Source organism: Coffea arabica, chromosome 10c (genome assembly GCF_036785885.1).
Source record: "Coffea arabica cultivar ET-39 chromosome 10c, Coffea Arabica ET-39 HiFi, whole genome shotgun sequence".
Classification (NCBI taxonomy): Eukaryota; Viridiplantae; Streptophyta; class Magnoliopsida; order Gentianales; family Rubiaceae; genus Coffea; species Coffea arabica.
The window spans coordinates 51,770,659-51,830,984 of record NC_092329.1 but is presented as its reverse complement, the minus strand read 5'-3'; the positions used below and the strand labels follow the sequence as shown (position 1 = coordinate 51,830,984).

The 60,326-nt window shown below is 33.7% G+C and overlaps 3 protein-coding genes, 1 long non-coding RNA gene and 2 other non-coding genes across 9 annotated transcripts; 3 read left to right on the top strand and 3 right to left on the bottom strand.

Annotated features, from left to right (window-relative positions):
* Positions 1 to 2,296: 2,296 nt before the first annotated feature.
* LOC113714426 (uncharacterized) lies at positions 2,297 to 10,289 on the top strand. Of its 4 annotated transcripts, none has more exons than XM_027238251.2 (6): positions 2,297 to 2,453; positions 3,527 to 4,157; positions 7,389 to 7,468; positions 8,580 to 9,006; positions 9,634 to 9,679; positions 9,769 to 10,289. In XM_027238251.2, exons 2-6 carry the CDS (start codon positions 3,567 to 3,569, stop codon positions 9,852 to 9,854), a joined length of 1,230 nt encoding a protein of 409 aa, XP_027094052.2. In that variant the 5' UTR covers positions 2,297 to 2,453; positions 3,527 to 3,566; the 3' UTR covers positions 9,855 to 10,289. The 4 variants fall into 4 exon arrangements, with proteins under 4 accessions (XP_027094052.2, XP_071924466.1, XP_027094051.2 ...); XM_072068365.1 differs by having other exon boundaries at positions 9,629 to 9,679; XM_027238250.2 differs by having other exon boundaries at positions 9,613 to 9,679.
* Positions 10,290 to 11,965: 1,676 nt separating this feature from the next.
* Positions 11,966 to 17,363, top strand: LOC113713494 (uncharacterized). Its single transcript, XM_027237225.2, has 6 exons — positions 11,966 to 12,406; positions 14,400 to 14,485; positions 14,915 to 16,138; positions 16,258 to 16,482; positions 16,571 to 16,695; positions 16,782 to 17,363. Exons 1-6 carry the CDS (start codon positions 12,404 to 12,406, stop codon positions 16,904 to 16,906), a joined length of 1,788 nt encoding a protein of 595 aa, XP_027093026.2. The 5' UTR covers positions 11,966 to 12,403; the 3' UTR covers positions 16,907 to 17,363.
* A 76-nt stretch (positions 17,364 to 17,439) lies between these two features.
* Positions 17,440 to 17,511, bottom strand: TRNAP-AGG (transfer RNA proline (anticodon AGG)). Its single transcript has one exon. It is a non-coding gene; the product is annotated as a tRNA-Pro (tRNA).
* Positions 17,512 to 25,401: 7,890 nt separating this feature from the next.
* On the bottom strand, positions 25,402 to 26,737 carry LOC113714389 (protein MKS1-like). The gene has a single exon (XM_027238200.2). It carries the CDS (start codon positions 26,493 to 26,495, stop codon positions 25,800 to 25,802), a length of 696 nt encoding a protein of 231 aa, XP_027094001.1. The 5' UTR covers positions 26,496 to 26,737; the 3' UTR covers positions 25,402 to 25,799.
* A 9,523-nt stretch (positions 26,738 to 36,260) lies between these two features.
* LOC113713548 (uncharacterized) lies at positions 36,261 to 37,120 on the bottom strand. Its single transcript, XR_003453566.2, has 2 exons — positions 36,921 to 37,120; positions 36,261 to 36,382 (listed from the first exon to the last, which is right to left on the bottom strand). It is a non-coding gene; the product is annotated as an uncharacterized lncRNA (long non-coding RNA).
* A 17,993-nt stretch (positions 37,121 to 55,113) lies between these two features.
* On the top strand, positions 55,114 to 55,220 carry LOC113715260 (small nucleolar RNA R71). Its single transcript, XR_003453898.2, has one exon. It is a non-coding gene; the product is annotated as a small nucleolar RNA R71 (small nucleolar RNA).
* The last annotated feature ends 5,106 nt before the right edge of the window (positions 55,221 to 60,326 follow it).

Genomic DNA, 60,326 nt, shown 5'->3' with positions numbered 1-60,326 from the left:
TAATACATGGGGAGAAATGAAATACTATATGCTGTGGATATAGGTGGCTGTAATGAATCAGCAACTAGTTTGCCGTTCGTTATTAGGCATCCTACATGGTCAACCAACAAAGCAAAGAAGAGCTAGATATTGAAACAATCAGCTACAATAGTCTGCTGGAAGCATTGTCACAATCTGATAGGTCCAATTTTAGTTCCTTTTTCTCTTCATTGCTGCTCTCTGCCTTGTGTTTTGGCATCAAGACAGGTCTTGGATGTCATTTTTGTATGCCCTGTGAAGATGTATGGTGAAATCAAGACTAATCAAAGCCGTTGAAGCAAGACTCCATGGGTGTAATGATGACATTTCTCATGTTTTGGCTCTAGACTTGATTCTTTTGATTTTTGTAATTTTCTTGTTTCCCTTCTTCAAATTAATGAGTAGCTAGATAAATTACCTTATCCATATAGGCATATTACACTTTATGTCACATCATTTCTATGTGAAAAATTTTATTACCCAACTTATATGTATACATTAAAATAAAAGATTGTGATTGCAACCATGTCTCATAATGTGGCCATAATCAATTGATCACCTCGGTATTATCATCCTTGATATTGTATATATATCACGTACCGATGAAGTATTCAGAACTTTTTACAAATCCGCAAGATTCCCCTATTTTCTGTAACTATTTTTATAAGTCATAGTAATAAATTATTAAAAAATATTAATCGCACTCTACTTTTTGTTAATCGCATTCACAATATTATTTTTATCATATGGTTTTCATGTATTAAATATACAATAAAATAAATGATAAGAATGTGATTTACAAAAAGCGAGGTGCGATTAATATTTCTTTGAACGCTATGCTTATATTTCTCATCTGAAATGTATGATATGCTAGTTTATGTTTTCTCAAGAAGACTCGTTAGACAAAAATTTTGGACGTGTAATATAAGTCAATATTCATTGAAACTTATGGAAAATTTGATGCAAAATATTTGCAGAGTGAATTTATGAATAAAATTCTCTTTGTAATGTTCAAAAATGATTATGAATTGGTGGTGCTCTTTTATTTTCTATATTTATACAATTTTTGTGTGGCATATTTATTTTTTTATTTTCCAGGAAAATGTGATATAGTTGGCAAGTTGGAATAGTGCATTGAAGATGACGAATTTAAAACAGCAGTGAGCTTTACCCTCCAAAAAAAAACCACCGCTATCCACCGACTTTCTGATGAGTAGGTGGGGTACTCGACCAGGCCAATTTTAATGATGGTCCCTGATATTTACTGCTAGTTTTGTTTTGTCCTCTCTATTTCACTTTAAAAGGATTTAGCCCCCTGTATTTCAGTGTTAGAAAATTGTAGCTGCTTATGTTTTGGTGGTGTAGAATTTTGCACCTTTGTAGTTGAATTTTAGCACAATTAGTTCCTTATTTTTACAAGATTGCTTTATTTATAGGAATATATTGAAATATCTAGCGACATAACATTTGAGAGAATATTTACGAAAATTTAAATGTGAGAAACAAAAGATGAGATAAATACAATATACATATAAGAGTAAAATGTACTTAGCTAAAATATAAAAAGCTAAAGTAATGTTAGTATCCAAAGGGTAGTTCAAGTTATTGCATTTTCACTTAGAAAAAAAATTATGAATAGATTAATCCAATGTTGATTTGTCACTCCATGAAAAGTTTAGCCATGCACTTGGATTAAGTTGGATTCTCTCGTCCATGGGTTCAAATTTTGGCGAGTAAATCAATTATGGCATAATATGTAGTGATATTTGCTCAATTATTTCTAACTATTAGATAAAATTAACTTAGAATAAGGGATTAAAAGAAATAACTTTTTTTAAATCATCAAGTACTTTCAGTTAGTGAGTGAAAGGTTCTCAATTTTTAAGCTTAATATTATCAAATCTATTTCATTTTTCCAATAATAATTAGAATACTTGATTTATACGAATATGGATTCAATTGTACTTATAACTTCATTCATGTCCTAATTTCAACACTGTTATAAAAACTATTTAAACTTTTTGTGTACTATAAAATATTCTAAAAAAAACTTCATTAGTGCAAAATTCATGAATAAAAAATTTTAAAAATCAAACATAACTTATTTGTTAGTAATTATTGTTCCGCATATTAGAATAAGTATTTGACGCTGACCCCTTAAAAATTATATCAATAATTATCCAAAACTTGAACGACTGAATGCGCCAAACTAGGAAAATGAGGGACTAAACCGAAACTAATCGAAAACAAGAAGGACTAACAACTGCAAATTTCCCTCGTCCAGAGCCACTTTAACCGAAGAAAACAATTGTCACATTCACACACATAAACACACGTTCTCTCTCCCCCAGAAACACACACCAAAACAGGGAAAGAGAGAATTTGCTAAGGGGGAAAAAAATAGAATTTTTGCTCTCATTCAATAATTCTCAGAGGTAAATTCAGTTAAACCCCAGCATGAATTCTTTTGTTTTCATGATGCAAAAAAGGATGCTTTAATTATTTTCCCTCAAATTCTTGTCGGTTTTGTATAACTGCTTATGATAGAACAAGTTAATTAAAGTGTAAATATTTATTTCTGGGTTGTGGGTTTTGTTTGCATGCAGTTAATTTTATGTTTCTTGCAGCTTATGAGATGGGTTTTTGTTAACTTTGAATTTAAACGAGAGACTAGTATTAATTTGGTTTTGTTCTTGCGTTTCCTTTATTTCTGGGGTCTGCTTATTTTGGTTGTAGTGCTTACTTTAGTATTCTGCTTTGATATCAGCACAATTAGGAATTATAATTGTTAGTTCAATGTTTATGTATTGATATTCAGATTCAACTTTTGTTTTTTCCTTTTTTTACTTAATCAATTGGAAAAGACTTTTTTTTTTCATATTTGGACAAAAAATCTAATGAATGGGGAAGGATAAGAAGAATTGGTTTAACTGTGGGTAAACATATGTACTCCTTGAAAGAAAATCTTTGTAAGGGGATGGATTACAAGAAATTGGAAGGATTCAAAAGAGGTACTAGATATGGAGAATTTGTGCTGAAATAAACGCATCTTGGACTGTTTGAGAGAATACTTGTATAAAAGAAACTAGTAGCCGTGTTTGTTTAGCTAACTAACTTGCAAATTACCGATTAACTGTTTTATTTAGTTTGAAGGGATAAGAAGCTTGGTGATCACAACCTGAACTAATAGTTTTGGAAATTTGATGATAATTATCAGAAAATAGTTGGTGTTAGTGATTATTAGTCAGCGGCCAGTTTACTTGAAGGTTTTATTTCCATTCGACCATGGTTTTGCCATGCATAGCAGTTTGATGACCTGTGAGGAGTTGTAAAGTTTTCTTATAGATCTTCTTTTTGGATACATGGAATTATGCAAAGTAATCAGCCGAAGCTTTGTTCTTATGTATAGTATGTGTATATTTATTTATGTATGTGCGTGTATTTGTTTCTGCATGTTAATCTTGTCAAAAATGAGAGAATTTGAGATCTCACCTTTTACTTTTCACAGTGAGTTATAGTGGAACTCTTCTTTGTCATGATAAAAAAGAATGAGTCCACTTAAACCAGCTTCTGATGAGACTTCTTTGACGCTGGGCCCTTTTGGAAGAAAGAATTCCAAGCGCCGGAGTGATGCATCAAAACATGTGTCTGAGACTCTTAACAAGTGGAAAGAGTACTTTGATAAAATTGAATCTACCAATGGTAAGCTGGTGCGTAAAGCTCCAGGGAGAGGGTCAAAAAAGGGATGTATGAAAGGTAAAGGAGGTCCTGAGAACTCTCGTCATAATTATAGAGGTGTCAGGCAGAGGACATGGGGTAAATGGGTTGCTGAAATACGGGAACCCAAAAAGGGTAGTCGACTTTGGTTGGGTACATTTGGTACTGCAATTGAAGCTGCCCTGGCATATGATAAAGCCGCAAGAGTAATGTATGGTCCTTCTGCACAGCTCAACCTCCCAAACTATAACGTAGTAAAAGAGGCTTCTACTGAACCTTCTTTGGAGTTGACAATTTCGATACCAGAGTCCACTCTAACCACTTCCCATGCAGAGTTTGCCAAGGCTGAGGATTCGAAAGTGACGTCTGAAACAAGTTATCATAGTGCAAGCGTTCCCAGCTTTGCTGGCAAGGAAGAAATGGTAATGGTGAAAACTTTTGGTAAATCAATAATTTCATACTAGGAAAAGGAACATTTTTTTTCTTTTGGAAGAAGTATATACTGACGGAGAATTAAATAGTTAGTTTCCTGTATTATGCTTTGCCTTATTTGCTGTTGCCATCCTGCCTTGTTCTTTGTGCTGTTGTTCATTAGATCTCTGAAAAGTAGAAACAAAATGTTCTGTTTATTTTGATAATTTTATCTTTAAATTCAGCAACAAGTACCTTTTTAATTGTTTCAAACAAACCCTGAATAAAAATTTCACCTCTTTGTCAAGTTTTATAATTTCTGCTGTTCCTAATGGGATTCTTTTGATTTTTCTTGAACTCTGTAATCATCATCCAACTCTATGATTGTCTTCTTTTATGGCATTTACTTGAATAGGGATAGAAATGTCTGAATAGAGGCAGTCAAAGGATGCATGCATGACTTGTTTCTTGTGATTACGATTCCATAACTAAATGTTGCTCAAAAACTGCTTTCCAGTCAGTTGTGATCATCCAAATTTTTAATATGCTCTTCTTTTTCACTCTGAGAAGAAAAAACTAGCTCAACAAGGTATATAGTTTACTCACACTGACATTGAGCCAGAGAATTGCACCTTGGGAAAGATAATTGGAACATTGCAAGTGAATCTGTATCTTCTTGCTTCACAACTCTTTTTTCGTGTTCAATTTTTCAATGTTGTATTATATCTGGAAGGATAAGAGATGAACATATGTAGAATGGTTAAGTAGAAAATTTCTATTGCTACTTTTATTTCGCTATTGACTTTGGTTGTCGACCTGGATTGTAAGTGCCCAGCTTTTAGATCTTGGATCTATGTTATTGCCCTGATGTTATCTAGGGGATCTATCTTTGTGCCCCTACTGTGCAAGGTCCCAAATACCATAGGTGTATGGGCAAATTACCAGACATGAGATCCATCATGAGGGAGTATACATGTCTTTTTTGCTAGACTTGTGCTGCCTTTTGTGTGGAATCATTTGTAATTTGTATAATTTTACCTTTTAACACTTATTATGGAGGTAAATAGATGACATTCTAGAAGTTTGTACTGTTTTAACTTCTAAGATCAAGTTACTTGTTAATATGTTGTTTTATATTGGTACTGATTATGGGAGCAAATGCTTTAGAAAGTTTATTGACTCATTGAAAGAAGAAGATTTATGGATCCTTCAAGCTTGAGTTACTGATATCAAAGATTGGAAGTTGCCTGGTATAATGAATCAATTTCCACGTGTATGCTTCTCTATTCCTTTGAGTTTTATGTAGTTAAATTGTTATTGTGATATCATCAGCGCAGGGGTATTCGGTTTCCCTTTTTAACTTTCATAACTGTTCTTTGTCATTCATTTGGCCGTAAACATCGGATGGTGTTGTCTGATAAGTAAATGGGTAAGCTTCCCTTCTTTTTGTTTCCCATTTATCCAGATGGCTGCCCCATGGAGTGTGTAGAATCTGATAAGTTAAACCAAAGACTAACTCATACTCTTTTTATGCAGAAAGTGTAAGAAAACAAGGATCTATCTACCTGCATTCTTTCTATGTTTAATAAGCTTTAACTCTTTAGTTATTCGTTCATTCTAGGTTCTGTAAACTACCTGACTATTTGGTAGTCTTGTTTGCATTGGCAAGTCATATTGTGCCCAACTGAGTGGAAGGTAGGAATGGCATACAGGTGTTACTCTTTTTCTACACTAATGTATACTAGTTTATCCTTTTTTCGTAATTAAAACTTTGAGATGAGTATTCAACACCGCTTTTTAAGTATTAAAACTTTCATTTTGAGAAACAGGGGCTAAGCTTGTGATATGGTATTTATTTATGATCTGATTTGATACTCTGCAGAGTAATCTGATCTATATAACTTTCTAAATGTATATACTTTAAAAAAGCTATTTTTAGGGGCACAGTCAATGTGTGTTCAATTTAAAAATAATTAAAATGAATTAATATTATATAAATTTTGTATTTCACATAAATACAATTTATATGAATTTATTAAAGAACTTTGATTTATAAGGTTATAGTAATTGGTAATTACAATACTTAGGGTGGTTATGAGTAGTTATTTTGGCAAAATGTAATTAGTTAATTAAGGTAAAAATTAGTTTCTATAAGGATAAAATTGGAAGTTCAAAAAATGACCAAAAAAAAAAAAATTACACCAACTGCTATCCCTCTGACTTTATATATTGTATAGATAGATATCGATGGTGATCATGCATGAAAATCTGACATACTAGTTTTTACTGAATAATAATCTTTTGTGAGCCTGGACTTTGATTTTTAGAACTAAAAGTTCCAGATATTCAACCTTTTTATGCCAGAGATGAAGTTTTTCCTGCATGAAATCTTACCAGGATTGATTTGTGACAACAGCCAATTTGGGATTTGGAGTATACCTTAGGTATTTTCTAAAAGAGATAGAGAAGACGAAAATGATTGAAATAGAGGAAGTGAGAGAACATAGAACGGTGTAAATAAGATGATGCATCAAGTTTCTATTTATCAGTCTTTTGCATACTAAAAAATAAACTGCTTAAAGGGCAATTTCAACCAATTCTTATGCATGTTATGGCATCATTGTAAATCGATTTTTTAAAAATAGTCTAAATGCTCTTTGTTGGTTTCTTTCCATTAATTACCTGTGCTACAATGACTCTCTCTCTCTCTCTCTCACACACACACAGAGGCACACACACATTTATTGGTACAATTCTTACTTTCCGTACATTTAACTGATTAAATTTGTGAGATGAAATATATACACTTTTTATATGTGGTATTTGACTTGTTAACACAAAGCTGTTAGTATATGCATGATCCATCTTGTGAGCCTAATATGAGAAGCTTGTTCTCTAAACCACATGGGTTGGAATATATTTGAAAGGATAAACAATTGGAAAAGCTCTGTAATTTATAGCTGTGGGTTGCCAATGAATCTATTGGAAAAAGTTCTGTAATTTATAGCTGTATGCTGCCAATGAATCTAAGTTCTGGCAGAGTGGGATGAGATTGCCTTTGTAAAACTGTCTTGTGCTCTTTATACCATGTTCCCTGAGTCATCTTGGTTAGGATCCATTAAATCTGAGAACTATTTCCACAACTGTCTTTCCCTTGTAGTAATCACAAAATTTCTGTTGACGTTTAAAACCTCATAGAATTTAGTACCTCAAGTACGTTCCAATACTTTTTGTCATTGCAGGTGACAAGCTTTCCGGAGCATGGTGAGAAAGGGAGTTCTAGTCCTCTGCTTTCCTCTGTTGAAAGTCAAATCGTGCATGAGTAAGTTGTGAGACATCCAACTACTTTTAGTTCCAAATGAAAAGAATAGTTTTCCTGTTGACATCATTTGGTAATAGATTTTGGCTCTTCAGCTGAGTAGCATATTTTATGGTTCTACCCAAAAAAAAAAAAAGAATTAAAGAAAAGGCAGAAATAGGCGCTTTAAATTTTGTCTTTTCTAAGGTCATCTTATGCTTTCTTTGGCTCTATTCTTTTGCAGCCGGGTGCTTGCTTATGTTGGATGCTTCATATTTACAAGAATAATTCAATCTCTTAGAAGTGAATTAACTTGGTTGTTGGTACTGGGAATTTTTGCTGTAGAGCATGTCACTTACTTTGGGGTCATAGATCAATTTAGTGGGTGGTGAGTTGGTAAAACCACCCCAAGTGTCTAGCTGGGACTGCCTGGTTAAGAGCATTCCTCATTTTTTTTCTTTGTACTCGGACTAAATGATACCCTGGGTGTGAAAGAAAGTGTGGGGACAATTATATTTCTGTCTTCTGGATCCATTTTTATGGTTTCTGCCCTTAAAGTTATGGATTCTTGATTTCATAATATAAGTGGTAGCAGTTTTGATTATTTATTTGTTTTCACAGGTGAACACTGAGATATTTATGTTAAACCATGACTTCCTCAAGGACAGTCTTTTTAGTGTTGCAGATTTGAGTTTCATATGCTACGTAGGTACTTAGGTTTTGGGGACTAATATACATGTATAAATATGTGGCATTTTTTGAAACTGAGGAGAGTTGCAAAATTAGGCATGATTAGGTTTAGGGGACTAATATTTATATATAAATATGTGGCATTTTTTGAAACTGAGGAGAGTTGCAAAAGTAGGCATGATTAAAGAACAAAAAGGAGAAGAGTGAAAATTAGGGTTTAGCATTGTTATGCTCATCTTAACTGTTACCAAAGTGCATGAAGTAAAAAAATTTTGGTTGGACTGATATATATAAGCTTCCTAATGACTTTGAGAACATAATTTGCCTCCCATCTCTGAATTTTGTTCATTAGGTAATAGGTGGTTTAAATGGTACTCACTTTGTTTTGGGAAATATAATGGGCGTCTCAAAACAATAACAGGACTTTTCTTCTTTACAATTTCAGGAATAGTAAGTCAAGTTGCAATGATGAGGCATCTCAGCATGTGATAGATTCTCCAACAGAAAGGAAAGAGGTCACTGATAAAAGTGGCCCCATGGATGAAGGTTGCAAGACTATGTATGAGGAGAATTCTGAAAATTCAACAGAAGAATGCATAATCCCAAGGGGACTGGAGAAATCAGATAGCAACTATGAATGTGTCGAAGAGATGCCATTGGCTGAATGGTTTGCTGAGATTCGGAACAGAAATATGAGAGATAGACTCCCTTTGGGAACAGTTGGCACTGCAAGGTCGATAAATGGTGCTTCTTCCTGGCTTAAACTTTCAAATGATTGCTCAAAAGTGTCTACGAGAGAATCCTTCTTGGTTCCCACTGTCTTGGCTTCTAACTGCGAAACGACATCTAAGTGCAAGAATGAAAGTCCAGAGGTGAGGTCTAGTTGTAATATGATGTATTAAGTTCTAAGGCTTATCTACTTTATTTTACAGGTTCCTATCATTTCACAAATGGCAAACTATTCTATTCATTGTTATGGAGAAAAGATTGACCTCTGAAATTGGAATGCTGTGGGTATTTTGCACCAAGTTAGTGACCACCTAGTTCCCATACTCTTGTTTGTGTTGCGTTTTAGGGTTCTAAAGAGGAGAAACAGAAATTCAAATGGTGCTCTCTTCTTCCATGCAATAGCTAGTTACCCACTTAAAGACAATCTGAATGGCCTATAATCTACTATTCACCAAAGCTAGAATTTTTTTGAGCTACGGACTTGAGCACAATCCTCAATTATTTTCCTGGTGCTTTTCTCTGCTATTTCCTTGTGCTGGTTGCTGTTGATTTTTTCTTTCATTAACTAAAGCCGTTGCTGTTTGCTGCTTGTTTCTTCTATAATTCACTAGTGTGTTGTGCTAGTGAGCAGTGATAATCTATTTAGTATTTCATGAATGAGCTTACTGCTTTGTCAATTCCGTTGCTAACTTAAAAGGTCTTCATTGACCACCTTACGATGGCATTTTCGTATATGCTCGGTTGCTCAGTGTCTTCTGGATATAGGTCAGACTTGTCAGTGCCTCGACTTTGGAGATGAAAATGATAGTTTTGAAGGTTTCTTTCCTTGCAGAAGTTGTTCCCTTTCTACATAAAAGCTCTCCTGGCTTTGCTTTTGTTCATAGAAGATGAATTGCTTGCTGCAGGTTTAGGGACTAAGCTTCATCATCCTGGTCCTCCAAATGTTCTGTCTACATCCTGTTTCCTTCTTCAAGCTCCCTTTTGCAAGTGAACGATGGTGGCGCTTCGAGAGCAAATGCTGCAGACCAGCATATGGAAGGCCTTAAATTAATCTCTCATAACCTGGTTGATGTTTATGTTGACTGTTGAGAATGGTTCTCAGAGCCCTTCGGAATAGTCTGGACAGGAAAAGCAAACCTTTCACTTGTTCAACATAGGTTCAGCTGCTAGAAAGGTAGAGGGTATTAGTTTCTTGTTTACTCAATTCAATGTAGTCAGTCCGCGGATATTATGTCTAATGTAGGATGTTTCTCAACTTGTAATCATTATTTCTATGGTAAGCTTTTTTTTTTGCATTAGCCAATGTTGTTTTAGATTAGATAAAGTGTGATGCACTCACATTAGGACTTGATCTTTTATGTAATTATTGAGGTAAGGTTTCAGGCCTTCCCCTCTTGGTAATCACATTTGATTATTTTCACTGCTCTTTCTGTTTTGTGTAAAAGTAGAATGCCTTCTTCCCATAGTTTCTAGCAAGAGCATCCATGAATAATCCATCACTGATGCGAACGACAACCTTCTTCATAAACTTGGTTATTATTATTATTATTTTAGAATCTTATTCATAATAAGGATGATTCGAATCCGTGATCAGTTGTTTATATATATGATTACAAGTAAAGCATCTTATTAACCTAATTGCACTTGATTGTCACCATAAACTTTAAGTGTTTGATGAAAACAGCACCGGTAAAATGAATCCTCAAACTATCTATTACTTGGTGGTTGGTGACCACTTCTTTGTTGGATATAATGATGAGGTGAAAATTTACTTCACGGAAAGCTGTAAGATAATTTGGACCAAAGCTTAGAAAGAATAATAATAATGTCAAATTGCAATTGTTCTTTCCATCCATAAAAGCCAATGCCCAAACCAGAATAGAGAATGGATAAAGGAACAAGAAAATGTGGCAAGAGATATTGAACTCTAATCACAGTTACCTGTGAAAGACAAATGATTGATACATTTTCAGTTAAAGGGAATACAGAAAATTTAAGATGTTAAGGTACATAAAACTTAAAAGTTAAGAGTTCATCTTATACAATATGAATTTCAATCTCCTCCTTATTTACTGCTTCCTAATGGGAAAGAAATTCCCTTACTTTTGCTTTCTGATTGAGGTATAATAAACGAAAACCATCTAAGAATTAATTTTATATACACTGTCAGACAGTGAAATCATTTCTTTCTCGTTGGAAAGTAAGTGGGAGATTGAAATTCACTCCAGTCAAAAAAATTGAAATATTTGTAGCAAGAGGAGAATTTTCAATGGTAATAATTTGTGATACAACACTGAAGTCATGCCTTTGCATTTGGTTGCCAATTCATGTAGGATACATGATAAAAGTTATATGTGCAATTTCTTATACAAGAAATAATAAAAGCAAGTGTTTTTTTTTTATTGTTTTTATAACAATGCTAGAAGATTTTTTTATTTAAACATTTTTAAATTGAAAAATTCGCTTTAATTTATCAATTAAAGGAAGATGCATGATAAAAGCAAGAATTTTTTTTTTTGAGTCTATTTAGTGTAATGTTATGAAATTAATGGAATACGGATGTACACATTCATCCCTCTAAATAAATTAATTAATACATTCATCTCCACTAATGATTCATCAATAAATTCATAACACTTCAAAGGATATAAACTTCCCCATTAACAGAGACCATTGAAACCTCATTTGTATATAATTGTATTGAAGAGATGTACCTGATGAGATAAAGATAATAAAGAACACGAAAATGTTATTTGTCCTTCCAATTTTGTTAATCACACTTTTATTATCGTTTTAATCATAAAATTTTTATTTATTAGACTATGTGATAAAACAAATGGTGAGAGTATAAATAACAAAAAATGGAACGCAAATAACATTTCTGATTTCCCTAAAGAATAATACATTTTCCTATTTGAGCTTCTTGTCTTTATTTTTTCTAACTTTTGTTAGCATTCATATATTAAGTTTACATGGTTATCAAATCTTGAGTTTATATATTAACTTTTGTTAGTTAATTTGATCAAGTATTATCAAATTTACAGCATGAAAATCATTAAAAATCCAAAAATTAACAAACCAAATACCCCCAAAACATCAATAGAAACGAAAACCTCAAAAATTTACCCGGGCAGCCAGCGCGTGAAGCACCAACGCCAACCCAAGTTCCATTTTCTCGCCGCTCGGTGCCTGTACTCTCCGGACTTTACACTCCTCTGTTCTTCTTTTCTGTTGGCGCTATTTATACAGGGTTGCTGAAAAATTCGAAAAAGAAAGTGGGGGAAAAAAAGAAAATAGAGCTCCTCAAAATCCCCATTATTGAATTGTCACTAATCAGTCGCAGGAAAAAGCCCTGACAAAATTTTCACTAGTATTCTTTGCCAATCCAAAGAGGGCCTTGAGGTTTTACTCTTTTAAAGAACAGAATTTCACTATTAGGGCTCTTCTAGTTTGGCTGTGGAAATGAGGTCTATGATGGGATTTTCCTGAAATTAGTCAGCTTTGATTGGTTTCTTCCCGGGCTCTTCAAATTATCCCACCATGGTAGTTTTTTCTTCCATATTTTGTTGAATGTGTATATATTTTTTTTAGCGAATTTCTGTTGTACTTGATGCTTGGAATTGGACATAGTCCAAACATGAAATGTAGTATATCTTGTTGCATGCAGATAATAATCCTTTTTTTTTTTTTTCTAAAGGAGTAATCTTTGAGTTTCTGTTCATTGAATGCTGATTTGATAATTTGGTTCCGGGATTCATCCTTTTGTAGGAAGGAATTACTTCTAAAGTTTCATCCTTCCATTTGGGGCCCGGGAAAGTTTTGGAATTGGGGGTCCAATTATCTGGGAAATTTTGTAACTATGCAGTCCCTTTTCTTTATCTGTTTGGTTATTTAATCAGCAAATTTATAAGTGTCTATGGCAATATGATTAGTAGGGAAAATGAATATAGAGAACATAGTGCAGTTGGCATATGTGTCGTGGTGGAGTTGTTTTTGGTTTTGAGGAGAGTTGCTGAAGAGGGTCAAAATTATCCGTGCACCGTCAGGATAAAGACGGATGAATAATTTTAGTTTGTTGATAAAATGGATATGATGCTGTAGGAGTCCTTTCTTTCTAAAGTATAAAAGGCATTCCCTTTTCACAAGGTGTAATGCTGAGAAGATAAAAAGGTAATCAAAGAACATGTTTCTGATCATCTGATAGGTTGGTTTATTGGAGTTCATGTTGTGATTCGGTAAGACTGACCTGACTGTACTATAGAGATGTATCAGATCCTAGGGCTTCTTCTTTTGATGTTTAGTCTACTCTGTGTTTTTCAAATTCTGAAGATGGAATGGTTTGTTCCATATTGTACATGTTGTAGATTCATCAGCGGACATATTTAATGGCATTATTGTTCTTTTTTTCTTTTTTACTTAATTCTGTTTACCAAGTTTACTGGGCAAATCCTCAGAATATTTGTCCTTCCAAAAAAAAATCTGCCCAAGATGGTTGTGTGGAACTCGTGTATTAAAGTATGCATGGCGCGACAGGAGGTCAAGATTTTTTTTTTTTTTTTTTTTAAAAAGACAGGGCCATCGGTCCAACATGGTGTGACAGGCCATATTTTTTTTCAAAGGTGTCAGCTGTCACGCAATGTAGGGCCGATGGCCCTTTGTCTTTTTTTTTTTTAAAATATTGACCTCCCGTCATGCCTACATGGCGCGACGGGCATACTTTAGTACGCGAGTTCCACACAGCCATATTTGGCAGATTTTTTGGGGAAGTAACAATATTCTGAGGATTTGACAAGTTTACTGCACAGTGCAACATTCTTCTTGTTGATAACCTACCTAAGATCAGAATTAATACTGGTATCATCCATTGCTGAGGAACTCATGACATATGACAACTTTTTCCATGGCATGCTGTAATATTTTGGCATTCATATATGTGCTGGTCTTTTCTGACCTGACTGTGAAACAATAGAAGTTGATGAAACTTCCTTTTTCTACTTCTTTCAGTAATTTGATTTCTTAGTAGTTGACACATATGGTGGGTAAATATGAGAACTCAAACCAAGTTGTTATCAAAGTTCTAAGTTAATATTCATGTTCTGAATGGCACTCAAACATTCTTTTGTAGTATATCATTTGCTGAATGAACATGCCACCTTAGATGCTTTGAACAGCTTTTGGTTTAGAATGCTTGCTCATACTCTTGCGTTGCAATAATCTATAGAGTTCTCACAATTATCTTTCTTCTGCAAAAACGAGTTTCATTTGTTTGCTCAAGGTGTCTGGTTTTGGGGAAGAATTATGTACCTTTTTGTATGTCTGAGTTTACTCTAATTGTGCCCTTGTCTGACCTCCGTCAAAGGGTAAGCGTTATCCCCTGCCAAATATTTTCTTCTTAGTGGCATAATGGATATCCAACAGATATTCTTGGATAATTGCTATTTTATCAAATTTGATGGTGTTTGCAGGCCCAATGGCCTTAAGCTCATGTTATTTGGCTGTCTATATGATGCTACAATCTGTTTGCTTGGTGTTGCAGGTGAGAGTTTGTCTGCAATGTGGTGGCAAAGGATTTTCTAGTGCATTGAATGAATGTGTGAAGTGTCAGAAATATTTTATTCACAGGTATGTTGAATTGGTACCTCTAGTCTTCCATGATTTCTGCACCTATTTGGCTATAAATAACCCCCCCCCCCCCCAACACCCCAAAAAAAAAATTGTGTACGCCAAAACAAACACAGAGACATTACCTGCTGTGTGCATCTATGCATTCAAACACCCTGCAACACACAAGTTGATCAAACAAGTATAGTGCAGCAGAATTGTCATACTTTAAAATTCAAAACATAATTGCTTCACTACTACTGCACATTACTTATCGTGCTTTTTGGCCTGAGTATTTAATTTCATTAAAGATAACAGGCACGTTTCTTCTTAATATAAAAATGTACAACTATACGCTTGATTTTCATGATTTTTGGTTTTTGTGTTGGAGGTGGATCAGTCTGAGAGTTAAATGTTTTTCGTTTGCTTTACCATTTGCTTCCTCTGCAGATATTGCCTAGATAAGTTGCCAGAAAAACTCGATGAATTCGTCCATTGGGTTTGTGATATATGTGAGGTTGACTTGTCAAAGGAATTACCTTCCACGAAATTTAACCCTGTTCAAGATGAGGAAAGGGTCCATACTAGCTTTAAAGATGTTGATGGACAGTTGACAGTCGTTGATGGAGAAAGAAGAAGACCAAGACTGAGGCCGAAGAAAAAGAGTGTAGCACTGTTAGGACAGGAAAACGATGAAAGACTTGAAAGTAGCCCCTCTAGTCTACTTGAAGATGTTGAACTGGCTATGAGCTCTCCACTATTAACAGGGTTGGAGAAGAAAGAGGGCTCTTGCTCAGCAACCAAGGTGAAAGATCATAGATTTCAACTGGTTGATGCAAGCACAGACCTAGAGCTAACAGAGAAAAGCAATGGCTTGGATACAAGCTCAAAAGATATTGAAGGAGAAGAGATGGTTGTTGCCAGCAAAGGCAGAAAAAGAAAAATACTGCAGCTTAGGGTTAGCCCCTCTGAGCAAGTTCAAGATACTGTTTTGGCTACCAGTTCATTGTCAACAGATTTAAAGGAGAAAGAGGCTTGTTGCTCAGTAGCTGAGGTGGAAGATCATAGACTTCAAACTGGTGATACAGATAGAAAGCTGGAGTTGACAGAGAGAAGCAACATAGAACATGAGTTATCTTCACTACATGATGAATTGACTTCCAATTCTCCGTTGTCAGCAGAATGCAAGGAGAATGTGGGCTTTTGCTCAGTAGCCGAGGTGGACCATAGATTTCATCTGGTTGAAGAAAGCACAGAGCTGGAGCTAGCAGAGAAAAGCAACAGTGCTCGTGAGGGAAGGAATAATACAACTTTAAAAGGTCTTGAAGGACAAAAGATGGTCATCACCAGCGAAGAAAGAAAAAGAAGAGGACCACAGCATGGGCACACTGAGCAAGATCAGCATGCTGCTAGTGCAACCGATACTCCATTGTCTACAGAATTAGAGATGAACGAGACTTCTTGCCCAGCAGCCAAGGTGGATGATCATGAGCTGTCTTTGCTCGAGATGCTCAAAAAGGAGAGAATGGAGGTTAAAGTTTCATCAGCTAATTTGCCACAAAAAGGTGCTGAGGAATGCTTGGAGGGTTCTCAATTAGCATCAGGTCATTTAGAAAATAATTTAACCGTTGACAATCGTGAACAGGCAGTGCCACGTATTGAGCCAATCTGGAGGTTGATGATTATTTGGTTTATATGTTATTGGTGAACTAAGTTATACATGTTTGCTTAAAAAAATTAAATAAATACATGCTTAGTGACCATGTTGACTTTCTTTCCTAATTTACTTACAGAGGAAATTTTGTCATACTGAACAAGGATTATCAAGAATTTGATGATGGATTAGTAGCTCATTTATCTAGCAAAGCATGTGAGAAAGTATATGAGGAGGCAATCTTGTTGCCATCAGCGCTTGAACTGGAAATGCTTGCCAAAATGGATTGCTGGCCAAAGAGTTTTCAAAAATCACAGCCATCTGATGACAATATTGCACTATATTTCTTTCCATTGGATAAAAGGTATTGCTTTCAGTACTTGGCCCTGCCCTAACCCACTTTATTTGTCCAAAATTTGGCTCATTTTGAACTCTGAGGCTCTTACCTGCAGGTCTGAAGGGCTTTTTGATTGTTTGGTTGAGGAGATGATGGACCAAGAACTTGCTATGAAAGCAATTGTCAAAAATGCAGAGCTCTTGATTTTTGCCTCTAATGAACTGCCACTTAGTTACTGGAGTGAGTTGCATCTCCTTTAATTGATGAGACACTTTAGCGTTTTAGACTTGCTTAGAATTGAGTGTCTTAACAAATGCCTTTTACAGGATTTCAGGGGAAGTATTATCTGTGGGGTGTTTTTAGGGGGCAACAAGGCCCTGCTTCCAAGGCGGAAGGAATCCATGAAGGCATTGAAGAGGGAACAAAAAACACTTGCGGCGGCCAAAAGTAATGATGCAGGAAGTCCTTTTGGTCCTTTGAGCAACAATCGTAATTTTGGGTCTGGCACGTTTTGATGTATCATTGATTTCGCGTAGTAGTATACGTTCTACTCGTAGTGAGGATGCTTCCCCATTTGTGGAGAAAATTTTGCTACTCTTGGGCATGAATTATGTCTAAGACCTTTTGAAGATTTGGAGCTAGCATGGGGAAGAATGACAATAAAGATTGTGGGAAGAAGATATGGCATGAAATGCTGTGGACCTTAGGCCTCTAACAAGTTCATCATCCAATTACAAACTGTTCCATTCAACTGGCCCCTTCCCATGCCAATAAAATTACTAGGGGAGTTGTAGTTATTTTTCTCTAGATCAAGTGTAAATGTACTATGTTGTTGGGATGTATAATATAAAGAGAGAATTCCACCTTTGGTTCACTTAAATACTAGTACTGTTCAGATTTTGATGACATTTGCTTTACCTGGTCTGTAATGTGGCTTAATGACTCGAGCAGTTTCCTGTCAAAAAAAAAATTAGCACAAATGTTGGGGCATTCCGAGAATTGAACTCGGGACCTCTCGCACCCTAAGCGAGAATCATGCCACTAGACCAAATGCCCGTTTGTCCAAACTTTATATTAGGCAATATAAATCTCAAAAATATTGTCCTCAACAGATAGCTACGGTTTACTGTTTTTGTCAGTAGTCCGTGTGGAAAGAGAACGGGTGTTCTATTCTATGCCATCAATCACATTCAGGCAAAATAAAATATCAAAAGAAGAGATAGGTTACTATAAAAATTTTCAACTAGCCATCCAACTTGAATTGTAGCCTATTTTCTAATAAAATTTTACATTTTTATAGAAAAAAACGGTGATATGAAGCCTACAATTTATATGGTCACTAACAAAAAAAAAAAGAATTTAAAGAGATTTACGTCCCATCTAAAACTGCGATAGCTTTTAAAAAAACACTTATGATACAAATGCTTTTAAACTACAAAAAATTGGGCTATTTAAATAACGAAAAATTAGTTGTCAAACAACTTACAAGTACTTTTAATGCTTAAATGCTTTTTTTTTTTTTTTTTTTTTTGTAAACGCACTGCAACTCCAAGCGGGGTCTTAGGGATGATAGTTTTGTCTCTATTGCTTGTACCTCATTCAGTTAGACGTAAATGACCATGCCCAAATGTTGGATTAGATGATGTGACGCAATCTGTAATCTCAAATGTAAAAATTTCATTGCTTGCTAATGATTAAGGCGGCCAAATTTTCCAGGTGGCTATTTTGGACTTTGTCGGTGATGAATTTATGATTTTCATCTAATCTAAGAGAAGATGCAACTCATCAGAAAGGATTGTAGTTTTCCTATAATCCCCCTATAATGTTCTTCTTCCATATTATCTCTAAATTAGGTACAGAAAAGGAATAAATAAGAAGAAGTGGGCCAAAAAAACAAAAAAAAAAGGGATAATTGCAGAAACCTCCCCTAACTTTTATAGTAATAGCATTGACCTCCCCTATTAATTTCGAAATAGCACTGACCTCCCCTATCAAAAGTTGGAGGCAATTTAATAGGCAAAAGTGGGTCAATTTACTAAAGTACCCCTGACATGATTTAATTTTACCAAATGAATGTGATGAGTACTTTCACCAAACCCAACAAAACATTTGTTAATAAAAATTACACTAAATTAACTATTTCTGCATAGTTTAACTAATTAACTAAATAACTAATAATCTAATTAATTAATAACTAATTATCTAATTAACTATTAACTAATTAACTAATTATCTAATTGTTAATAGTTATTAACTAATCAAACTATTTCTGCATAATTAAACTAATTAACTATTAACTAATTAACTAATTTCTGTTTATCTAATTAATTAATATCTATTTATCTAATTAACTAATTAACTAATTATCTAATTAACTAAAGCCGTTGTCTATCCGAAACTAATAAACTATTTGCATGTTAAACTAATTAACTAATTAGCTGCTTAACTAATTAACTACCTAATTATCTAATTAATTAATTAACTAATTAACTAATTTTTGTTTATCTAATTAACTAAAGTTGTTGTCTATCCGAAACTAACAAACTATTTGCATGTTAAAATAATTAACTAATTAACTGCTTAACTAATTAACTAACTAATTATCCAATTAATCAATTAACTAATTTTTGTTTATATAATTAACTAATTATCTAATTATCTAATTAACTAATTAACTAAAGTTGTTGTCTATCCGAAACTAACAAACTATTTGCATGTTAAACTAATTAACTAATTAACTGCTTAACTAATTAACTAACTAACTAAAGCCGTTGTCTGTCCGAAACTAACAAACTATTTGCATGTTAAACTAATTAACTAATTAACTAACTAATTATCTAATTAATTAACTAATTAACTAATTTCTGTTTATCTAATTAACTAATTAACTAAAGCTATTGTCTATCCGAAACTAACAAACTATTTGCATATTAAACTAATTAACTAATTAACTAACTAATTATCTAATTAATTAATTAACTAATTAACTGAAGCTATTGTCTGTCCAAAACTAACAAACTATTTGCATGTTAAACTAATTAACTAATTAACTGCTTAACTAATTAACTAATTAATTAATTAGCTAACTAATTAACAAACTATTTGCATGTTAAACTATATGCAGTACGCATTACCTATTTAAAGTATTGGCTCTTTATAGGTATTTTACTTTCAAACATTTAATTTATGATAAAAATATCAATGTTTGTAAGTAAAATTCAAAAAGTGTTACAAAAAATATCAAGATTCTTACTTTCAAACATTTAATTTATGGCCATATGCCCCTCCCTTTTTGTAAGAATATTACTGTAACACTTTTTAAATTTTACTTACAAACATTGATGTTTTTATCATAAATTAAATGTTTGAAAGTAAAATACTCATAAAGAGCCGATACTTTAAATAGGTAATGCGTACTGCATATAGTTTAACATGCAAATAGTCTGTTAATTAGTTAGTTAGTTAATTAGTTGATTAGTTAAGCAGTTAATTAGTTAATTAGTTTAACATGCAAATAGTTTGTTAGTTTTGGACAGACAACAGCTTCAGTTAATTAGTTAATTAGTTAAGCAGTTAATTAGATAAATAGAAATTAGATAATTAGTTAATTAATTAATTAGATAATTAGTTAATTAGTTAATAATTAATCAGATAATTAGTTAATAGTTAATTAGTTTAACTATTAACTAATTAGATAATTAGTTAAGCAATTGTCAAGCAAATAATAATTGTCAAGCAAGAAGAGGGCAAAATTGGAAGAAATTTCTTATCTCACTTCTACAAAAGCTGTCAGGGAGGTTTCTGCAACGAATTGTTACTGTTCAGGGGAGGTGAATACAATTTCAAAACCTAGAGGGGAGGTCAGTGCAAATGTCAGAAATTTCAGGGGAGGTTTCTGCAATTATCCCAAAAAAAAAGGGAAAATTGAACACCATGTTCTTGATCTGATCATGATTTGGCTACGACACTGAAAATGGCAATCTTCTATACTTCACCAAAATTGTTTCACTGTTTTAGCAGTGTCTGATGTCACAGCTGAATACATCAAATGACGACATATAAATGTATTTGGACAGTCTGTGATGTGTGTTCTATGAGACAAAGGCAGCTGAAGAAAGTTAAGACCAACAGTAAAAAAATAAAAGTAAAAGAAAGTTAAGTTCTACGGTTTTCAAACTCTTGTTATATTTGCATTTGTATCTCCCACCTTTTGATTTTTCTTTTCTTTGCCTTTTAAAAATCAAATCATAAATACGCTTGCTTGTAGACGTCAATTTGACTTTGATGTACCTATGTAATTCTTTATCGTATCCTTGGTCGTTGGATGATTTTTTTTTTTCCTTGAACCAAGATTATTATATAAAAAGGTCATCGTAATTAAAGCTGTTGTTTAATGTGTTTAATTCTCTCCTTTTTGGAAGGTGCTAGGAATTTGGAGTTCCAATTGGCTAATTTACTGAAATAAGGACTTGTAGTATCTAATTAAGAATTTACTTCTGTTCTTATCATAATTTCCATGTCACAAAGTTGTAGTTTTTGCTAAGGTTTTGTTCTCAACTGATTTTGGAAACCTGATTTTAGCTTTTGATTTTCAAAAAATTATTTTATTGTGTTCTCAATTGATTTTAAAAAATTGATTTTAGATTTTTCGGGTCCAAAAAAAGTTGAAAATCAGAAGCAGGTTTTGAGTTGCGTTTGTATTTTGATTTTGGCCTTCTTTTTCATTTAGACTAAATTACCCTTCAAATTTTAACATAATTACTAAACTACCTAACGATTAATTAGGTAACTTTTTATAGTCTTTCTATTTTCTTCCAATTCTTATCTCACTTTCAGATTCATCTACGTAAACTTTAATTTTCGCATCCGCCATTTAATCTTCATAAGAAAATTAATTAATTAAATTAAAAATTTATTTAATTAGCACAGAAATGTATTTTTGCAACACATAAGGGTAACAAGGTCATCTTTCTATCAAAATCAGCTTTTTAACTTTTTTTTTTTAGAATACCTACGCATTTATTATAATGGCTTTTCTAATAGTAAATGAGAACAGATGAGTATTCTAAAGAATTTGATTTTCAAAAATCAAATTTATAAAATCAACTTTTATAAAATCAATATCAGTTGAGAACAAGCCCTAAATGCCCTTTTTCTCATGTGATACATTTACTATAGACTAATTGATCCCAAATTATAAAATGACTTATTTCGCTCTTAATTTAAAACAAGAGACATTTGTACTTCAAGAATTGCTTTTAATACTTTGCCTTGCATTTTATGATGCGAAGGAAGGTGAAGTGTTAGAGAATTATTATGGAATGGAAAAAAATATATGATTTGCCTAATTTAATCAAAATGAAAGTTAATCCCTCACCGACATGGAGAATGTGTTTTACCATATAAACTAGAGCTGAAGTAATGCACAAGAATTGCAAACGATTAAACAAGTTTCAAAGATTCGTCCCTAATTTAATGATGGCCATTTCTTAATACTCCTATGGCTGGATTAGAACTTTATAGTGCTTACATTTCCATGAAACCTGCTGGCACACCACCTGGCCCTATATTGTGGAAATGATTAGAGGACAAGGATGCGTTTAACCCATATTAAAAAAAAAAAAAAAAAGGTAAAAGAGTAGGGAATGAATACAGTAGTGCAAAAAAAAAAAAAAAAAAAAACATCCTTATCTTTCATTGACTTTTGTTACTTTGTAGTTGTTCAGATGTATGACAAATTGTACGAATAGCTGTGACATTGTGCTCCTATGAGCATCAGCAATTTTTTTAAGGGATAATTGCAGAAACCTCCCTTGAGATTTCTGACATTTGCATTGACCTCCCCTCTAGGTTTAGAAATTGCATTCACCTCCCCTGAATAGTAACAATTCGTTGCAGAAACCTCCCTGACAGATTTTGTAGAAGTGAGATAAGAAATTTCTTCCAATTTTGCCCTCTTCTTGCTTGACAATTATTATTTGCTTGACAATTGCTTAACTAATTATCTAATTAGTTAATAGTTAAACTAATTAACTATTAACTAATTATCTGATTAATTATTAACTAATTAACTAATTAACTAAAGCTGTTGTTTGTCCGAAACAAACAAACTATTTGCATGTTAAACTAATTAACTAATTAACTGCTTAACTAATCAACTAATTAACTAACTAACTAATTAACAGACTTTTTGCATGTTAAACTATATGCAGTATGCATTACTTATTTAAAGTATCGCCTCTTTATGGGTATTTTACTTTCAAACATTTAATTTATGATAAAAACATCAATATTTGTAAGTAAAATTCAAAAAGTGTTACAGTAATATTCTTACAAAAAGGGAGGGGCATAGGACCATAAATTAAATGTTTGAAAGTAAGAAAATTGATATTTTTTGTAACTCTTTTTGAATTTTACTTACAAACATTGATATTTTCATCATAAATTAAATATTTAAAAGTAAAATACCTATAAAGAGCCGATACTTTAAATAGGTAATGCGTACTGCATATAGTTTAACATGCAAATAGTTTGTTAATTAGTTAGTTAATTAATTAGTTAATTAGTTAAGCAGTTAATTATTTAATTAGTTTAACATGCAAATAGTTTGTAAGTTTCGGACAAACAATAGCTTTAGTTAATTAGTTAATTAGATAAATAGAAATTAGTTAATTAGTTAATTAATTAATTAGAAAATTAGTTAGTTAATTAATTAATTAGATAATTAGTTAATTAATTAGTTAAGCAGTTAATTAGTTAATTAGTTTAACATGCAAATAGTTGGTTAGTTTTGGATAGACAATAGCTTTAGTTAATTAGTTAATTAGTTAATTAGATAAACAGAAATTAGTTAATTAATTAATTAAATAATTAGTTAGTTAATTAGTTAATTAGTTTAACATGCAAATAGTTCGTTAGTTTGGACAGACAACAGCTTTAGTTAATTAGTTAATTAGTTAAGCAGTTAATTAGTTAATTAGTTTAACATGCAAATAGTTTGTTAGTTTCAGATAGACAACAACTTTAGTTAATTAGTTAATTAGATAAACAAAAATTAGTTAATTAATTAATTGGATAATTAGTTAGTTAATTAGTTAAGCAGTTAATTAGTTAATTAGTTTAACATGCAAATAGTTTGTTAGTTTAGGATTAGACAACAACTTTAGTTAATTAGTTAATTAGTTAAGCAGTTAATTAGTTAATTAGTTTAACATGCAAATAATTTGTTAGTTTCGGATAGACAACAACTTTAGTTAATTAGATTAACAAAAATTAGTTAATTAGTTAATTAGGTAGTTAATTAGTTAAGCAGCTAATTAGTTAATTAGTTTAACGTGCAAATAGTTTATTAGTTTTGGACAGACAACAGCTTTATTTAATTAGTTAATTAGATAATTAGTTAATTAGATAAATAGAGATTAGTTAATTAGATAAACAGAAATTAGTTAATTAATTAATTAGATAATTAGTTAATTAGTTAATAGTTAATTAGTTTAATTATGCAAAAATAGTTTGATTAGTTAATAACTATTAACAATTAGATAATTAGTTAATTAGTTAATAGTTAATTAGATAATTAGTTATTAATTAATTAGCTTATTAGTTATTTAGTTAATTAGTTACACTATGCAGAAATAGTTAATTTAGTGTAATTTTTATTAACAAATGTTTTGTTGGGTTTGATGAAAGTACTCATCACATTCATTTGGTAAAATTAAATCATGTCAGGGGTACTTTAGCAAATTGACCCACTTTTGCCTATTAAATTGCCTCCAACTTTTGATAGGGGAGGTCAGTGCTATTTCAAAATTGATAGGGGAGGTCAATGCTATTACTATAAAAGTCAGGGGAGGTTTCTGCAATTATCCCTTTTTTTAATACCTAAACTTTAGGTACTGATGATTAAAGGTGACAAAATATATCGTGTATTGACCCCTTTTTCTTTAATTGTTTGTCTAACGGCTGCCTTGTTCGTTAAAATATATTTCAAATATTAATTTTTAAAAGTATAAGATTAATTAGAAAAAGTGTATAAATATAAAAAAAAAGTAACAATTATCAACGTGCGTGTATACATGATTGGTTGAATAGAATGTAGGTGTGTTAACGAGTGCTTATAGAAAAAACCGTTCTTTTAATACTTATAAGATAATTCCTACCTAATAATGAAAGTTGCAACAGTTTAGAAATCTTTGGGGTTTAAGGGAGGGAGGTTGGGAGTGGCAAAGGGGAGTGGGGATAGATGTTAGGGCCGGAGTTGAAATCCAGCTTTTGTCTCTTTCAAGATATAAAAGACAATATTTAGCCTTTTCTTACCACAAAACGCCATCCCCTCTTTTCTCCTTTCTTCTTTCAAGTCTTCCACAAAGTGTGAATATTTCTAGATATTATTCTCCTTCGTACTCTGGAAATATATATAGAATTAAGTACCAAAAGGCTGTAGCAGCATGAAGAAAATTTGTGGTCTAAAGTGGGCATATATTACTAAACCGTTCAGTTTTTTTGGGGGGAAAAAAGGCCAATAGGTCTATTTGAGCCGCATTATTGTGCCGTAATTTGGATTGCCAAATTATCTGGGGTTGTTGCTTCTACGAACTCTTTGAAAATTTATGCTCTTGATAAATTACGCAGTATGAGTAGCCTTTGTACCCTTTCTAAGAACATCACCTCAAGTCATTGTCAAAAAACAGTGCAGATCAGATTAATATCCTGAGCGTTTAAAGGGACAAAGGGCCCCAGAATGAATTTAATTTTCCACCTGCCCAAGGAATACATTTTAAATTCTGGCAAGGTTAAGATCTGATCATGTCTATCTGTGATTGCTATCAATCGGCAGAATCTGAATTTCAATCCAAAGTAAAGAATAACAATGAAAGAAATGGAAAGGAGAAAACTCCAACTGCAAGAATTGAGGCAGGCCATGTAAAAGCATACGAAAAAAGAAAATAAAACAAGGAAAACCAATAAATTAATAATGTAATAATTGTTGTGTTGCAAAAATTACATTCCAGAAAGTATATGGCAAAAAATGGTGTATAAACTAAGATGACTACAAAGACAAACAGACAACATAATCCAGCCAATCAATGCTGACTTGCAGTTTTCTATTCAACTTCAATGAGAGCAAGTAAAAACCTCAATAAGAATCCTAACTTGCTAGGCATTGAAATCCCAATTCATCAAATTTCCTTCTCTTTCTTCCATAAAAAAAAAAAAAAGAAGTCTTCTTCTCTTTCAGGCTCATCTTCAAATTCCAAGTAGGAACAAATAAACCAGAAAGCAGATTTCTACCCTTCTATACCTGTGTTTACTTGTGCTTCTCTACATAGTACTTTAGGGGTTAATCAAAGGTCGAAAAGATTATTGAAAAGGTCTAGATTTGGGGTATTTGGGGAAATAAAAGTTGAAGGACTAAACAGAAAGCTGTTCTCTGCATAATTCTTGTTGCTGTGTAATACAGGGCTTAAATCATGAAAAAACCCTAAAGGATTTGGATCAGATGGTGGAGAGAAAAAAGTGGATGGAATAGGTTGTAGAGAAGCTGGATTTGGCGATAAAATCCCTGGAAAAAGCCCACTTGATCTTTCTAGCTCACCACTGATCAACTCCATCCCTTCTACCACTGATATGTCATTTTCACTAACTTGTGCCTTATTCTTGCCTAAAGGAGCCTTAGCTTTTTCTATGGCTGCAAAGCGGGCTGCTGGCGATATTGCCCCACCGAAATCTTGAAAACTTGAAGTAGATGAAGACACTTCTGAGTTCACAACCGTGGATGAAGAACATGTGGAGTCTGGACCCGTGAGACGTTGCACTAGAGTCATGAACTCATTAGGGTTTGCATGAATTACCTTGGGAGAAACTGTGTATATAATTACCGGCGGGCGCGGCGGTGCTTGTGGCTGTGATGGCTGTGGTGGGATTGGTGGTTTTCTTATCTTGTGAGAATCCTTTCGTACTTTTAGAGGTGTCGGCCGGGGTCCTTGGAGCTCCCGCCTCGGCGACTTCCCGGAGGAGTAATCAGAAAAGTCCATGGTCATGAAAAATTTGTACTTGGATGAGTCAATGATTTGAGGATGATTTGGAAGGGGAGCTGTTTTTTGGTGATGATGGAAATGGCAAAATAATTATGTTATGTAATTCAAGAAAATATGAGAGGTTGTGACATGTATATATAAAGGTTGAAGTCAATGAAATGTGAAGACTACACAATACAAGAAAAAAGAAATCATTGGTTACTTGAAATAAAATATTTAGGTACTTTTTGCTGAGGCCGGTTTCGTAGTGTTATGGATGTTTGAACATGTCTACATTTTGAAGGGGGATCGATGGGGGGGTTGGTATAGGTGAAGGAAGGAGTCATGAGCCGCGTGAGATTGGTTCTTGATGATGCAGCATATCCATCTTAGAAAACTTGAGAGAAGTTAAGCCTTATTTTAATTGCAATTGGGGTAATTAATTTACTGGACTAGTATGGATCAATATAATGAATAGGCAGTGAAATATTTTTAGCAGGAGGACATGAGCAAATTAATTTTGACAACACTGCAAAAGGGTCCCAAAAAGCTGCTAGAAGTAATTGAGTTGGGCACAGTTGGTCATCAACTGGAACAGATGTAGTCTGAGATTAGTTGTTGCAATGAATTAAGTAATTAAGGCCAAAGGGTGGCAAACTTTTTGCACACTTTAATTTATGGCTCCCTAATTATCCCAAAAAAAAAAAAAATTTTTTTTATGGCCCCCTAAGGAATCAGAAATGGCTTTCATTTTCTTCTCTATTTGGCAATGTTCTTGCTTGGAATTTGTGGGATTTGAGGTTTACTTGGACACTTGGAGTATTGCTGTACCATTTTGAGCAAGCATATGAATTGGAAAGTGACAAATGATAAAAACAGCTTCTTGTGTTGTCAAAATTCTTGGTACATTAAAAATAGGTGCATAATCCAAGAAAAATTATATATTTCTAAACCGGTTAGAAGTTTTATATTGACATTGGACCACATTTAAAAGATAACCGAGTCCGTCTTGCTCTATGGATAAGTGGATAAAACTTCTTTTGAAATGATCAGCATAAATATATATCTATAAGATGCTGCCACGTTAGGTGGTGATTGGCTTATAATTTTTTATCAAAAAATTTTAACGTTTTTCGCAAACACATTTTTTAATCATCTTTTTATCTCACATGCATCGATACGTATAAATATGAATTTAATCTCACGTGATACACTATTCTTCGAGAAAAAAAAAATGTATGTAACATAAGAAGTATCCTTGGAAAAGACGCAGTCAAATAAATCAAGTTGCAAAAGTAGTTTGAACACTTTAAACTTCAAATCGAGTAGCTTTAGTTTCCAAACAAACCTGAATGACCATTTGGATACCTTTTTCTTCTGTTTTGGCAGTAATATAATCTTGGATTTAGGATTCCAGACCTAGACATGATGACAAGTAAACTAGTGGGAGTAGTTTAGAAAGCCCTTTCGGACTGCCGTCTTAAACTTCGCTGGACCCATTAAAGTGGAAAATCTGAGTGATCTAAAGGCAGTGTATGTATCATTTAATTCTGCGTGAGCTATCAAAATTGAGTGTGGATGGTGGAAACTTCTGTGTTATTTTAATTACCAGATTGATGCATGAATGCTTTCCAGCACCAAGTGCAACCAGTAATTAAACCAAACAACAATTGACAGTTGTTGAGATTCATAACTATTGCTAATATCATCATTCAATTAAATTGCTTATATATCACTCAGATAATGCTTCTTTAAGTAACATTTCAAACTGCTAATCAAGTTCTTAAACGGTGGTATAGTTTAGTTTATATCGAAGATGCACATAATGTTGACTTTTAATCTTATAGAGCATAATTTGTGTAAATTAATGCATGTATAATACCTTTCTTACAAGGTGTCTAACTGTCTACCCACTATTTTATATTCTTAATTAAGAGAGGAGCCTAATTGTACCGAAAAGAGGGGAAAAAAAAATTTAAGTCTGCACTTATTCTAACAAAGAAAATGTGATGTGAAAAAATAACAGCACAAAATCAGTTAGGTAATCTACGTACATATAGGTGAACTCGACTACAAACTATTTTGAAAGCAAAATCTATCTTCGATTAGCAAAACAGAAATCGTCTGGATTGAAATTTTTGTAGAAAAATATACTGTAATTATGTAATGTATGTGAGATAAAAAAAAAGTAATTAAAAAAAGATGTCAGGGGAATATTTCAAGAGCTTTTCCCAAAAAACTCGTAATCCAAACGGGCTCACGGTATTCTAGAGTAACTTGAATTGAAGAATGAAGTTTTCTTATCCAAGTGTTCAACGTTATTTAACTTATTTTACTCTACTGAGTTCTGACAAGATTCGGTTTAGATGCTTAATTAACATACTTTTGAATGAGTTAACGTCTTCTATTGAATTCAAAATTTTTCAAAAAATAAATTAGCAGAAGCAATTTTAAATAAAGAAACAAGAAATTGTTGTACACTTCAAACAAATTATTATTATTTTTTTATAACCTCAGGAATGGATGTACTATAAAGGTGGCCATAACTATTGTCATGGAATGATGGAAATGCCATAATTAACGCCTTTAGGGAATTGGATAAAAGGCAGCTCATGTCAGAGGTAATTGAGAGCAGTTCGGCCGAGGAAACCTCAATTAATGCCAATAATTTACTTTCTTCACAATCACGGTCGAAGGTTCTAAGCAGTCTGCCTTTTCCTAGTTTAGGTTGGTTTCTAGATGATTTAGTTGTCAAACTTTTAACTTCGTCAAAGTGATGTTCTATGACGTAAAAAAATTTTTACCGAGGAAAATTTTTTCGTTCGTGTTTTTATTTCCATACATCTTTCTAAGATAAAAAAAAAAAAAAAAGTCAAATTTGGAGCCTTATGCACACTTCATTCATTCAGTCAAAGTTCCATAAGTAACTAATAGTGTATTGGCTCGTTCTAAGAAAACAACCAGAGATTAATTTTGACTGAGGTTGTAGTCTGAGATTCCACCAGAAAATGGAGCAAAGAAAAATCAATGATCAGATCACCAAAATTAAGGGACACCTGAAAATTATTGAAATTTCCACTGCAAATGTTTTCTGTAAAGTTGGAATGCAAGTCATACTTGACTAAAGTGCTCACAAATTAAGATGAGAGAAAACTTCAAGATTGTTGCAGAAAATTGACATATCAAAATTTCCCTCAAAAAATAAAAGAAAAATGGATGACGGGATAAAATATATATATATATATATATATATATATATATATATATATATCAGAGCCATCCATATTACTTGATTTAGTAATGTCACACAATGATTGCTGTTAAGGTAAGTGTAGTAACTATTTTTTTTAATGCTAATGCCAGCTACCCTTTGTGGGCGGTAGTGTAGTAACCATCTTTCTTTACTGCAAATTGTAATGGTTTACACTTGAGTAGATCCGATTTAAAAAATTTCATAATTCAGATTGTATCACATAATTTCACTAAATGGCATGACATAATTGGTTTTTGAAAATTAGGTGTACCCAAGTTTTGACCAATTGTAATTACTAGATTTCTTAACTTTTAATCGACCAAAATCAATATTTCCAAGAACTTATTGAGACCGGGGCTTTTTTTTTTTTTTTTTTTTGTCGACACAGGAGTGTCCAAGTCAATTTTTACGGGGCCCGATTAATCCCCTGAGGCCCGGGTCCGGCGCCCCAACCCGGCCCGAATAGGTTTAGTGTGCGGAGGAATCCAGCGGAACGAAGACTCGAACTTGTGATCTCAAGATTCACTGGTGAGAGGCATTCACGCAGGGGCATTGAGACCGGGGCTTAATTATACTATTTTCTATTTCGTTCTATTGCAGTTTTGGCCTCTGATTAATCTGAAGTCAAGATTCAATGAACAGGATGGAAGAGTGCAAATGTCAATTTGCATAAATATACATCAAAGAGGGGAAAAAAAGAAGCCAAGAATACTTGAATTAATGCAGAGATAACCCAAAAAGCACGCAAGCTAATGCAGCCGCACGAGTTGACCTGACCCAACTAAATTGCAACGTCAAAATTAATTCATTACGAGTCATGGAAAAGACTTCCGCATAAGGTACTAAAACTAAGAAAGAAGTGAATTGAGGGCCTTTGAAGACAAGCAGGCATACGGATGCACAGGAAACTAGGCAAAGGTCAAAACCTTCAACCTCCCCCAAATTCAGGTGGACCTCCAAGTTTTGACATGGCTTTGGGGTTGAATGCTACAAACTTCTACTAGCTTGACCCCTTGGAAAACTTCTTTTCTTCTCCTTTTTTCAACTGGTACCAATCATCATATAGTTTGATTTGGTACTAAAAGAAACACATGTTAGTTGAAACATAATAAATAAGCTAAAGTGACCCTTTTCTTTCTTTCTTAGTTGTTTTAATTTCTTCCTGGGTTTGGTCAAGCTTGGATTTGAATCTGATACTTGAATTGGTTTGATCTCATATGTGGAATAGGTCATGGAGGCATGGTACTTTTCTGGACCCCCAGAAGTGTTTGCAGTTTCTATTAAGGAATACCTAAAATCACATGCTTATGCAGCACCAATGCATGCATATTACTACAATTTATAACGTAATTAGTATTTTTTAGTATAATATATTATCTATAGTATATTAGTGTATGATTTGGCTACTATTGTGCTTATTGCGTTAAATTAGAATCCTAATGTGATAAATGGTGCCAACTAAGAGTTATTTTGGTTTGAGATTTTGATTAGAAGGAGATAGATAGGAATTCAAACCTATGCATCACAGTCGCACCAAGTCTTGCCTTGCTTCAGCCATTCTGAACTCAATTGGCTAATTAATGGGAGTAATCCAGAGAAAATTTTGGCATAGAACTTGGTCAAAGAAGCTTAAAATCGTGATATTCAAAGAGTAAATGATCATTGAGGACAAAAAGACTGATAAGAAAAAAAAAATGTATATGAAGACAAACAACTACTTAGAAAATAGAGCATGAATTAAATTAGTTACCGCATACCAAGTTTAAATTCCCATTGGGACCTTCATTCCGTCTCTAGAATCTTAAAACTCGATCGTTGAATTTGTCCTTGGGAATTTTAAGCTTTTGTATTAGTGGCCTTAATCTTGAATTTTGTTAATCTCATATATATTAACATGTTCTAAAGTACACTTTAATAAGATGAAATGATCATAGATTACATAGATGAATTAATTCCGATCGAGGTTAGATGATCACTAAGTAGGACCAACATCAATACTCTATGTGGATGTCCGAGGGATCCTTAATTTTCTACTTGATGTTCTAGTCACCTTTTAAGGTTAAGAGTGCAATTGATGCCGTAGGAATGAAAAAAGAAAAGACAGAATATGAAATTTCACTTACAAATGAAACTGATTAAATTTTGGAATTGTTTCATCCTCTTAACACAACAAGCAATAAGATATATTTAGAGGTGGCTTTTCTTGGCATCATATGTCTCCCTTATGGACTCCAAAATTAGGAGAGTGCCAAATGCCCAAAATTGCAGTGCCTACCCATCCTCCAACCAAAGAAAAATGTGCTGGAGACTAACTGCTCCTATAATTTTCTAGCCTTTTGGGTTGTGAAAGTGGAAGTTGTGTTCAAATCTTCCTGTGGCCGTTTGCAAGTTGTACTTACCCTAAAAGTTGATGCCTAAAATAGACAGCTTCACAAGTTAACCAAACGAGGAAACTCTTCTGTTGTTGTCCATCTGGTCCCTTTGCTCACTTTGTGGAAACAAAGAATGAATTCTTTATTTGTGGTTTCTGAAAGAATGTGGCTATCTTTCCATGCTAATTTTGTTGTCTACTTTTTCTGGTACATGCTTCTTTGCTGGTTGGTTTTTTAGTTTAGTACTATTTCATTAGTTATTGTGTGTGTAAGCATGCCAAGAATGTGTTTGCAGTTGACTAATATAAGTATTTCTAACACATTTAGATCAAAAACTAAGAATGAGTTGTACAAACTCGTGCAGTATTTACTACGAAGATAGTATTATAAATTGAATCCGCTTATAAAAAGTGACTGTAAATCACGATATTTCTAAGTGATAGATGCAAATATGAGAATCTCTAAAATCAATGAGATAGATTATCGATCCTTTAATTTGTTTTTATCGCTTAAATCACATGTCCTTTAATATAGGATGATCAAAATTTGATCATCCCATCCATCTCTAGCATTAAAGCTAATGGATATAAGGGCAAAATTGATGGAATTTTTTTTTTTTTTTGTTATTATTGAGAGACTAATTCAAGTCTTGAATAGATAAAAGGCCAATTGTTGACGGTTAAAATAGTTTAAGATCTCCCTTTCCTGTTTGTTTGTTTTTTTTTTTTTTTTAATAGAAGTTCTACCTTTATATACTACTTTTAGCTCTTTGGACAATATGGGCTGTAGTTGACTCACAAATGTATACAGAGGTTTATTTTCAGACGTTGGTCCATGAGCCTAACATTGGGCTCGTTACAAAGGTCAAACTTTTCTTTAGTTCCGTCGGCTAACCTTTAAATTCCTAGTCCCAACTGCACTTCGGGCCAGCTTTAATTTGATGAATAGGCCTACTAGAATGGCACTTTTTAACAGCCCTTGTGGAACCGTAAACTTAGCTTGGCAAGTAGGCTTATTAATAGCTTGTATTCCCCAAACTCGCTAGATGACCGTGAGATTTCCGGTTTGATTTTTAATCTCGCTCCTTCCCCCGGGCTTCCCCCTCCCCGGGTTAGGGTTGAGAGACTACCAAACAAAAAAAGGAAAATCGTCCAAAACGTCCCTCACATTTTATAAAATAACTTTTTTCGTCCCTCACTTTTAAAAGTGTAATTTTATGTCCCTTACATATTCACATCGGTCAAATTTAGTCCCTAACTAGGTTTTCGATCATTTTTTGGCAGGAATCCATCATGTGCAAGGCACGTGATCATTTTTTATGGGTGAATTTGTCAAATTATATTTTACATAATTTGATCTATAGTCCTCCACATTTTATAAAATAAATTTTTTCGTCCCTCACATTTTATAAAATAATTTTTTCATCCCTCACATTTCACAAAATGAATTTATCTATCCCTCACATTTCAAAAAATGAATTTTTTATTTCTCACTAATTATGTGTGTGAATACATTTTTTTTAAACACATGTATATGTCTATTTGATTTTGCTTAATAATAATAGCATAAACACATGTGTGTAATTGGGCCCAACTTGTGGGCTATCTTCTTTTTTTGTATGATTATGACTAATATTTACCAGTAGAATCTTAATTTGCATATTCTTATTGTATTTTGACCGAAAATAGCTTTATTGGCCAACTTGACAATGAATGCAAGATTTTTTACTAGCTAATACCAGATAAAATCAAATGATCACGTATAATATATAGTATTCATATTGTTAAGTGAAATCAAATAGACACATACATATATTTATGCTATTCGTATTATTAAGCAAAATCAAATAGACATATACATGTGTTTAAATAAAAATTTATTCACAGACATATTTTTTTTTTAGGGTTTCCCTTACACACATAATTAGTAAGGGGTGGAAATATTCATTTTTTGAAATGTGAGGGATGGAGAAATTTATTTTGTGTAATGTAAGGGATGAAAAAATCATTTTATGAAATGTGAGGGACGAAAAAATTTGTTTTATAAAATGTGGAGGACTATAGATTAGATTATGTAAAATATAATTTGACAAATTTACCCTTAAAAAATAATCACGTGCCTTGCACATGATTCGTTGCAAATTTACCCTTAGATTCGTTGGCGTTATTGGAAGGTTTGCGGTTATGTTATGCTCGGCACATCATGCACTTTGTGGCTGAGGTGGATTCAAGTGTTTTGGTGCGCATGGTCTCCTCTTGCGGCCCTGCCCGATGGCCTTTGGTCAACACTCTACGTCATATTCAATGGCTTTCAGGGCAAATGGGGGTCTCAGTGCCACATATCTATCGAGAAGCAAATACGGTAGCGGATGCCCTTGCGTGCTCGCGGCCTCAACAGGATGGCATTTTTACTGTCCGGGCTGAGCTTCCTCGGAAGGCCCGGTCCGCTCTCCAATTGGACAGGCTCTTAGTTCCCTCGATTCGGCTAGGCAGGGTCCGGCATTAGTTTCGCGTAGTTTTGTTTAGGCTTTTTTGGCTCTGTGTAACTTTGTTCACTCGGTGGCAATAAAAGTTGAGTTAAAAAAAAAAAAAATCCCAAAAAAAAAAAAAAAAAAACCTACTCTATCCTAATCTAGGGGGGAGGGGGAACCTAAGGAGGCTATGGTAGGGGGCTAGTGGGTGTTTGGATATTTGGGTGGCGGGTGGCGGTGGGTCGATGGATATTTGGGTCTATCCATTTTGGCGGCTAACTCTCCTTGAATCGGTTTTGCTTATAATAATATTTCTCTCTTCTAATAACTTCTACGTCTTTTAATAAATTTGAATGATTCTTTTTATTCATATATGGTAAATTTGTTTGGTGTGAAATCAATTGCTACTCTGATAAATTTATTGACTTTGTTAGAAACTAATGAATAAGATCAATGGCTACAATTTTTTGTTGTCTTTAACTAGAAAAATGCATATGAGTAGGTGGAGAATAATTGTAAAATTTAATTACTACCTCAAAGAATATATGATTCTTTATGCATTATAACATTTAATGAATATTATCATATTAGATTAAATTTAACTATAAAGTCTTTAAAAATTAATATGGTAGTTCAATACTTGGAATACGATAATTTTTTGATATTAATATGTAAAAATATTGTTGATGAACTATTTATGCAAAGTACTGATTCCTAACTAATCACAAAAAAAAAAAAATTGTTTTGTGCTAATGCGCGGGCTAAGTACTAGTTTTACTTGACAGAGATTATAAACATTTAGTAAAAATTCATATCGAAATACAACGCTTCTTCGTAAATTTTTTATTGCAGAATAACTTTTTAGGTCAGAGATATGAATTATGGATTAAGATGGCTATGTGAGTTTACTTTTACTACGATGATGATATTTTAATCTGTATGTTTTTTTTTTCTTTTAAAGTGTCTGCTGTAAATACACATTAAAATTTACACTTAATGGCTAAACTTAATTACCATAATCCAAAAGTTTTAGGTTGGCAATTAATGAAGGTCTCCTACGACTATATATAGACATCTTTCTATACTAAACAGGCTTTTGCACAAAGTTGCATGCAGCCCAATAATTAATGCACAAGAAGCATATGTTTACGAGGGATCAGTATTAATCAGAAATTAATTTATTTACTGCTCATCATACAGTATATGTTTTACTTTCTAACAAGGAGCCAATTAATCATAATTAACTAAACCAGCCACGGATTATTGATTGGCAATGATCGGCTGTGAATGTTAATCAGATAATTAATTGTATTTTTCGTTGATGCTGAGTAAGTATATATAATTCAACTCTTTTTCCTTACCAGACCGTTTTAGAAGAACAAGCAAAAAAAAAAAAAAGAAAAGGATTTGTTAAAGGATGGAATATCTTCATGACTTCTTGCATGGTTGAATATTTAGTTTAAAAATTAAAATAAACTTTTATTGAAGCAAGATCCAAACATCATTAGAAACTATTACAGGTAGTACAACAACATAGTACCTGCTTGAAACTTATGCTATAAAACTCATAACACTGTATAGATATAGCACTTCTCACCCAAAAAAAGAACAAAAAAAAAAAAGAAAAGACATAGCACTTTTATTCTATATATAATAGAACAGAATCAGTTTCTGCTCTTCTAACTTGTGCAGTATTTAGCCTTGTTCTTTTAGGGAGTCTTATCTAGCCTTGTTCTTTCGGTATGATACCCACTGCTTCCTGCGCCATTGTACCCACCACGGCCTTCGGTATTGTACTGGTTGAGGAGTCTTCTTCCTGCGGCAAATGAGAAACAACCTTTAGTATATGACCAAAATCAATGTACAGAAAACAAATGCGACGTCTGACATATATATATATATATATATATATATATATATATTGTACCATTTGTACGTAGTTCGAGTGAAAAAATAATTTGATGATTATTTGAGGAAATGCAAGAATCAAACTCATTCGATCAAACTTAGCCGTTATGAGGTTTGGTCCACTTTTGTGTATAATATTTCTAAATGAAAAATAAGGCAGATTTCCTGGCTCAATTAATTGGCACATATATAGTAGTACAAATGCTTTTCTCTTTAAAGAAAAGATGAGTTCTAGGATATCTTTTGAATACTGTACTATTACGTATCAATTCATCGTTGGATTTATAAAAGGAAATATCAACCCTTAAATGATGTTAAAAGTTTAAGCTATTGAATAATGTGACAAGAATTTATTAAATTATAATCATGGGTATGATAATTAAAGGGGATGATAAAATTTCCCTAAAAAATAGCACATTTTTTGCAGTGTACTTATTTGCACATACCTGGACGAAGCTCTGGCATTGCCCCGTCAAGAACAGCAGCATTGACATGTGGAGTCCCAAGCATCAAGATTGCGATGAAACTTGCCCATATGATCAACAGGATTTGGCTTGCCTTAAGGGAAGCCATTGTTGCAGTAGTACACTTTGGCAACCACAAAATAGAACAAAGTATCAAGTTGGTGACTATGCGATCAGTTGTTAGTGAGATGGTAATGAAGTGTTAATTGCATAGCTATATTTATAGGTGAAGATTGGGGCTTTGTCTTTATAAGTAAATTTTTTGGATAAAAACAGTCGCAATAAGTAGAGAAGCGGATAAGACTTAAGAGACAGAAACCTTTGACTAAATGGAAAGGCCTTTAATTTTGAGCAATTGTTTAATCCGGCCGTCATTGATATTGACAAGTCAAGTCAAGCACAAATCTTATCACTATAACTGCCATCTCAAAAGTCATTCCAATATAATTACTCAAAGGATATTTCTATCGAGTCCTATTAAACACTCATCAACACATCTAAAATTTACTTTACCCAACACACACACACACACACACACACATATATATATATATATATATATATACATATTATAATTATTACCCTTTCTTATATTTATATACTTTTTTTTATTTTATCTTACCTATTATTTTTTGAATTTATTTATTTTTTTAATTAATCTTACATTTTTAAAAAATGTGATACCGTTAGATAGACTCTCACTCAAAAAATACAAAATCACAATTTCTTTTTTTACACAAATTTTCTCCCCCAAGTATCATTACAAAAGGAAAGTGAATCCCTCTTGTTCCGGTTTGCTCCCATCAACTTCGTGAGCGTGTACTTCATTGTCTATGATGTTATATGAAATGCTAAAATCTTTCCTTTTCCTTTTGTTTCCTTTTTTTTCCAGGAATATGCTTTTCACCCAGCCAATTGGACCCCTAGAAAATTTACAAGTAGCCATAACCATTGGTGTACTTCGCTTTCTATGGTGCTACATGAAATGCTAAAGTCTTTCTTTTCTTTTCTTTCCTTTTCTTCAGGAATATGCTTTTCACCTAGCCAATTGGACCCCTAGAAAATTTACAAGTAGCCATAACCATTAGTACAATATTTTTTGTGTACCGTAATATTGCGTATCAATTCATATAAAAAATTATATGATTTTAAGAGTTTAAGCTATTAAATTATGTGGCAAGAATTTATTAAATTGTAATCATGGGAATGATACACACGAACAGTAAATTTTCTCTAAAAAATAGTACAATTTTTGCAGTAGACTTATTTGCTCATTGCTACCATTTGTGCTATTTTCTCCCCCAAGTATCATTAAAAAAGAAAGGTGAATCCCCCTTGTTCCTATTTGCCCCCATCAATCAACTTCGTGAGCATGTACTTCGCTGTCTATGGTGCTACTTGAAATGCTAAAGTCTTTCTTTTCTTTTCTTTTGTTTTCTACGGGAATATGCTTTTCACCAAACCATTTGGACCCCTAGAAAATTTACAAATAGCCATAACCATTAATACAATATTTTTTGTGTACCGTAATATTGCGTATCAATTTATATAAAAAATTATATGATTTTAAGAGTTTAAGCTATTAAATTATGTGGCAAGAATTTATTAAATTGTAATCATGGGTATGATACATACGAATAGTAAATTTTCTCTAAAAAATAGTACAATTTTTGCAGTAGACTTATTTGCTCATTGCTACCATTCGTGCTATTTTCTCCCCCAAGTATCATTAAAAAAGAAAGGTGAATCCCCCTTGTTCCTGTTTGCCCCCATCAATCAACTTCGTGAGCATGTACTTCGCTGTCTATGGTGCTACTTGAAATGCTAAAGTCTTTCTTTTCTTTTCTTTTCTTTTCTACGGGAATATGCTTTTCACCAAACCAGTTGGACCCCTAGAAAATTTACAAATAGCCATAACCATTAATACAATATTTTTTGTGTACCGTAATATTGCGTATCAATTTATATAAAAAATTATATGATTTTAAGAGTTTAAGCTATTAAATTACGTGGCAAGAATTTATTAAATTATAATCATGGGTATGATACATACGAATAGTAAATTTTCTCTAAAAAATAGTACAATTTTTGCAGTAGACTTATTTGCTCATTGCTACCATTTGTGCTATTTTCTCCCCCAAGTATCATTAAAAAAGAAAGGTGAATCCCCCTTGTTCCTGTTTGCCCCCATCAATCAACTTCGTGAGCATGTACTTCGCTGTCTATGGTGCTACTTGAAATGCTAAAGTCTTTCTTTTCTTTTCTTTTGTTTTCTACGGGAATATGCTTTTCACCAAACCAGTTGGACCCCTAGAAAATTTACAAATAGCCATAACCATTAATACAATATTTTTTGTGTACCGTAATATTGAGTATCAATTCATATAAAAAATTATATGATTTTAAGAGTTTAAGCTATTAAATTACGTGGCAAGAATTTATTAAATTGTAATCATGGGTATGATACATACGAATAGTAAATTTTCTCTAAAAAATAGTACAATTTTTGCAGTAGACTTATTTGCTCATTGCTACCATTCGTGCTATTTTCTCCCCCAAGTATCATTAAAAAAGAAAGGTGAATCCCCCTTGTTCCTGTTTGCCCCCATCAATCAACTTCGTGAGCATGTACTTCGCTGTCTATGGTGTTACTTGAAATGCTAAAGTCTTTCTTTTCTTTTCTTTTGTTTTCTATGGGAATATGCTTTTCACCAAACCATTTGGACCCCTAGAAAATTTACAAATAGCCATAACCATTAATACAATATTTTTTGTGTACCGTAATATTGCGTATCAATTTATATAAAAAAATTATATGATTTTAAGAGTTTAAGCTATTAAATTATGTGGCAAGAATTTATTAAATTGTAATCATGGGTATGATACATACGAATAGTAAATTTTCTTTCAAAAATAGTACAATTTTTGCAGTAGACTTATTTGCTCATTGCTACCATTTGTGCTATTTTCTCCCCCAAGTATCATTAAAAAAGAAAGGTGAATCCCCCTTGTTCCTGTTTGCCCCCATCAATCAACTTCGTGAGCATGTACTTCGCTGTCTATGGTGCTACTTGAAATGCTAAAGTCTTTCTTTTCTTTTCTTTTGTTTTCTACGGGAATATGCTTTTCACCAAACCATTTGGACCCCTAGAAAATTTACAAATAGCCATAACCATTAATACAAAATTTTTTGTGTACCGTAATATTGCGTATCAATTCATATAAAAAATTATATGATTTTAAGAGTTTAAGCTATTAAATTATGTGGCAAGAATTTATTAAATTGTAATCATGGGTATGATACATACGAATAGTAAATTTTCTCTAAAAAATAGTACAATTTTTGCAGTAGACTTATTTGCTCATTGCTACCATTCGTGCTATTTTCTCCCCCAAGTATCATTAAAAAAGAAAGGTGAATCCCCCTTGTTCCTGTTTGCCCCTATCAACTTCGTGAGCATGTACTTCGCTGTCTATGGTGCTACTTGAAATGCTAAAATCTTTCTTTTTCTTTTCTTTCCATTTCTTCTAGAAATATGCTTTTCACCTAGCCAATTGGACCCCTAGAAAATTTACAAGTAGCCATAACCATTAGTGTACTTCGCCGTCTATGGTGCTACATGAAGTGCTAAAGTCTTTCTTTTCTTTTCTTTCCTTTTCTTCAGGAATATGCTTTTCACCTAGCCAAATGGACCCCTAGAAAATTTACAAGTAGCCATAACACCATTAGTACAATATTTTTTGTGCACCGTAATATTACGTATCAATTCATATAAAAAATTATATGATTTTAAGAGTTTAAGCTATTAAATTATGTGGCAAGAATTTATTTAATTGTAATCATGGGTATGATACATACAAACAGAAAATTTTCTCTAAAAAATAGTACAATTTTTGCAGTAGACTTATTTGCTCATTGCTAACATTCGTGCTATTTTCTCCCCCAAGTATCATTAAAAAAGAAAGATGAATCCCCCTTGTTCCTGTTTGCCCCCATCAACTTTGTGAGCGTGTACTTCGCTGTCTATGGCACTACTTGAAATGCTAAAATCTTTCTTTTTCTTTTCTTTCCTTTTCTTCCAGGAATATGCTTTTCACCCAGCCAATTGTACCCCTAGAAAATTTACAAGTAGCCATAACCGTTAGTGTACTTCGTTGTCTATGGTGCTACATGAAATGCTAAAGTCTTTCTTTTCTTTTCTTTCCTTTTCTTCAGGAATATGCTTTTCACCTAGCAAAATGGACCCCTAGAAAATTTACAAGTAGCCATAACCATTAGTACAATATATTTTGTGTACCGTAATATTGCGTATCAATTCATATATTGCGTATCAATTCATATAAAAAATTATATGATTTTAAGAGTTTAAGCTATTAAATTATGTGGCAAGAATTTATTAAATTGTAATCATGGGTATGCTGCATCCGAGCAGTAAATTTTCTCTAAAAAATAGTACAATTTTTGCAATAGACTTATTTGCTCATTGCTACCATTCGTGCTATTTTCTCCCCCAAGTATCATATTAAAAGAAAGATGAATCCCCCTTGTTCCTGTTTGCCCCCATCAACTTCGTGAGCGTGTACTTCGCTGTCTATGGTGCTACTTGAAATGCTAAAATCTTTCTTTTTCTTTTCTTTTCTTTTCTTCTAGAAATAAGCTTTTCACCTAGCCAATTGGACCCCTAGAAAATTTACAAGTAGCCATAACCATTAGTGTACTTCGCTGTCTATGGTGCTACATGAAATGCTAAAGTCTTTCTTTTCTTTTCTTTCCTTTTCTTCAGGAATATGCTTTTCACCTAGCCAATTGGACCCCTAGAAAATTTACAAATAGCCATAACCATTAGTACAATATTTTTTGTGTACCGTAATATTGCGTATCAATTCATATAAAAAATTATATGATTTTAAGAGTTTAAGCTATTAAATTATGTGGCAAGAATTTATTAAATTGTAATCATGGGTATGATACATAAGAACAGTAAATTTTCTCTAAAAAATAGTACAAATTTTGCAGTAGACTTATTTGCTCATTGCTACCATTCGTGCTATTTTCTCCCCCAAGTATCATTAAAAAAGAAAAGTGAATCCCCCTTGTTCCTGTTTGCCCCCATCAACTTCGTGAGCGTGTAATTCGCTGTCTATGGTGCTATTTGAAATGCTAAAATCTTTCTTTTTCTTTTCTTTCCTTTTTTTTTTCTAGGAATATGCTTTTCACCCAGCCAATTGGACCCCTAGAAAATTTACAAGTAGCCATAACCATTAGTGTACTTCGCTGTCTATGGTGCTACATGAAATGCTGAAGTCTTTGTTTCCTTTTCTTCTGGAATATGCTTTTCACCCAACCATTTGGACCCCTAGAAAATTTACAAGTAGCCATAACCATTAGTACAATATTTTTTTGTGTACCGTAATATTGTGTATCAATTCATGTAAAAAATTATATGATTTTAAGAGTTTAAGCTATTAAATTATGCGGCATGAATTTATTTAATTGTAATCATGGGTATGATACATAAGAACAGTAAATTTTCTCTAAAAAATAGTGCAATTTTTGCAGTAGACTTATTTGCTCATTGCTACCATTCGTACTATGTTCTCCCCCAAGTGTCATTAAAAAAGGAAAGTGAATCCCCCTCGTTCTTGTTTGCCTGCATCAACTTTGTGAGCGTGTAATTCGCTGTCTATGGTGCTACTTGAATTGCTAAAATCTTTCTTTTTCTTTTCTTTCCTTTTTTTCTAGGAATATGCTTTTCACCCAGCCAGTTGGACCCCTAGAAAATTTACATGTAGCTCTTACCATTAGTGCTATATATATATATATATATATATATATATATATATATATTTCATTTATTGAATAAACGTTTAACTTTATAACTACTATAAAAAAATATAACTCAATATAAAAAATGCTCTATTACTTTTAGTTACAAGTCTATTTTGAGTGTACGAAACATATGAAAATAGGCACAACGAATTTTGATTTATCAAAGTCATCGATTATTGAACCTATATCAAAAGTTCTAGCAGTCTTTTTCTCAATGAACCTTATCATAGAGTTAACAAGAAAGTCTTCTTTCGCTCTAGAACGCGAGCAAGATTTAATAATTTTCATAGCAGAAAAGCATGCTTTGTTGTAGCTATTGAAATAAGAAAAGTCCAGTATTTAATTGAGATTCAATGAACTTATCAAAAGGTTGGTTTCTTCAAATATTTAGTGCATTAAGTAGTAATAATTGAGATATAAAGTATCTTTGCAACAACTTAAAGGTGAAAAAGTATCATCCAAGCTTCAATGGTGGATGGACTAAAAGATGGATTGGAGGCACTGAGAACTAATGCAAATCTAGGGTGTTTATTCATAGAGATAAAACTCAAAAGAATAGTATATGGGAAGAGTGGAGTCCAATTCAAGTAATAGTTGTTTAATAACTATACATATATATATATATATATATATATATTCCATTCATTGAATAAGCGCTTAACTTTATAACTACTATAAAAAATATAACTCAATATAAAAATACTCTATTATTTCCTTAGTTACAAATCTATTTTGAGTGTACGAGACATATGAAAATAGGCACAATGGCTTTTTATTTTATCAAAGTCATCGATGATTGAATCTATATCAAAAGTTCTAGTAGTCTTTTTCTCAACGTGCCTTATTAGAGTTAACAAGAAAGTCTTCTTTCATTCTAGAACGCAAACAAGATTTAATAATTTTTATAGCAGAAAAAGCGGTTGAAATAGGAAAAGTCCAGCATTTAATTGAGATTCAATGAACTTATCAAAAGGCTGTTTTCTTCAAATATTTAGTGCTTTAAGTAGTAATAATTGAGATTTAAATTATCTTTACAACAATTTAAAGGTGAAAAAGTATCATCCAAGCTTCAATGGTGGATGGACTAAAAGATGGATTGGAGGCACTTAGAACTACTGTAAATCTAGGGTATTGATTCATAAAGACAAAACTCAAAAGAATAGTATATCGGAAGATTGGAGTCCAATTCGAGTATAGCTGTTTACTTTGTACTCTTCCACTTAAAAATCAACTAACAGTCAGAAAATGGTAGGTCCAAGTCCAACTAACTTGTGAAGACAATGATTTGGGGGCATAATAGATTTTTTTTTCTGGGGTGGGGGGGGGGGAATGGGTTTTGTCTTTAGTGTAGTTCACCTATAAAGCTAAAGCATTTGTAGCGTTTGAAATGCTATGTTATAAATTTTAGGGTCAAATGATTTTAGAAGAAGGTTACTGACGGGATATTTGTATCTATACAAGTTTAATTCCGATTTTACACCCGTTGGACTGCAAGTATACAGGTCGCAATTGTAGTACAAGATGTGTATCGGGTCGATCCCACGAGGAGCAATTTAAACAATTACTAAGCCCTTGTTTTCTCTATTATTTAGACTTACAATTAATTTGAGCAGAGAAAGTCTAATGCTATAATCTACAAATCTGATATACAAATCTAGTTTAACAAATACTGAATACAAATAGAGAAATTTTACTTAAGGAAGATTCTAGGGATGTAGATTCCACTTATGGCATAAACTACACAAATGAATGGATTTACTCCTTGCTATTATTCTTGCTTAACCAGAGATTTATTTCCAAGAATACCAAGTCTCATTTTCATGATGAAATGGCTTAGAGCAATATAGATTTCCCTATTTTCATGGTGAAATATTCTACTACTCCGTTTTATTTCATGAAATGCTCAATAATCCACCTAAGTGTATCTCTATTTTCATGAACATACAACTCAAGCTCTACTCATGTGTTTCAATTGTTATTACCAATTCTCATTGAATAATAACACTATAAACATGCTATTGGTGATCAATCAACAACACGTAATCACAGCTACACAAGTAGACAAGTTACTACAAGATATAACAAGTGTAAATCACATTCCATTCGTATTATTTAACCATAAGTTTCATCTACTCCCTAGATTAAGGGGTTTAGCTACTCATGAATGATTTAACAATCAAACTCGCAAGTTTATTAATGCCAAACATCATGAAGTACAAGTACAAGAAAGATAAAAGAAAGCTTAGCCACTTGAAGGTGAAGCTCTCCAATTCCTGCTATGCTCTTGCACAATATGATTACAAGTAAAAACTCCAAGTACTTCTCCAAGAACTCCTATCTAGAGAGAAACTAGATACCAGAAAGAAAACTAGCTACCTCTGGTAATCCTTCTTCTCCCCAGTCTTTCTGCATAAAAATGTGGTAGAAATTCCATTCCTCTCACTTCATAATTTCTTCCACTCAGATTTTGTAAAAAGAGGTCAAAGATATGATGTCTCCTTTTGTCCACATTCATTTGGTCTTCTCTTTTGTTGCAGAAGCATGTGCCACCGATTTCTGTCCCTCAAAATAGCTGGAAAGTTGTGAAAAAGGTAAAGAAAAACGGCTATGGCACTTGCTGAGGAGAGAGACAGATCCGAGCCTCGGATCCGAGGAGTGAAAATTGGATACGAGCTCGGATATTAGGATCCGAGGGCTTCCATGATGGATCCGAGGTCGGATCGTCCTGACCTCGGATACACTCCGCCAGAAGTAGAGACTAGGGGTCGGATCTCTCTTGTACACACAGATCCGAGCTCGGATCTGTGTTGAACAATTTTCCAGTTTTTCACTTCTTCCCTTTTTCTACATTTTTGCTCCCAATTTCTTGTGTACTTTGTCTTCTGAATGACCCTGACATTTCTTTCAACTTGTGCTTGAATTTCATACATCAATTACCTTCACAATTTCACAAAATTAACGCATTAATCCACTCATTTATCAATTTCTGAACTCTTAAACAATATTTAAGCAATTATCACAAAAAGAGTTCAAATATGGCTTTAATCTTCTCAAAACATACCAAAAATTCATGCCAAATTCGTACAAAATGTACGTTAAATATTCACTTATCAAATTCCCCCACACTTGAATCATTGCTTGTCCTCAAGCAATTTTACACAAAACTTATTTCAAATATTCAATAGAGAAAGAGAAAACAATATGCGTACTATTGTCAAATTTAATTCCTCAAAAACCTAGAAATCAATCATTATGCCATTTCTCAGATTACACTAAATACTCATAATATTCAATTAAATAAAAATAACTATGCCTTAATTTCAACAAATTCAAATCAATTCTCTCATTCTATCCTAATTTCACAAATAAGTAAATCACATTAGTCAATTTTATGGCCTTCCTCATCCCAAAACTTATCAATTTAGAGGGATTTATTCACATTTCATCTTATTTAAATAGTGAAAACGTCTTTTTACGCGAAAATCAACACTTTTAGGTGAAAATTCCCGGTTACTCAACATTTCACTTATTTAAATTGCTAAGCATACTCTTAATTCCAATACCTTTTTACGCGAATATCGACATTTGTAAATGCCAACCCCCGGTTACTCAGTATGTGAATCATTGGAGTAGAATAATAATATTATTCTTTTTTTTTAATAATTTCTTTTTCCCTCTAAGTATAATTAAAGGAAGAATTTGGCCTTGTCTTTGACTATATCAATCACTTACTTATAAAATTAAGTAACAATGATAAATATCATTAATTTTGCAAAATTCTAAGCATAATTTTTCTTATTTAACCAAATATACTTTCTAAAATGTAAATATCCTAATTGCATAATAATTCGTTCCAAGCCAATTAAGAACTAAACTTTTCCAAAATACACATAGCATTTTATCCAATGGAAGAATTAGACACTTAAAATTTTAACATTTTGGCCATTTAATTGGAAGAATTGCAATGAAATATTGGAAAATGTTTTAGAAAAATTTCGACAGAGATTCCCCATAAAAATGGATGAAACTCCCTGCCAAATATCATTAATTTTCACAAAAATTATCCTCATGACTATCTCCACATATAATTCCAACATTTTTAAACCATAAACAACTAAAATCATGCATTTCAAAACACAATCACCCATAAGATATGCAATGCCTCCCCCATACTTAAAATCTACAATGTCCTCATTGTAGAGGAAGATAAAAGAACTGAAACTTCCCTCATATAGGTGGTGATGCAATTTGAAGCCCTTACTCATCACGATCATCCAATTTCTGTTCAAAATGAGACAACAAAGGTACCAAACACCATAAGTAGCACAAGATGATTCAAATTAAAGAAAAATAAAAACTACAACATTTATCTTAACAAAAGAAGAGAAAAATAAAGAAATAAAAGGTCGAATCCGCTAAAAAAAACATCATGGCTGCTGGGAACGAGGGTCTACTGCCTCCTCGGCTCCATGAGGACCCTGTGAGGTACCAATATGGCCCTCCTCCTGATGAGGTGTCGGAGTAGGGGACCGTCGGATATGGAAATGATCCTCGATCGCACGAAGACGGCGATCATGTCGGTCGAGGCGCTCAGTCATCATCCGCTCCGTCTGGTCAATGCGCTCGACGACTCGCGTCTCCATACAGCAAATAGCATTGAGAAGCTCTTGCCACTTGGAGCGCGTTTGAGGAGGTGGTCGTGGAACCGGAGGAGGAAGAGTCTGCTGTGCCTCCGTCTCTTGAGTTTCCGCTTGAGGTTCAGTGTGAGGCGGAGGTTGAGTGGAAGTCGATGCTTCTCCTGTGTCCCGGACCAAAGCAGCTCCAAATTCCGTAGAAATACCCAAGGATTTGAGTATTGAAACATTTACCTCCTCGGCCGACCTAGTTACCACCGATCTCTCGGTTCCAAGAGGAACCTTGAGCTTCTCAAAAATGAGGGATAGCAGTCGAGGGAATCCAAAACAAGTCTCGCCGGCCCTCATGCGAGCTGTGGTCCGCATATAACTGATGATAATGCTGGGTAGAGGAATACCAGTCAACTGTCTACCCACTCCATGTATCATCTTATCCAGAAAATAGAGATCGCTATTTCGGATCTCCCGTTTACCACTCTTTTTCGGCACCACATTGAAGGCAAAAAGATAGAAGATCAGGTGGTAACGATGCTCAAAGGAGTCGGCATATACCGTGAGTTTTTTCGAACTTCCTCGCTCACGGTACTGACCCTTTAGACGTCCCACGGCTTCTCCCACTTGCCAAGGGTCTCGAGCTTTGAATTCCTTGGTCAGTTTGACATCTTCGCCTTCGTCTTTGAGTTGGACGAAGTGTCTCAATGTATCTCGATTGAGAGTCACTCTTTTACCTCGAACCCACGAGACGATGAGGTTGCCACTGTGGCTCTGCTTGTTCTCCACATTGGCATAGAACTCCCTGACCAGGTTGGGGTAGTAGTACTTGGGCAACTGAAGGATGTTCTCCCATCCAAGCCTCTTGAATGCTGTCGAAATGTGGTAGTGCGCATCCACCTCTGGTGCCAAGTGCTTCTCAATTATGATCTCCTTGTCCAGTCCGGCTTCATACCACTCTTGGTTTTCGAGCGATGTGAATCGTGTGGTATCGTAGTCTGGCGGTGGCTCGTCACGGCTAGTGGATGCGGTCTTCCGGCGAGACCGAGGTGGCGACTCAGGTGAAGGAGATTCCTCCTCAGGCGACTCCTCATGCAAAGAAGGTGTATGTTCTTCACTTGACGATGGTGTAGGAGTACGAATACGAGCCCTCCTTGTACGAGCCATAGTACCTATAAAGAAGATGAGTATTTATTAGAAACGATAGAAACTCACTCATACATGTTAAATAGGAATTTAAGAAAATTTCGGCAGAGTTTCCCCTGAAAAAGGGCTAAACTCCCTGCCAAAATGTACCCAAATTTAAACAAATAAACTTCCTAACACTTCTCAAATCCAATTCCCACATTTAGAAAGGATATTAGCAGTAAAGAAATCATTTCACGCATATTAAGTGCAAACAATTTTAAATTATATTCATTTGCAAGAATGAACACTCAAACACTTGAGAATATCTTCAATCCAATTCATAACACTCGTTAACACTTAAGTTAACTACACATGAGTCCCAATTCATCCAAATACAATTATTTCAAGTAACAGTGGTTCAATGTGCTTAACTTGATCGGGAACACACACTTTTACCTAATGGGCTATTGCTCTAGTGATAGCATATCATTTTCAATTGGTATAACAGTGATTTATACTTCTCTGAACAAGTTCAGATATTCAATGAAAGCTAAATTCACAAGTTTAAATCACTAAAATGTTCAAGCCCAAAAATTGAGAAGGAAATCTCAAAACTATCACTAAATCCACAATTCTCTCACAAATAAACATGAAAATAATTATAACAACTGATTTGAGCACAATGTAGCACAATTATATCAAGAATTTTCAACAATTAAGCTATTTAGCAAAATATATTGAAAAACTAAAAATATGCAAAAATGAGAGATATACAATGTCACATAAATTCGAAATTTGTTACCTCAAATAGATGGAGTGATGATGGAGGATGATAATGATGCAAAAATGGAGAACAACCAAGCCCAAATTCGACCTCAAAATGCAAGATTTCAATTCGGCCCTATTTTGCGTCTTGAAGATCAAAACCCCTCAATTTGATGTTTTTGATTCCAAATTGTTAAGGGTTAATGCTCAGAAGAGGTTAGTGAAGGTTTTTGTTGTGAAAAATTGGGAATGTTATGGATGAAATGGAAGATTGGAGGAAAGGGAATAGGGTTTCGAAGAGAGAGAAAAGAGAAATCTGGAAATTGAGGAACCGAGGCCTCGTTTCCCTTCTTATCGCGAAAGGATCCGAGATCGGATCAATTCTGGAAGGCGTCGGATCCGACAGGGCTCGGATCAGTCCCAACAGAAACACAGACGAGCCCTCGGATTTATCTGGGTTGGAATAGATCCGAGATCGGATCAGTTGATCCGTGGTCGGATCTGTCTGGGCTTTTCAGGATCCGAGCTCGGATCTGTATTTTTCTGCACTAATTGCAGAAACTGGAATTTTTTCAAACTTTTTCTCCCTTTTTCGGCAAATTCCAAATTACACATTGGACATACCTTTTCTCAATTCCAACCTCCCACGCACATGTAATATACCATAAACATAATATCCAACCTCTCAAAACACAACAAACACATCTACATTGAAAATCGAGGGGTGGGGTTCTTTGATCATTTTTGCATTTTTACACTAAAATGGCATTTTTGAGCATTAAATGTACATCAAATGAGTCCATAAGCCTTTATAACCATGATATCACCAAAACTCATTTGAAATGCACAATGTATGTATATGCATGGGAATTTTAAGCACTTAAAACACAATTTGGTAAGAAAAACTCCCTTTTACACATATTCTTCAAGTGCACCTCCGAGATGGATGATAAAACTCCCGTACCTCCTACAAACAAGTGAAATACATCTAATTAGTCAATTAAATCACACCAAAATGTAAGAAACACCTAAAAACACACAAATACACTATTATCATTGGGTTGCCTCCCAACAAGCGATTTTGTTTATAGTCGTTGGCTCGACAATCCTATAACTTCTTTAATTCTCCTTTGCATTTCCTAAGGAGTAAATTACCCCTTTAGGAACTTTTTCTCCTGCCAAATAGGGTTTCAATCTTTGTCCATTTACTTTAAATGGAGAACCATTTTCTCATTTTATTTCCACTGCTCCATACGGAAATACTTGAGTTACTTCAAATGGTCCCGACCATCTTGACTTCAATTTTCCTGGAAATAACCTCAAGCGTGAGTTGAACAAAAGTACATTTTGCCCTACCTGAAATTTTTTAGGAATAATATGCTTGTCATGCCAATATTTGATCTTTTCTTTATAAATTTTGGCATTTCCATAAGCATGTAGTCGGTGTTCCTCCAATTCACTTAGCTCAAGTAATCACTTTTCTCCTGCAAAATTAAAATCCATGTTAATAGATTTAATTGCCCAATAAGCTTTGTGCTCAATCTCTACAGGTAGGTGACAAGCTTTCCCATAAACTAAACGATACGGCGACATCCCTAGGGGTGTCTTAAATGCCGTTCGGTAAGCCCATAGTGTATCATCTAGCTTTGTAGCCCAATTCTTGCGTGATTTATTCACAGTTTTCTCCAAAATGAGCTTTATCTCTCTATTAGCCAGCTCTGCTTGTCCATTGGCTTGAGGATAATATGGAAGTGATGTCTTGTGCCTACAACCATATTTAAACAATAAAGAATCCAATTGTTTGTTATAAAAATGTTTCCCTTCATCACTTACTATGGCCTTGGGTATACCAAATCTACTGAAAATATTCTTTTTAAGGAATTTAAGTACAATCTTAGAGTCATTAGTAGATGAAGCGATTGCTTCTACCCATTTAGAAACTTAATCCACTGCTACTAAGATGTACTTATTATTAAAAGAACTAGGAAATGGTCCCATAAAATCAATACCCCATACATCAAATAACTCAACTTCCAAGAATGTAGTCAGGGGCATTTTATTTTTTCGAGATATATTTCCAGTTCTTTGGCATGCATCACAATTTTTAACATATTCCCTAGCATCTCGGTACATAGTTGACCAATAAAATCCTGATTGCCATACCTTTGCCACAGTCTTTGAAGTACTGAAATGACCACCTGTTTCAAGCTTATGACAATGATATAAAACATTATGTAGCTCATCTTCAGGAATACATCTACGTATCATACCATCGGCACAATGTCTGTATAGCAATGGTTCCTCCCAAAAGTAACTTTTGACGTCATGTAAGAATTTCTTCTTTTGATGATAATTGAACTCCTTTTGAATCTCTCCACTGACCAAATAGTTAGCAAAATCTGCATACCATGGAGAATTTCTAAGTGCTAGGACAAACTCATCCGGAAAATTCTCTTGAATTGGAACCTGATCTTTGATTGGGATATATTCCAAACGTGATAAATGATCTGCAACTAGATTCTCCGATCCCTTTTTGTCTTTTATCTCCACATCAAATTCCTGCAATAAAAGAATCCACCGAATTAGTCTAGGTTTTGCATCCTTCTTATGCAGCAAATATTTAAGAGCTGAATGGTCCGTATATATAATAACTTTAGATCCTACTAAATAGGATCTAAATTTGTCCAAAGCAAATATCACTGCCAATAGCACTTTTTCTGTTGTTGCATAATTGAGTTGTGCCTCATTTAGCAACTTGCTAGCATAGTAAATGACGTGCAATTGTCCTTCTTTCTTTTGTCCCAAAACTGCTCCAACCGCATAATCACTTGCATCACACATCAATTCAAATGGTAGTGACCAATCGGGTGAAGTTATAATTGGGGCCGAAATCAATTCCTTTTTCAACCTTTCAAATGCAACCAAACAATTGTCATTAAATTGAAAAGGAGTATCTTTGCATAATAAATCACATAATGGCTTTACTATTTTAGAAAAATCTTTAATAAAACGTCTATAAAAGCCAGCATGTTCTAAAAAACTCCTTATCCCCTTGACATTGTTTGGGGGTGGCAATTTTTCGATAACTTTTATTTTGGCTTTATCCACCTCAATTCCCTTGGAGGAAATCTTGTGCCCTAAGACAATTCCTTCTTTTACCATAAAATGGCATTTCTCCCAATTCAGTACAAGATTTGTTTCCTCGCATCTCTGCAAAATCAATTCCAAATTATGAAGACAATGGTCAAAAGATGAACCGTACACAGAAAAATCATCCATAAATATCTCCATAATTTTCTCAATATAATCAGAAAAAATAGCCATCATACATCGTTGAAAAGTTACAGGAGCATTGCATAAACCAAATGGCATCCTTCTAAAGGCAAAAGTGCCATAAGGACATGTAAATGTGGTCTTCTCTTGATCCTCTGGAGCTATAGCTATTTGATTATATCCTGAAAAATCATCAAGAAAACAGTAAAATTCATATCCGGCTATTCGCTCCAATAATTGATCAAGAAATGGCAGGGGAAAATGATCTTTTCTTGTTACCGTATTCAACTTACGATAATCAATACACACTCTCCACCCTACCACAAGTCTAGATGGAATTAATTCATCATTTTTACCTATGATTGTAGTTATTCCACCTTTCTTTGGTACCACATGAATTGGACTAATCCAAACACTATCTGAGATAGGAAAGACTATACCTGCATCAAGCCACTTAAGAATTTCATTTCTTACCACCTCTTTCATGTTTGGATTGAGTTTTCTTTGTGTTTTCACCACTGGTTTGTAATTGTCCTCCAATAAAATGCGATGCATGCATATTGAAGGACTTATACCTTTAATGTCAGCAATTGTCCATCTCATTGCCTTCTTATGCTTCCTTAAAACTCTTAGCAACTTTGTACACTGCTCATCATCAAGGTCAGCACTAACAATTACAGGTAAAGTACTATTTTCTTCAAGAAATTCATACCTTAGATGAGTTGGAAGTGGCTTAAGCTCTAACCTTGGAGGTTCAATTTCTGAAGGTTGTGAAAACCCTTTTCCTTGGCCAAGATTTTCATACAAATTACCCCTTTTATAAGGTGCTTGAAAATCCAAGTACTTGGCCAATTCTTCAATTTCTTCAAAAACATCTTCTTGCTTACCTAAACTCATTAAACAATACTTAAGAGGATCTAAATCAAGGTTGACTTGACTCATCTCTTGGGTTAGTTTATCAATTGTGCCAATAGAATAAGCATGATCAGTAAAAGAAGAGTATTTTTCCATTTCATTCAAATTAAATTCTACTTTTTCTTCACCTACTTGAAACTTAAGCTTGCCATTTTTTACATCAATAATAGTACCTGCAGTAGCTAAAAATGGTCTACCTAAAATAATTGGCATAGATATATCTTCTTCCATATCTAATACCACAAAATCCACTGGAATGATAAATTTTTGAACTTTTATCAATACATTCTCCAACACTCCCAATGGATATCGAATAGACCGATCCGCTAGTTGCAAAGTAATATTTGTGCGTTTAAGTTCATGCAAACCCAATTGTCTAGCCACTGTTAAAGGTATTAATGATACACTAGCACCAAAATCACACAATGCTTTAGAAAAATCAACATTACCTATGGTGCAAGGTATAGAAAAACTCCCTGGATCCTTCAACTTTGGTGGTAGCTTATTTTGAATAATTGCACTACATTCCTCCGTTAGTGCTATTGTTTCGCAGTCATCCAACTTTCTTTTTCTAATCATGATTTCCTTGAGAAATTTCGCATAAGACGGAATCTGCAAAATAGCATCGGCAAAAGGAATGTTAATGTGCAATTGTTTGAAAAGTTTAACAAATTTTTCAAAATCTTTATCAAATTTATTTTGCTTTAATCTTTGTGGAAATGGAACCGCAGGGGGTATTGGAATGGTAGCGGAAGATGATGGTTGATTTTTTCTTGATTCCTCCCGGCTACTTTCCTCCACTATCGCCTCTTGGTTCATATGCTTTTTTTCTTGTTTTTCATTCTCATCTTTCTCAACTTCCACCACTGGAGGATCTTCTAATTGCTTACCACTACGAAGAGTAATGGCTTTGACATGCTCCTTAGGATTTACCTCCGTTTTGCTAGGTAATTCTCCTTGATTACGATTATTCAAAGAACTAGCAATTTGACCAATTTGGACCTCTACATTCCTGTACATTGTAGTGAGTTGGTCCAATCTTCCTTCTACTCGCTCAAATCTGTCTGAAGTAACTTTTGCGAGCTTTTCCACTGCCATCTCCCAACCAGGTTTAGTTTCAACTTGTTGTTGCCTTGATTGAAATTCCGGTGGATTGGCTGGCCTTGGTTGATTTCCTTGATCCTTCCATCCAAAGTTTGGATGATTTCTCCACCCCGAATTGTAAGTATTCGAGTAGGGGTTATTTTGAGCATTACGATTGTAATTATTAACGAATTGTACCTGCTCAGAATCAACACACTCATTAGTATCATGTTCACCTCCACATATAGAACAACATGCTACATGTGCATTAGATGAACTTGGACCAACTCCACTTTGTCTACTTAGCAACTTCATCACATTATTCATTTGAGCACTCAGCATATTGAGAGTGTCCATTTCTATCATACCTGCGTGACGTCTTGTATTACCTCTCTCATTGGCCCATTAGTAGTTGTTTGCAGCCATTTCTTCTATCAAATTCTGAGCTTCTTGGGGTGATTTACCCATTAAAGCTCCACCTGCAGCTGCATCGATAATAGTTTTAGTAGAAAAAACTAAACCATTATAGAAGATTTGTATGATTAACCACTCCGGCAGTCCATGATGTGGACATTTCCGAAGCAAATCTCTAAACCTTTCCCATGCCTCATATAATGATTCACTTTCTAATTGGCTAAAACTAGTGATATCCATTCTAAGCTTAGCAGTCTTACCTGGTGGAAAATACTTATTTAAGAATGCTCTTGATAACTCATCCCATCCAGTGAAAGTATTAGGAGCATGAGAGTGTAACCAAAGTTTGGCCTTATCCCTCAATGAAAATGGGAACAATCTTAGCCTTACAGCATCATCACTAACTCCATTCATTTTAATTGTATCACAAATTTCCAAGAATGTAGCTAAGTGTGTATTAGGGTCTTCTACTGCATTACCTCCAAATTGAGATTGTTGAATCATTTGGATAAGTGCTGGTTTAATCTCAAAATTGTTAGCATTTACCGTAGGCCTTGCTATACTCGTTTGAGATCCTTGTGTTCCCGGTAGAGCAAAATCTCGTAGAACTCGCCTATGTGCTTCGTTTTCTGTCATGTCTTCTTCAAATGGAAGCTCTATTAAGATATCTTCTATTGGCTGCCAAACCTCTTGTTCCTCTTGATGTGATGTACTCCTCCTTTGTCTGTGTAATGTTCTTTCAATTTCAGGATCGAAATGTGCAACTTCTCGATTTGATCGGTGCATACACTACAGACAAAAACAAGAGAAATTTTGCAGTTTAAATTCAACAACTTGAAATAATAAAAAAAATGAAAATATCTAAAGTAACAGAGATGATTAGGCCCTAATATTGCCGCTCCCCGGCAACGGCGCCAAAAACTTGACGGGATATTTGTATCTATACAAGTTTAATTCCGATTTTACACCCGTTGGACTGCAAGTATACAGGTCGCAATTGTAGTACAAGATGTGTATCGGGTCGATCCCACGAGGAGCAATTTAAACAATTACTAAGCCCTTGTTCTCTCTATTATTTAGACTTACAATTAATTTGAGCAGAGAAAGTCTAATGCTGTAATCTACAAATCTGATATACAAATCTAGTTTAACAAATACTGAATACAAATAGAGAAATTTTACTTAAGGAAGATTCTAGGGATGTAGATTCCACTTATGGCATAAACTACACAAATGAATGGATTTACTCCTTGCTATTATTCTTGCTTAACCAGAGATTTATTTCCAAGAATACCAAGTCTCATTTTCATGATGAAATGGCTTAGAGCAATATAGATTTCCCTATTTTCATGGTGAAATATTCTACTACTCCGTTTTATTTCATGAAATGCTCAATAATCCACCTAAGTGTATCTCTATTTTCATGAACATACAACTCAAGCTCTACTCATGTGTTTCAATTGTTATTACCAATTCTCATTGAATAATAACACTATAAACATGCTATTGGTGATCAATCAACAACACGTAATCACAGCTACACAAGTAGACAAGTTACTACAAGATATAACAAGTGTAAATCACATTCCATTCGTATTATTTAACCATAAGTTTCATCTACTCCCTAGATTAAGGGGTTTAGCTACTCATGAATGATTTAACAATCAAACTCGCAAGTTTATTAATGCCAAACATCATGAAATACAAGTACAAGAAAGATAAAAGAAAGCTTAGCCACTTGAAGGTGAAGCTCTCCAATTCCTGCTATGCTCTTGCACAATATGATTACAAGTAAAAACTCCAAGTACTTCTCCAAGAACTCCTATCTAGAGAGAAACTAGATACCAGAAAGAAAACTAGCTACCTCTGGTAATCCTTCTTCTCCCCAATCTTTCTGCATAAAAATGTGGTAGAAATTCCATTCCTCTCACTTCATAATTTCTTCCACTCAGATTTTGTAAAAAGAGGTCAAAGATATGATGTCTCCTTTTGTCCACATTCATTTGGTCTTCTCTTTTGTTGCAGAAGCATGTGCCACCGATTTCTGTCCCTCAAAATAGCTGGAAAGTTGTGAAAAAGGTAAAAAAAAAACGGCTATGGCACTTGCTGAGGAGAGAGACAGATCCGAGCCTCGGATCCGAGGAGTGAAAATTGGATACGAGCTCGGATATTAGGATCCGAGGGCTTCCATGATGGATCCGAGGTCGGATCGTCCTGACCTCGGATACACTCCGCCAGAAGTACAGACTAGGGGTCGGATCTCTCTTGTACACACAGATCCGAGCTCGGATCTGTGTTGAACAATTTTCCAGTTTTTCACTTCTTCCCTTTTTCTACATTTTTGCTCCCAATTTCTTGTGTACTTTGTCTTCTGAATGACCCTGACATTTCTTTCAACTTGTGCATGAATTTCATACATCAATTACCTTCACAATTTCACAAAATTAACGCATTAATCCACTCATTTATCAATTTCTGAACTCTTAAACAATATTTAAGCAATTATCACCAAAAGAGTTCAAATATGGCTTTAATCTTCTCAAAACATACCAAAAATTCATGCCAAATTCGTACAAAATGTACGTTAAATATTCACTTATCAGTTACTTTACATATTTACTGGTCATGTCAATACTCTACTAAGCGAGCTCCTACAACAAGTTAGTTTCATTTTGTCCCTCTTACTTAACTCCCTAGTTTGTTCATCTATTGTACTAATTTTTATGGACTTTCTTCCATACAATATCGCTAAAAATTAATTCTTGGAAAAAACAGTCGTATTCACACTAATTTCATAATCTTCATTCTAAGGTTAGTTTCACCCAACATAGTTGGGAAATGAAAATATGTTTAACTATAATTTGTTTTCTTGAAAAAAAACAAAATAGAACTATTAACCATTATAGCTTCAAAACCTAATTTTCCTGATATTATCACATTTTAAACAATGTAATTTTTATTTGAAAAAACTTTTCCTATAAAAAGTTTAAAAACAGAAAAAGTAAAAGTTCTACTCTTTTTTTTTTTTTTTTTTTGGGGTGTAGAAGTTTCACCTTTATATTATACTATGAGCTTATTGTAAGGGATAAATTTTTTATGCACTGTCATTGTATACATTAGCGGGTTTGAATGCATGTTCCATTTGTAAAGTTTGGTATTTGAATTTAAATTGAGATGATGTGGGGTGCATTTAAATTGTAAGTTCTACATTGAAAGTATAGAAAAAATTAATCCCTTTATAAGCAAGCATATGATGATTGGGTGATGCAAAAGCTCTTAAACTCGGGAGGGTGGGCGGAATTATAACTATAAAATCTGAGTTCACAACTTTGCACTTACCCCAAAAAAAAAGAAAAAGAACTAAACTCTGAGACTCACTGTTTGTGAGTCCACCATCATGACGGGATGGGATGTGGTTGATATGGGGAAGAGCTTCCATCAATATCGCAATTTCAATTCAAACATGGGTTTGATTCACACCCATATTCTGAGAAATATTTACCATCCGAAAAGAGGAAAAAACGGATTCTTTGTCTAAAGAAATGCGTCGAAAAAGGGCAAATGTATAGAATTTTTCAATGAGATAGTGCTTTTTCAACTCTCTCAAAATGGAATAGAAGATTATTTTCTGGACCCTGGGCTATGAGCTTTCTATTGGGGTCCTTAATGTAAAACTTGAATTTTCATACTTTGGGCCAACCCTTAAGTTCCTTATCCAAATTGCACCTCGGGCGAACTTAAATATGATGATTTGGCCTACTGGCAGTATAATTTATTAATAGCCCTTGTAAATTTTGAGTTTTCAAGCAGTGCTGGGAAGTTAATGAAATTCACAACAGTAAGGTAGATAGCATGAAATTTTATTTGAAAGCAGCGGTCAGAAAAAAAATTAGTAAAATTCACATCGAATAAGATACGATATATTGTAAATTTTATGGTAGAGCAACAATAAAATTGATGAGAATGTTATTATTATTTTTAGGTGAGAGCTATGATTTATGGATTATGATGCCTATTTAAGTTTACTTTTACCAGAATAATGATAGGAGCACTCCCATATTTGTTAGTCTCACTCCCGCTATCATTTCAATTATATAATTTTTATTTATTACTGAATATAACAAAAAATTGTAGGCAAATAACATTTCTCTAATATATTTTAAAGTATGTACATATTAGACTAAATTAATACTTGTCATTAATACCTAATGAATCTTTTTTTTTAGTTGTTCTTTTGGGCAATTAACTCCTAACGACTAGTAATTACCATAAAAAAATCTTTTAGTTTGGCAATTACACTAGGTCTCATGATACGACTGTAAAGATTTTCTATACTAAGTAGGGTTTTGATTAGTAAATTAACGTTAGATTTGCGAAGGATGCGAATGATTACTGGTTCGAACTGCCAAACTGCTTATCAAATATGTTTTACTTCCTAAGTGTTAATTTAGATAATTAATTTATTTGTCTGTGATTCTGAGTAAATATAATTCAGTTTTTTCTTCTTATCTCATCGTTTAAGAGGGGAAAGGAAAAAAAAAAAGTTCTAGGATTTGTTCAAGGTTACAGTATTTTCTCTCCTTGCAACAGTTGCATATTAGTAAAAAGAAACTTTTATTGAAGCAAGTTCCAATTTCCAAACATAATTAGAAACTATTACAGGTGTTTCTTCGGTAGAGACTAATACAGGTAATACAACATTATTCAATGGCCAATGGCTAGGGAGCGCCTCCCGCGCGCACTAGGTACAGGATTCAAACCCCACCTGTTATATTACAAAGACGCATTGTGCTTTCTTTGTTCAAAAAATCAATGCTTCTTTTGTTTGAAAAATCCAGAGAGTGGGATGTTGTATTTATTTGGTTCACTCTTCAATCCCCACACACGCCTAGTTGGATTTCTTTTTGCACATAGTATAGGAGTAGTGTAGATTGTTGCCGTTAGACGAAAAAAAAAAAACTCTGCCTAGAAACTTATGCTATGAACTCATTACAAACAATTTTGTAAAAGTCGCTCTTTCATTCTGCTATTGAACAGTATCCGTTTCTGCTTTTCTAACTTGTGCATTATTTAGCGTCTTCTTTCAGGAACTTTAGTTAGTTGTATGCTCCACGGTCTGTGGTATTGTACACATTGAGTGATTGAGAAGTCTTCTTCCTGCAGCAACCACTATTCGTTGAATCAATAGCAAAATTAATGTTATATCAAACAGCAAATGAGAAGCAAATTTTACTGTATATATGACTAGGGCAGTGGTAATATTCTTCCAACTCTAGCTTATGGGAGTAATCTTATAGGAAAATATCCATCAAAGAAGCTTAAAATCTTGACTATTCAGAGAATGAATGACTGAAG

Coding starts and splice junctions, on each gene's coding strand:
- LOC113714389 (XM_027238200.2), bottom strand. CDS start 26,495: ATGACCATGGACTTTTCTGATTACTCCTCCGGGAAGTCGCCGAGGCGG.
- LOC113714426 (XM_027238250.2), top strand. CDS start 3,567: ATGAGTCCACTTAAACCAGCTTCTGATGAGACTTCTTTGACGCTGGGC. Junction 4,158..7,388: donor TTGCTGGCAAGGAAGAAATG/GTAATGGTGAAA, acceptor TTGTCATTGCAG/GTGACAAGCTTTCCGGAGCA. Junction 7,469..8,579: donor GAAAGTCAAATCGTGCATGA/GTAAGTTGTGAG, acceptor TTACAATTTCAG/GAATAGTAAGTCAAGTTGCA.
- LOC113713494 (XM_027237225.2), top strand. Junction 16,139..16,257: donor CGTATTGAGCCAATCTGGAG/GTTGATGATTAT, acceptor ATTTACTTACAG/AGGAAATTTTGTCATACTGA. Junction 16,696..16,781: donor ACTGCCACTTAGTTACTGGA/GTGAGTTGCATC, acceptor TGCCTTTTACAG/GATTTCAGGGGAAGTATTAT.